The sequence below is a fragment of the Gastrolobium bilobum genome, unplaced genomic scaffold (genome assembly GCF_033153095.1).
Source record: "Gastrolobium bilobum isolate Gb01-03AN ecotype WA unplaced genomic scaffold, APGP_CSIRO_Gbil_v1 utg909, whole genome shotgun sequence".
Classification (NCBI taxonomy): domain Eukaryota; kingdom Viridiplantae; phylum Streptophyta; class Magnoliopsida; order Fabales; family Fabaceae; genus Gastrolobium; species Gastrolobium bilobum.
Window position 1 is genome coordinate 484591 of NW_026895707.1, and position 70675 is coordinate 555265.

Consider the following 70675-nt stretch of genomic DNA (forward strand, 5'->3'; position numbering starts at 1 on the left):
ATTCTATGAGTTCTACATGTAAAAGATTCTGTATGGCGGAGCTCAAACCATATAAAAGAATGTGTAGTCTTTAACTGAAATGACTAAAGTTCAATTATGTGAGCGCCCAAATTCTATAAGTTCTACATGTAAAAGGTTCTGTATGGCGGAGCTCAAACCATATAAAAGAATGTGTAGTCTTTATCTGAAATGACTAAAGTTCAATTATGTGAGTGCCCAAATTCTATGAGTTCTACATGTAAAAGGTTCTGTATGGCGGAGCTCAAACCATGATAAGACGTCCATTACCTTATAACCATTTTGATCCTTTCGTGGGTCATTCACATCAAAATCATTCAGTAAAAGATTACATAGTCCGTAATATTCATTTTGTACCAAAGGAATTTTTTATTTCTATATTATAGATTCAAGATCATTCTTATAACCAATATGAATAAATTTATCAAATCCACAAACTCAAAGATAATAGATGTATCCAAAAAAAAGAAGATATTCAAAATAAAATATTTGGACAGAGTAAGGACACATTCATAACTTTTAAAGAAATAACTTCAAAATATCAGTTTTGCATATAAAAGAGAGTAAAATTTTGCGTCCCTAACAAAAAAAAGGGTCCCAATTTTAGTCCTTTACAAACAAAAAAATAGTCCTGAGGTCCCTAAAAAATTCAAAGTGGATCAATTTACTTAAAATTATAGTCCCTCATAAACTCAAAAAAGACCCATATTAATCACTGAAAATGACTAAAATGGGTTCGCTTTGAATTTCACAGGGCAGACGACTAATTTTTTTTTTGTAAAGATCGTGTTTTTTGTTAGCGACCCAAAAGAAACTTTACTCTATAAAATAAAAAAATAAAATTAGGAGAATGTGATTTTCTCCAATATTACATTCCATCTTATTTGACCACTTCTTTTCCTATTTCTCCTTTTATTTTTCTTCTCCTCTACTCTCGGATTTTTTTTATTTTCTCCTTTCTTTTCTTTCTTCTGTCGCTCTCTCTCTAGTCGATCTCTCTCTATTCTCTGCTTTTCCCTTACTTTTGTTCTCTGTTTCATTTCGTTTCTTTGTTTCTTTTCTTTCGTTAGGTGACCCTATATTGGGCCCGTTTGGATGAGCTTTTTTTTCAGAAGACTTTTCATTTTTAATTCGTTTGGATGTCTGCTTTTAAAAAAAGCAGAAGTCACAAAAAAATCAAAAACTTACATTTTTCTGAATCTAAAAATTTTAACTCCTAAAAAAAGCAGAAGTCAAAAGTCAATTTTTTTTTCAAAATCTAAATATTTTTATAAAAATATAAATAGCTTTAACTTTTGTAAAAATGACTTCTAAAATAAGGAAGAGATAAAAGTTACTTTTTAAAAAAGTGCAAACAAACGGGCTCATTATATAGACAATCTAACAAAAAAAATCTTATAAAATGTAATCATTATATTTAGGGTGCGCATGACAACCTTTCCGGAAACAAATTTTTTTAAATTTCTGTTCCCGGGAACAAAAATGGATAGAAAACTCGTTTGGCAAAACCAGTTTCTTTTTTTGTTTCCGGGATGAATCGAATTAATTTTTGTACTGGGGAACAGAAAAAAGAATTAGAAAATTTTTGCTTTTTTATTCTCGGGCACAAAATGAGAAACACTTCCATCATCCCAACACGACCACCGCCACCATCGTCGTCGCCGCCGTCGTACCACTAGTGTTGTCGTGACCACCCCTCATCACCACGATGCCACCGCCACCTCCACCCATCACTACCATCATGCCACCATCACCACCACCACCACAACTACCACCGATGCAACCACCACCACCACCACTATCACCACCACCACCATAATCGCAACCACTGCCGCCATCGCCACCACAATGGCACCGCCACCATCACCACCACCACAACTACCACTGCTGCAACCACCACCACCACCACCGCTACTATCACCGTCACCACCACCACCACCATAATCGCAACCATTGTCGCCATCACCACCACAACGATACCGCCACCATCCACCACCACAACTACCACCGTTGCAACCACCACCACTATCACCGTCGCCACCACCACCACCACTATCATCACAACCACTGCCGCCACCATCACCACCATTACCACCACCACACCGCCACCGCCACCATCACCACCACCACAACTACCACCGTTGCAACCACCACCACCATCACCATCACCACCACCACCACCATCGCAACCACTACCGCCACCATCGCCATCACCACCACAATGGCACCGCTACCATCACCTCTACTATCACCAACCACCACTATCATTGCCGCAGCCATCACCGACACCGCCGCTGCTACCAACCACCACCACCACCACCATTGTCACCTACCACCACTGCCACTGCTGCAACCACCACCGCCACTGCTGCAACCACCACCACCACCTCCATAATGTCATCACAACCACCACCACCAAGTCACCGCTACCATTGTCTCCACCACCAACCACATATGCCACCAACCACCATCCCCACCACCATTGTCGTAGCCATTGCCGTCACCTCCACCACCACCATCCCCACCACTATCGTCGCCGCCACCACCATTACCACCGCCATTGCCGCAGCCACTACCGTCACAACCACCACCACTATCATCACCACGTCACTGCCGCCGCACCGCCACCACCACAACCACACCATATGGAAAGCAAAGTGATGATCTGAATTTTTTTTATATTTAATAGGAATTATTTTTTATTATATTATTTGTCATGTTATTAAACGCAATTCTCATTCTCGGAATAAAAATAGAACATGTTATCAAACACATTTTTTTTCTCTGAAACTGTTCCAAAGAACAGAAATAGAAAAAAATTGTTTCTTTTCAGGAACAGTGCAAGAGAATATAATTATTGTCATGCACACCCTTAGTTGAATAGTAACGAGTTCCCGTAGAATCTAACTAACTCATTAACGAAATAATTATTATCAAGAAAAATGTAAGTATCACCGCTATCTCTTTGTTCCACGTATACTGTCATATGATATATATATATATATATATATATATATATATATATATATATATATATATATATATATATATATATATATATATCATAGCTATTATAATATTTAGTATTAATTGTTATTTTTGGCTTATATTATATATATTTATTTGTTTATTATTATTTTTTAATATATTTTTTATATTATAGTTTTATTATAATTTTTTTTTAATTTTATTGTTGTTTTTCACTAACAACATCAAATTTTGTTCCGATCGGTAGTTTCTGGCGCATCTTGCACCATTTCAATAATCTTTTTGTGTTTTTTGCACAATACTGTTCATGTGAACAGTATCGATGAAGAGTATATTTTTTTTTGATTTTTTTTTTTTTTTTACATTTGGAAATAACAATTACAGGTTCAAGGAAATCACTTTGTGGTATACAACAACAAAGACACTAAGCCACCACTACTCCTTCAATAAAAAAGGAGACACTCGCTCAATTAGTGCCAAGGTAAATGTTGAGAGAAAGTCTGAAGCAGTTGAAAAGAGGGAGAAGCGTGACTTGAGTTCAGTCAAAGTGGAAAGTGGTAACCGTGTCTGAGAAAAATAATTGAGAGAAGAAGGATTGGCCACAAACTTTTTATACAGTTCGTTTGGATTCTTTTATTTTTAAGTTAGAAGTTACTTATAAGTTAGAAGTTACTTATAAGCTAAAGTTAAAAAAAAAATATTTAAAAAAAAAAGCTAAAAACTGTTTGAAAATTACATAAAAATTTTAATTTGAAAATGACTTAAAAGCACATATTTCAAGAAAATTATCTCTCTCTATCTTTATCACTCTTCATTTAAAAAAAAAAAACATACAATTCAAGAAAAACAGATAAGAACTTAAAAAAAAAAGCTCCTCCTAGGAGCTTTTAGTTTTCAGCTTTTTTCTTTATTATAAAAAAAGAGCTTTTAGTTATAAGAACTTTTCCCAAAATCTGTTTGGCCTAGCTTATGCTTATAAGAAGTTTGTACCTTAAAATAAAAATCCAAAGAGGCATTTAATTTGATATGATAGAAGCTATCGTGATGATATTATGTTATAAAATTGATAGAAAAGATAAGAGAAAGGAAGATAATTACAGAGAGAGAAAAGTTCCTATATTCAGTTTTTTATTTTTTGAAAATTATGGAGGAAGCCTATTTATAAAAAAAGAAAGAAAAAAGATCACTATTTGCACAGAAACCCTAAACAATAATACTGTGCGTGAACTGAACAGTAATCCGTGAATGAATAATACAAATACCAATAATTTTTTAGACGTTGAATCACTTTTTAAATGTGAAAATTATATAAATATTTTTAAATTTAATTTTATATGTAAAATATAATAATTATATTAATTTTTTAATAAATGATAAAATTAAAAAAAAAATCTCATTAATTCTTTATTATTATTTTTTATCATCTTTTTAACTCTTAAATAAGAAGAAGAAAATATCTTTTATTTTTCTTCCTTTTTTTTCATCTTCTTCTTCCTTGGATTCCTTTCTTTATCTTCTACTCTAAGGTAGTATTTGGTTGGGGATAAATTTTTTTTCACTAGGAAAATGTAATTGATAGGGAAATGGTTGGAAAGTGAGTTTGGTAAGAAAATGTAAAAAAAGTTGTTTGGTTGACCCAAATATTATAAGGGAAATTTATTTAAATATGCAAAATCTATGTTTGGGAAAAACTTTGCACCTGTTTTTTCACTTTCCCAGTTATCTCAAAATACCACATCTCAAGTGGTATTCTGTAACCGTGAATTTCATTCAAAAATCAACACAAAAGTCATTTTTCCATCTATCCTATTTGCCTGGTATTTCTTGAAAAAACCTGAACCAAACGTGATATTTTTCAATATCCACTTACATTTTCTCGTCAATCCCAAAATAAACTTTCATCCAAACCATACCTAAATTCCCAAACACATTCTTAGGTTTTGTTTATCGGAAGAGTAATTTTTACACAAAGTATAAAACCTCGGGGTTATTTATAATTTCTCATATATTAAAGTCAAATTATAATTAGCACACATAATTAAATACGAGAATATACCAGTCGGCAGTCGTTTGATATAGAAATATGTCGTTTCATCTTTTGAACTTGGTTGACCCTATGTCTTAATTCTTTGTCTTCGACCTTGTCAGCAAGTGCAGGGTGCAGCTTCAGAGTTACCACGAAGAAGAATCATGGTGTGGGGAATCTTCCCCATCGATCCTCTTTCAGGTACCAATATTGAATACAGCTTTTTTATTTCAATTCATTTTTGGGCTTTTGTAGTGCTATAGTTCTGTGACTCTGTCTATTATCATACTCTTGTTGTGCCAATAATTTTTGTATTAATTTTTATTTTAAAATTTGTATGACAGGTGAAGATAATTACTACATTTTCAAAAGTGGAATTTACAGAGTTGGTCGAAAAGGTAGTGTAATTTATGGTTCCTACTATTTTTTTCGCCAACTTGGAAGGCTTATGTTGTGCACAAATTTGTGCATGCTGTTTCGTGATTGAATAGTTATCTACACACTGCAGCTAAAGTGCTTGATTGATTTTCATTACTAACACTTTACGCTTATTTTCTTATATCAAAATAAATAAGATTATGTATCTGCTACTATGGGTTTGGATATTGCCTTACCTTTGATAGAGTGAAACTGAAAATGTAAAAATTGGGTAAGAATGCTTTGTGTCAAAGCTTGATTCAGCACAAGAGCTTAAGCTCTAAGCAGTTAAGCACAAAATTACTGGTTATTGGTTTTCTGGATTTCATTATGATAATTTATAAGAACATTTTACTATCTGCTTACAGGTTGTGATGTGATCATCACTAAAGATAAAGGGGTTTCTCGGGTTCATGCTGAAATTGTTGTTAATGCAATGAACATGTTAAACCCTCTACCAAATGAACATTCTCATTTGGCACCCAGTATACAGATTAGAGATTGCTCCAAGTATGGAACATTTATTAGCAAGAATGTTGGACCCAAGAACAAAGTGCATGAGCTACCAAACAAAGAAACAGCATTAGAGGATGGTGACCTTGTTTCTTTTGGTACTGGTAATGCTAACTACAAGTATGTTAACAATCTTTTCAATATGGTTTTCTATTCCCTCTTTTATGCTTCTTACTTTTAATTTTTAGAGAATGTTGTTGCAGAGCTTTTCTAGGTCTAGGTTTATATAGGTTGATGCAGTTTCATGACATTTGTCTCTCTTCCACTTTTGTGCTTTTTAAATTTATTCTGACAGGTTTTGCCATGTCCCCCTCATTTTTTTCATCTGTTCCTCGGATAAAGTGGATCAATCTCTTGAAGAGAAAATTTCATCAATTGGTCAGTGGGGAAAATACTTGTAAAGGTTCTTCAATTCCTATAATTCATGACTACATATGCTGTCAGATTGCTTTAACATATGCAGTTACTTGCACATGATATTGCATTTCCTTAAAATTAGTAAAGAAAAAAGCACTTAACTACCAAAGATTTGTTCCAGAAGCAGTGTCTGCAGTGTGATCAGAGATCATAGGTTTTGAAAGGCCATTACTAACTTGCTTTATCCCATGGTAGTGGTGAAGTTTTGATATTATCGAATGCTTGAATTTTGTTAGTTTCAACAAATATGAATAATAATGGTGAGAAACTAATAAATTTGTTAGTAAGGAAGTAGAGTTTGCATAGCTTCGACAATGACACTGTAATTAGTTTTTGTTATGTAAATTGAAATTACGGCATGTTCAAAAAAGTCCTAGGCCACTCAGCTTATCTTGCTACATGGGCTATATTAGACGCAATCTATTCAAAAAATCCTAGGGCACTCAAATTATGGCATATTAATATACCGTTATTGTGCTTTTCACATTGAACAGGAAATGTCGTTTTGCTTGATGAAGCATTAGACTCTTGTCTTGACGTGAATAATGACCAACATATACTTTCAATTTAGGTGCCGGTGTTACTCATACCTTAGGTGAAGAGTGCACACACGTATTGGTGGATCAATTCATGCCATTGAAGAAGGACCTTGTTGATGCTGTTGTGGCAAAAAAATCTTGTGTTCTCAAAACTTGGCTTGAGGTATAGAAGCATTCAGTGTTATGTATTGATTATTTTGGGTTTTCAACTATTCATTATACTAATTATTTGTTACAGTCAAGTGATTAATCATACTTTGATTCATAGTTTGATGACATGAAAGTTAGTTGCTTTCACACTCATATTTTGTGGTTGATTTTTTTTATTATTTGATGCATCTTAAATAAAATGTTTTAAGACGGACATAGCATTTTTCTGCAGTAGAATGGGTTATGTAAAAGGAGAGTTGATGTATATAGATATACAGCTAAAAGCATCTAATACAATTTATACACAGCAATAATATATTTAGATCTGTGTTACCTTCCCAAATTGTGGGAATAATTTGCTAAGCATCAATTCAGATTTTACAAGCATAATTATAATTTTTCATGTAGCTTGTGGACCCTGTACTATAAATAAAAGTTTCATGATCTCATTTTTTTTTTTTAGATAATAAGAGTCATGCACTGAGTCTAGGACATGTTATATATTCACTAATTATTCTTTATTTACTAGCTTCGTAGATCTTGAATTGTATGCCAGAATTTGTATTCTCAGTTCTGACTAAAGACAATGCTAATTGTTGCTTATATTAAAAGGGATAAATTTCTTTTACGATAACAGCTCATCAAGATAAACATATTGTCTAATTTAGAGTCTATAAGTATGAGAGTTAATTGAAGGATTCAGTAGAGAACTATTCTGCCTGTGTTGAAAATTATGTTGTGACTGCTTGTTCCCTGTATAGATTTTTGCAGAGAAGAACATTGGCACTGAAATTCCTAGCTGTCATTCGTAAGTATTGCTCTAACTTTGGAATTTTGGTTGAGCCTGCTTTATATTCCATGACCATGACTCTGGTTAGGCTAACTAAAGAGAAGCTTTCCTTGTCTTCTTTTTCTTTTCTATCCTTTCCTCCTGTACAAGCAGATATATTCCAACAGTGTCTGTGGAAGGAGCATCTATGAAAGTTGCTGACCCTAAAACTCGTGAAAACTGCTTGAAAGGATACACTTTTTTGTTGGAATCTCTGCATTTGGTATTTGTTTTTGAAAGTCTTCTATACTCTGAAACTGAACTTTAGTATTATAATTAATAGCATGTTTCGATGTTATTCAGTTTTCCATTGTTAAAGAATATGCTGTTAGGTTTCCTTTATTTTATTCTTGGAAATTTTGTTTGAATGCTCACATGTAAATATGCAGGAACAAACATGCATGAGTTTCCGAATGTATAAGATGAAAACATTTTGATACTTTTGGAGCATAGCTCATCTTGATAATATATTTAACGTATTCTTTTCCCTGCTTACAGCATAAATTCACGGATCAGCTAAAGTCTTTATTGGAAGTGGCTGGTGCAAAAACTGTTTCCTTTGAAGAATTTTGTTTAAATAGCCAAGTATGTATTTCGTTTCTTTCTTTCTATTTATTAATTCTGTTGATTACAAGGTACATACTGAACTTTGAAATTGACATAAGGTGATTGACTATTTTATATGCTTATAACATTTATGTTTATATCCATGCTATTTTATGTGCTATAAACATGCATTTGAAATCAAATATTCAGTAATAGCCTATGTCTTATCCTTTGTAATTTTTAAGATTTCTCATCAAATGCAATCTTTTGTTCTTCAGCCTTCTTTCCCTTTCTAGCATTAACCTGAGTCAGAAATATAGTCATCAATTCATCATCGAATAACTAAAGACTTCAGTTTTTGGTTGACTAATCTGATTTCTGATATTCTTTAGACATTAGGCATATTAGCAGGCCGATTATTATCTCTTGCTTGAAAGTTAGGTACTTCAGTATGGTAACCTCATTTATTTCTTGTAGGGTTCAGATTATGAAGATGATAATCGTCTGGTTTTAGTCATCCCAGGAGAACAAGCTTGCAATTCTGATCGCTTCAATAAATTAAGTTCCTTGCTTAGAGTGAATGAATTGGATGTAATATTTGCTGCTTTGAGTGGACAGCTAGATCTGTCTGTATTGAAATCACCATGTGGTAAGTATTCTTAATATCTCAAGAAATTGATTTGCACTGTCCAAACCTTTTTGTTTTTCTCCCCATAAATGAAAAACCTAAATCGTTACCTGCATTTTGTATATCTGGTTGAACCTGTTCATGTGTGTACAAAATTCTTTGCTTTCCACCCCCGTTAAAAAATAAAATAAAATAAAACTTGCCATTTGACAGATTTCCCTTTGTATTAGCTATCTATTAAAGTAGGTAACAGGAGATCAACTGTCAATAAATATTTCAAAATTAGGGTTGTTTTTCTTCCAATGTTCACACCTTTGTTTGCTGCTGAGTGTAAAATGTTGTTTGAGGCTTTGTAATTGCACCTAATGGGGATGAAATTGAGGAAAAGGGGAGAATGGTTGGTCAATTAAAGGTAATTTTTATTCTTTTAACAAGCTGTATGTATCGTTGCAGTACTAGTTTCATCTTCATGCTCTACGGACGAGACAGTTGTAGCAGATTCAGATACCGAAGTTGAAACAGCCACATCAGCTCATGCAAGTGAGGCATTCTCCAATGGCAATAATGTAAAATACACCAAAACAGAAGAATTAGATGATGATTCTGGCACTTTGAATAAGAGTAAACATGAGAAAATGACGTTTCTACCAGATTGCATGACATAAAACGTGCAAAAACAGAAACATGCTTGGATGGTGCTTCTGCCAGATTGGATACACATGCTACTACCAACTTCGAGGATGGTAGTGGTGGTATCAAAGTAAGGAAAGACAAGGTTGATGATTATGAAAGTGGAAATTCAGATATTGTTTACAGCCAAAATTTAGTTGTTCGAGATATTAACGTACTTACGAACACAACTACTGCACCAAATATCAGTATTCCAGATTTCAAACGCTTTAGAAAGGTGTAGTTTTGATACCATATCTCTTGCTCTTAAGGAGCTTATCATTTGTTGTGGTTGAAAATTTAAAACAAAAATATTTTGGTTATCTAGTTCAAATTATATTGGGGCTTGTCTGACTTTTATATTCCACCAAACCTTATAGCCTCATGCAAAGTCAATTATTGAATGTTAACGTAAATGACTAGTTCAGTTTTCTTTGAAATGGAATTGCAGGCACAAACTCAATCTGGTAATAGTTTCGACAATCTTGTTCCATTTGCAAAATATCCGTACAAGTAAGAATAATATTGAATCTGATTGGTGATGTTATTTCAAACAAAATCTGGCTAGCTTTTCTAGTTTACTTCATTCCTTTTCTCCTAGTAATAGGTTATGTTATATCTCATTTGTTTTCTACCCCAGAGACTCTGACTATGGGAATGATGAGATGGCTGAGTCTGTGAAGGAGGAGAAAAGGCGAAAGCAAACGGAAGCTGTAGCAGAAGACCTATTTAATAATGAGAAGGTGAGTCTAATACCCACCCACCCCCAAAAAGAGAGAGAGAGAGTCCAGGTCCATATTTAAGCCTGACTTATTTAGTATCTACCTTATTACATGTTCCGCTGCAGGCAAGAAAGCGAGTTGGAGCTGGTTCTCTTCGTGGTATTCTTATTTCATGAAGGTAAACCTCTTTTTTCAATATTTTTTTTATTTCTTACAACTTTAAAATATTGATGGAACTTCAAATTAGTGCAAATCTTCTTGTACTTCAAAATTGTCAAAATAATGTTTTCATGAGTAACATGACAAATGACTGATGTGATAAATACCAGAAAGTACAACCTATTGTCATTATGCTTATGCAGAGCAAAGAAGAGAGATATTTTACATTACCGAGTTTAATCCTAAAAGATAGCTTGGTGGCACTATTTTAAGTTAGGCCATTTATCTATTTTGGTTTAACATACTAACTGTGTTGCTTCTATGCCTTATCCAAGAAATAGAATGTGAAATACTTATATGTACGCATACATAGTGTATAAAATAGAGAATGATAATGTTATGTTATATTTTGCAAAAAAAATTTCATGTGAAAGTGGACATGGTAATATGCTATATCAGAGTGCTTTCTCCAAAGATACGAACTTTGAACCTACTCCGTAATTTGGTATGTGTCCCAATTGCAGGTTAAGTTTTTCACCTGTTTGTGTTTTGATTGAGAATGAAAGGAAGTTATTGGCCTTATATGGTGACACTCTTCCTGTTATCTGTGAGAAGGCGCTTGAAGGATCTATCTGGTTTCCCTTGTTAGCGTATGAAGTAAACAAAGAGCTCTCATATTTCAGGTTGACTGAGATAAACATGTCTTTCTCTTGGATGGTAGATACTAGATATTGCTGAGTTTTCGACATGTTGGTTTCTGGTGCTTAAGTGTTGATATAAATCACATTTCTACCATAAATAATATTTATTCTCTTTCTATGTCGCGGACAGAGCCTGTTGTTGCATCTTTTCTGCTCTTTTTGTGCGAGTTCAATAGGAGAGGAGAGATGAGAAGAATTGCATCCTAGTTAAACGAAAATATAAATAAATAAATAAAGAGAAATGCTTTTCTCCTTTCACATGAGACAACATTTCATTCCTACACATACATCGACTTCCGTGTCAAGCTTTTATTTTTGTTTTTATTTTTTTTTAAATTGCTGGTCCCACTTTTTTGTTTCAGTAGGAGACAACTCTTCTCTCCTTTTAAAGGAGAAAAGTATTCCCCATAAATAAATAATGTGAGATTACTATTTCTATTATTTGTCAAAAAACTATTAAGACACATGTCAAGGGGACCGTTTCACCTAATTCAGAGTAGTTTGTTTCGAGTTTAAAAGTGAATATTAAACTTAGTCAACTGGAAGTAGTAGTCTGACCTTGAGCATTATATTTTAGTAATGTGATGATCCATTAATCCAACTAATGAAAAAGATTTGAGGCCGAGTAATTAACTTAGTAAAGAAACCTTAATCATTATATTAAAACTAAGCTTAATAAAGTTTAATATTATTATAATCTTATATTAATAAAATGAAATAGATAAAGAATTGTATTTTAAGTGTGATTTGCCCCTTTCCGTTTCTACTGCAGGCAGGCTTAATACAATTTAAGCCTTTATAAAGATGTCGGAGACTCATCAAAGCACAAACAATCATATCAAGAGTTACCGCTTCCATTTCACTTTCAAAGTCTATCTTTCCATTCAAATTCAAGAATTAATAGCATTTTAATGAGTAAAATCTACCGATGCTTAAAGTCAAGAATCAAGCATCCGTGATTTACTGCAAATATGAATTGAGAACCTTCTTTAGAAATCAGCCCTGACAACTATTGTAATTTTGTTTTTATCAATTTAACTTTGAACGTTCGTAATTTACTAAAATCACGTTTTCTTCAACTTAGTCAGTATTTTTATTTTTAATATGTGCTATTGTCGTATCACTCCGCACCATGCATCGAGAAAGAATTATTCCTCCAGCAACATGTAAGAATTTTTTAATGAGAAAATGTTAAGAATTTAGAGATTGTACTACAACCAATAGCATTAGGACACATTCTTATGTCAGCAGAGAGCAACAAATTATTTATCTTAACCCCAGATTCAGTTTTGCCGACCTCTATGCATCTCTATCTCAAGATTTATTATTTTTTCCCTTTAAGTTTAGCCATAAATAATTCATATTATACAGTGAATTCATAGGAAGAGTGACCATTTTATCACACTTGGCAAAACCAGATTGTCACGCCAACAATAAATTTTGTCAAAATGCCACGCTGCACCTTTAGCCGTTGTTGAAGAAGTCTGAAAATATAGACTTCTTCAACGACGGCTAAAGGTGCAACGTGGTATTTTGACAAAATTTACTGTTGGCGTGGCAGTCTGGTAAATTTTTTTGCCAAGTGTGACAAAATAGCCACTCTTCCGAATTCATATGGTCGTAAGGCTCTTAGACTAGATACAGTTTGATCTGAAGGAGTGTACCAAACGGGGTTATTACTTTTTTAACATCTTAATTTATCGAGTTGGTTACATTAAACTCCTAACATCAAGATCAGTTGTTATAATTAATTATCACTGATTTGAGAAATCAATTTAAATGTGCTATATACCTAAACTTGGCTTGATTGGCTGGGAAATAATTATAAAGGGAACAAGATCCTCTCATATTAAAAATTTTGTATCTATCTTTTTTTTATTAATGAAAATTGGATCAGCTTATTTAATGCATGTGAAGAGAAAGATAAACACAAAAATTTTATCATCAGATAATTCATTCCCATTATAAAGAATGAAAACGAGAAAGTGACTTCTCAAATTCTTGGACATTTGAGTTAGGGAAGCTAAAACAAGGAGTAAAAGATAAGATTATAAAATTTATTGGCGTGCTTTTAGATAGTTTTATTTAGTAATATTACAAACCTTTGTTTAAAAGTTTCTCTGCGTTATTAGTTAGTGATTCTATTGCAATCAAAATAACACTATATATTATTTTACTTCTATTAAACCCAACTCAGATACAACAGTAACTAGGTAACTAACTATAAAAATTTCCGTTCCTTATTATATCAATTTTCACTTTTTCCACCCTTCCCAAACAAGATTTGAATTACGTAACCTGCAAGTAACTACGACAGGAATCAGAAGATGGAAAGGACTCAGGGAAGCAGGCGAAAGCCAGTTAAGTCGTTAAATCAACTATATATGTTCAACCAAATACTCTATTTATACTTTGTCCTAAAGTTGATTACACCAATAAATCATCCTTACAAATTTTTATAAAGAAAAGTTTAATAATACTTGGTATTAAGCATATACAATAACAATATATGCTATATATATATATAATATGTGAGCAGAGAAGTAGCTGAAAAAACAGCATCAAAGTACAAGAACTGTATCTGAAAGAGCTGGTGGAAAGGATATTCCATCTCAATAGAAATCTCGATCAGAAACCATAAAATAAAATAAAAAAAATGAATAGCAATTGGTATGTATATATTATGCTATATATAAGGATGAATATCATGAACTAATGAATTCATAGCCTAAACCTGAACTTACATTTACTGCTCCGAATTCTAATAGAACTATTAGCATTAAGGTTATCCACTACGATCCTGCACCTAACCCTGAACGTGATTTTAAACAGTTTCAACTTGCCAAGCTTAATCCTCACAGGCTGTTTGACCTTGAGACTGAGTGGAACATAACCCGCTTGTTGAAGCTGTTGCAGCAGATTATTCTGCAAGCCAGTTGCATTCTGTGTTTGCCCTGAAAGAGGGATACTGAGGACAGTAGTGTTGCGGTGACCCTGGTAGAATTTTGGCAAAGCACCTTCACATAGTTTTGTGTCATTGTACCAACCACTTAAGTGGCTTCCACCTCTATAGTCTATTCCAATCTTCTTGTTTGGGTTTCTAGCAATAATTGTCAAGTTGAAAGTAACAGATAGGCTGTTGTTTTGAGAAATATCAAACTGGCTAACACTCAGTTCATCCACAGAGTATTTTGGAATCTTTGGTCTGAGCACAAGGAATAGTATCCCAATGGTGATGCCAATGGCCACAATCAGAATCAGCAATATGCTTACCATCCAACACAGGAACCTGCAGCAGCAGCTTCTTCTTTTCTTTGGTGGCTTCACATTCACAGGTAAAGTGCTTTGTGGGGGAGGAGGAGGAGGATGCACCCCATTTTCAGGATCACCATTATCAGATTTAGACACCAAAGGTGCTGAAGGTTGGTTTGGTGCCTCAACATCATCATGGATAGGATGGACTTTTGGATGATCTGCCATCTTTGGTTTAAGAAAGAAATATTGCAGTTGTTGATTCCTTTTTCCCCTTTTGGTTTCTCTGCTATGTTAATATACATATATGTGTATATATAGGTGGTTAAGAGGAACATGTTTGATTGGAGCAAGGAATGGCCTATAAGAAGGGTTGAAGGTTCACAATGTTGACTTGAATGGCTCAAAATGTTGGTATATTTAAGGTCAATCACATGTCATACGCAGGCACAATATTCAATATTCGTGTCTTCCTTCCTAGTCCCTAGATATGCTGCCTTATAAAGCCGCCGAAGCTTCATTCTTCTTGCTTTTTCATTATTCAAGGGTCTTGTTTAATGCTTGTGTCTGTGAGCATGACGTACTCCGTTATGTTATGCTTTCTAGACCACCTTCACTTTTCTTTTGTACGTTCAACTATTTAGCCACATAAAATATTATTTTCGTTCGATATTGCTTTCTTACACTCATGTATTTCGTATGTAATAGCATATACTTTTTTTTAAAAAAAAAAAAAATAGTTAATCTATTATAACGTGAGATTAATAGCTATGTTGTTAAAAGGTGTGACAAGAGGTATATAAAAATGTGAACGAATATCGTTATTTAATAATTTATCATAATTGAAGTAGCAATAAAACAATTACTCTTTTATGTTATTATGTTATAAAGAATAAACCTTTTAAATAAATAGTACGTTAAATCTGGCATTAAATAAAAAACTGAACTCAAATAAGGTGATTGGTTTATGTCTTCGCTTTTTCTGCTTACTTACTGAAGATAAGTTATCTGCAGTAAGCCAATACGACGTCGTTTTAGGACGAAAATCATAGTGTTTTTGTAATTTTAATTTATTTCAGGGTTATAATAGTCTTTATATTTATAATTTTTTAAAATTTTAATACTAAAACGACGTCGTTTTGAGAATAAATGCAGATAACTTATCTGCATTAACTGCAGAAACTTTTTTTCCCTTGGTTTATTGCATTATTACTTTTTTTTTAGAGTTACACTCTACAATTCAAAACAAAAAGGATTTTGTCTGAATAAATTAGATTAAAAAATAATTGTTTGACAAAATAATGATCGAACTGCTCACCCATTTGAAAATCAACAAATATATATTACGAATAATTTTATTGAAAAAATTGATAAAAAGGAAGTTTTTTTTTTATTGTAATGGTATCTATATATTTCATACGGTACAATATTATTTTATAGAGCTTTGTTATATCTTCGGAAGATATGTCCTTCTCGTAGTATTAAATGAAAAAATATATATGTTTATTATTAAAAAATTAAAAATTATTTATTTAATAATTTAGATAATTAGTTAATTAGTAGAATTTATAATTTTTTTATTTTTTATTTCACATAAAGGAAGGAGTTTAAATTAAAGGGAATAATAATAGTCAATGCCTCGTTTGAAAAAAAAAAACATTTATTAATTTATTATGCGAAGGAATTCCTGGTTTAGGAGCCATTACTGAATGAAAATGACTGAAGGAGCAGCGTGGGTTCAATGTTCTACAGTTTGAAACGGAACATCACAAAATTTTGATAAATTAATCCCCAAGTCCGTTACCAATATTTTGCATTTTTTTTTTTGAGTGGGTTTGTTATAAATTATAATTTGCATTCTCCTTGCTTCTCTCTGTTAAACTATGGCTTTTTCATCCTTTTACCCCTTATTAATTAATTAATAACTATTTTGCCCCTGATTCGAAACTATTTATCAATCTGCCCCTCTTTAGTTGACTACCTTGCATTTTTAATCGACTAAATGGCCAAAACAGACAAAAAATGGCTGCTGGGAGATTTAGTCGACTAAATCTCCCTATTTAGTCGACTAAATCTTCATATTTTACAAAAAAAAAATAAGTCAGTATGATTTTAATCGATTAAGTAGAGAGATTTAGTCGATTAAATCTCCCAACAACCGTTTAGTCGATTAAAAATGCAAGGTAGTCGATTAAAGAGGGGCAGATTGGTAGATAGTTTCGAATCAGGGGTAAAATAGTTATTAATTAATTAATAAGGGACAAAAGGGTGAAAAAGCCGTTAAACTATAGTTCTAAAGTTTAGCTATCATAGTGTATAATGCATATAAAACTCATCCACAATTTGGTGACTACGTAGGTTAGCAAAAGCATATAAAATATAAACATTAAAAATAAAATAAAAAAAAATACCAAATAGTTAAAAATGAGCCATGCATGCAGCTTCAAACTTATAAAATTTGTCACGCCCTAATCTTAAGCTAATTGGTGAAAATGCATATTATATGTCAGTAATTCTTAAGCTAATGAAGCTTTATAACACAATAACTAAATGTCACACCATAATAACAAATAGTTTTTACAATATCTTTATTGACTTTTAGATATAATATTATACAATTAGTTGATAATCTAAAACATTTTATACTAACAGTTAACTCATTTTTTTTTCCTTAACTATAACAAAAAGGTAGTGTCCCTTTGAAGTCTGGAGTCTCAACAATATGCACGTCTCCTTTTGCTTACAAGTAAGAGGTTTCCATTCATACAAGCAGGTTATAGTTTAGATTTAGAAGGTTATTTGCGTGTTTTATGCTTTTTTCCACCCTCAAGACGTGTCTGTATAAAAGACAAAGTCGTACCCGTTACTTTTAATTATTATTATTATTACAATTTCTAATGAAATGCATGCACAATCAAAGGATGCGCTTTAATTTAATTTGATTTGTTTTTGACTCACCAAATCCAAAGCTATATGCCCTGTGATATCATGGATGCCATCAGCTATATTTTATTTTTGTCATTGTTACTTTGGTGAGGGAGGAGGCCAGGAGGGTACGTTTCAAAGTGCTAATAGAATATTAGATAAAGATAATAAAATAAAATAAGACGATTTTATCCCCCTTTACTTATCAACGTGATACTGTAATGTCACTAGAAAAATAGACACTATAGCAAAATGAATCTACGCATAAATAATTAGGAAAAAAATCCGTTTACAAATATTTTTTATAAATTTTTATAGAATTACATTATATATTTTTGGAAATGTATAATATAATTTTTACAAATTACACTATATATTCATGAAAGTACATAGTGTAACCTAATGCACTTCAGAAAAAAAAATTATAAATATAACGCTTCTCAAATAATTATTATTATAATTATTTTTTTATGTTTCTTTTTTATAACATTAAAGATCCGAATTCAAATAAAAATATCCATAGTGTATTACATCCGTTCACAAATTTTTTTTATAAATTTTTACAAAATTACATTATGTATCTTCAGAAATACATAGTATACTTTTTGTAAATTATGCTATGTATTCATAAAAGTACATAGTGTAATCTAGTGCACTTCAGAAAAAAAATTGTAAATATAACTAGGGATGTGCATGGGTCGAACCAAACCGGATTTTTTGAAAAACTGAACCGAATTGGTTTAAATGGTTCAGTTTGAAAGTAGTTCGGTTCGGTTCGGAAGTAGTTCGGAACCGGTTCAGGTCTACCCTCTTTTGAAAAGAAAAAAAATTAAAAATTTTAAAAATAAACTTTAAAAATTAATTTGGTTCGGTTTGAAAATGGTTTGGTTCGGTTCGGAAACGGTTCGGTTATTAAACCAGTTCTAAAAATTGGTTCGGTTCATGAACTGGATTTTAAAAACCGGTTATTTTATGGGGCGGTTCGGTTCATGGTTCGATCCAATTTGTTGGTTATTTTGCACATCCCTAAATATAACACTCCCCAAATAATTACTATTATAATTATTTTTGTATGTTTCTTTTTTATAACATTAAAGATCCGAATTCAAATAAAAATATCCATGGCTAAATTGCCAACTAGTGCACTCAAGTAAAATAAATCCATTGGACCTTTCAAAGAAGAGCTATAGCCTATATGAACCGTAGAAGTTTCCTAACTCAAGCTCAAAGAAATAAAATAATCTTCCTGTCTCTTTTTTCTTTTTAATGTAATACAACATGGCCACATGGGTATACAAGAATTTTTCATTAGGTTGAAACATGAAAGCCCTCTGGACCAAGCCCAAAGGATCAGGTCGAAATTTGGACCCAAAACTTTGTTTTGCCCAAAGAGTTTAACGAAAAATGAGTTTTTTGGAGGCTCTAGTAAGTTTAAAGATGGTGTAATAATAAATTGTGCACAAGATTACTAACCATTTGAATCCTGTAATTAACATGGTTTTTGGCACAGTGCAAAAGTATTGTTTAGTTCTTAAGATAGTAGGTTTGTGAATCCTATATTTAAAAAGTTGGAAAAAAAAATTCTTCTTAAAACCTGTTCGGAACCGGTTCTAGTTCGAAACCGGTTTGAAACCCGTTCATAAGCGGTTCGCGTCGAACCGATTCCAAACCAATTCCGAAACGGTTTTAACCGAACCGAACCAGTTTCATTTTAAAAAAAAAAACGGTTTCAAGAATCGAATCGGTTTAAACCGGTTCAGTTCGGTTCTTCAAAAAATCCGGTTCGGGTCGACTCATGCCCATCCCTAAATAGCATGGCCCTCTTTTAGTTTATCAACCGAAACTAAAACTTCACCACTTTCTGCCTCTAGAAATTTTGCAGTGTGGATGACCTGACTGAATTGTCTCTACATCATAGGCGGAGTAGGGCTTAAATTTGAGCTATATGTGTATTTATTTTTTTAAATTTTAAATTTTAGTTAATTCATATCATAATATATTTAAATTATATTAAATATAGAACATCTGAGCAGACAGCATTAAGAAAAGTTATAATTTTATTAAATATTTTTAATTTTACTAAAAATAATTTTTTTATTTTATATAAGTGAAAATTAGATACATGACTTAATTATCACGAAAGGAAAATAGCAAACAAGCATCATCAGCACTCTTCTGTGAACAAGTATTCTAGTCACCAAACCCAGGAACCCCATCCATACATTTCATCTCCAGAACCACGAACTGAATACGTTTCCCAATCGTGTGGAAATCCAAACAAGTGAGAACATACCTGTTAAAAGGTATTGAATTTTAAAAAATAAAAATAAACATTGGAAGAAGTAACCTGAGGACATTGGATATTAAGTTAATTAAGAGATTTTTATTTTATTTTAATATAATTTATTCTAGTTAATTTTCTTTCCCTTCAAACAAACAAAAGAGAATTAAAAGCAACTATTCTGTTGGAGAGGGTCCTACTAGCAACGTGGGATTTATTTGTGGAGATAATAAATTCACTTAGCTAAAATACATCTTTGGTTCCTATACCTAAGTTTCATCTGTCTTGACCTTTTTGCTTTTCGAATTCAATACATAAATTGTCCTTAATTAGAAGGCTCCTTACATCAGGGTTATGATTTATTTATTTATTTATCATAAAGCATGTATTATACAAAAATTGCAAAGTTGATTCATTCCAAAAAAGATACATCCGGAGTATTAATTATTAATGTAGTACTTTATAATTTTGGTAACTTTGCTTATGTCACATGTACATTAAGCAATATTCAATTTATAATAACTTTGACATTTATATAAAAATCAATAAAATGTATATGCAATATAATTTATTTTGGTATGATCAATTGCTCATGGGTCGGGGCTTGTGATTATTTAAAGCTCATCCACTTCTATTGCGTTGCGACCAACTACACCGGATTTCTAAATATGATTTATTAGACCCTTTTGCTTCTTTTTTTCAAAAAAAAAAAAAAGACCCTTTGCTTCCTTTCAAATCCATTTTACCCTTTTCCTCTCTCTTTCTCTACCCACCTTTTCCCTCTAGGTAAGTTGGTAACAATGTGAATTTTTTCTCCACGCTCTTCTTCTTCGTCGTTCCCATCCACTTGTGAAATACGGGAGAATTTGATCCGAGCCCTGTTGTTACTCAACCAGATTCGCCCATTTCAATCTATGAAAATGCAAGCGATGAGTTCCATTCTTCAACATCAGTTTATGAAACCACAATCGAAGGGGAAGAGGAGGAGGAAACCTCAACCGACATCTCCCGATTCTCTTTTAGCGATTAATCAACGACAAATGCTGACAAAAATTTTGATCTTTTTTCTCCGTACATCGCACGAGTATTGCAAAAATTTATTTTGGTATGATCAATTGCTCATGGGACGGGGCTTGTGATTATTTTAAGCCCATCCACTTCTATTGCGTTGCGACCAACTACACCGGATTTCTAAATATAATTTTTTAGACCCTTTGCTTCCTTTTTCCAAAAAAACAAAAAAAAGACCTTTTGCTTCCTTTCAAATCCATTTTACCCTTTTCCTCTCTCTCTAACCACATTTTCCCTCTAGGTAAGTTGGTAATAATGGTGAATTTTTTCTCCACCAACTTCTTCTTAGTTGTTCCCATCCACATGTTGAATACGGGAGAATTTGATCCGCGCCCTGATACGAGCCCTGTTGTTACTGAACCAGATTCGCCCATTTCAATATATGAAAATGCAAGCGACGAGTTCCATTCTTCAACATCAGTTTATGAAACAACAACCGAAGGGGAAGGAGAGGAGGAAACCTCAACAGACATCTCTCGATTCTCTTTTAGCGATTAATCAACGACAAATGCTCACAAAAATTTTGATCTTTTTTCTCTGTGCATCGCACGGGTATTGCACTAGTCTAATTTAGTTTGGTATGATCAATTGCACATGGGCCGGAGCTTGTGATTATTTAAAGCCCATCCACTTCTATTGCGTTGCGACCAACTACACCGGATTTTTTAAATATAATTTATTAGACCCATTGCTTCCTTTTTTCAAAAAAAAAAAAAGGACCCTTTGCTTCCTTTTAAATCCATTTTACCCTTTTCCTCTCTCTTTCTCTACCCACCTTTTCCCTCTAGGTAAGTTGGTAACTATGGTGAATTTTTTCTCCACCCTCTTCTTCTTCGTCGTTCCCATCCACTTGTGGAATACGGGAGAATTTGATCTGAGCCCTGTTGTTACAGAACCAGATTCGCCCAATTAAATAGATGAAAATGCAAGCGATGAGTTCCATTCTTCAACATCAGTTTATGAAACCATAACCGAAGGGGAAGGGGAGGAGGAAACCTCAACCAACATCTCCCGATTCTCTTTTAGCGATTAATCAACGACAAATGCTGACAAAAATTTTGATCTTTTTTCACCGTGCATTGCACGGGTATTGCACTAGTATAATTTATTTTGGTATGATCAATTGCTCATGGGCCGGGGCTTGTGATTATTTAAAGCCCATCCACTTCTATTGCGTTGCGACCAACTACACCGGATTTCTAAATATAATTTATTAGACCATTTGCTTCCTTTTTTCAAAAAAAAAAAAATAGATGACCCTTTGCTTTCTTTCAAATCCATTTTACCCTTTTCCTCTCTCTCTCTCTACCCACCTTTTCCTTTCTAGGTAAGTTGGTAACAATGGTGAATTTTTTCTCCACCCTCTTCTTCTTCTTCGTCGTTCCCATCCACTTGTGGAATACGGGAGAATTTGATCTGAGCCCTGTTGTTACTCTACCATATTCGCCCATTTCAATCTATGAAAATGCAAGCGATGAGTTCCATTCTTCAACATCAGTTTATGAAACCACAACCGAAGGGGAAGGGGAGGAGGAAACCTCAACCGACATCTCCCGATTCTCTTTTAGCGATTAATCAACGACAAATGCTGACAAAAATTTTGATCTTTTTTCTCCGTCCATCGCACGGGTATTGCACAAGTATAATTTATTTTGGTATGATCAATTGCTCATGGGCCGGGGCTTGTGATTATTTAAAGCCCATCCACTTCTATTGCGTTGCGACCAACTACACCGGATTTCTAAATATAATTTATTAGACCCTTTGCTTCCTTTTTTCAAAAAAAAAAAAAAGAAGACCCTTTGCTTCCTTTCAAATCCATTCTACCCTTTTCCTCTCTCTCTCTCTACCCACCTTTTCCCTCTAGGTAAGTTGGTAACAATGGTGAATTTTTTCTCCACCCTCTTCTTCTTCGTCGTTCCTATCAACTTTGGAATAAGGGAGAATTTGATCTGAGCCCTGACCCGAGCCCTGTTGTTACTGAACCAGATTCGCCCATTTCAATCTATGAAAATGCAAGCGATGAGTTTCATTCTTCAACATCAGTTTATGAAACTACAACCGAAGGGGCAGGGGAGTAGGAAACCTCAATCGACATCTCCTGATTCTGTTTTAGCGATTAATCAACGACAAATGCTGACAAAATTTTTGATCTTTTTTCTCCGTGCATCGCACGAGTATTGCACTAGTTTTATATTTATATACAACGATGTGTCAATTAATTGGTTAGTTTTAAAATTTTCATCTGCCTTGATGGGTCTAGAACCGTGCCCGCAAATTAAAAAAAAATTATTAAATTTTCTTAAAACATCAACTAAACAATTTTTAAAAGGGAAGTTATATTTATTAACTTGTTTTCTTACCATCTATTATTATTATTAATTTTGTTATGGTTAAATCAAAATAAAATATCTAGCTCTCTTACTTATTTTTTTTAAGTGATGATTTATTTTTTATTTAACAATAATAAAATTGGTTGCAAGAGCAGACAAAAGAAAAACCTACCAATGAGAAAACCAGCCATGGCCGCAACGAGAATTGTAATGTTCTTCAGCATTATTACGTGTGTAAAGGGTATGAATGTTACGTGGCTAGCAAAGTTTAGAGAGAGAAAAGGAACGATAATAGGAAAAGTTGAAAGACTGTACATGAATTATTAATACCACAACTAATCCTAAGCACAACGTAACTAACTAAGAAAAAGGAATGGATCCTCTCATGTCATGTGGGGCAATCACAACCATATATGGGTGAGTTAATGGTGATAAGGGAGGAGAGAGAAAAAATATAAGGATAAGAAGTTACACAATCATCATCGTTGATTTAATTATTAATGGTTAAGATCCTTCCACATGACATGATCATGTTAAATTACACATGAGATGATCCATTTCCCTAAGAAAGAGAAAGAAGTATGACGAAGAAAAGGTTGGTTTCCAAAACATTCCTTGACCTTCCTCTCACGTGAATAATAACGGTCAGCCAACCGGTCTGATATTGACTCATTGAGTCTACCACGTGTTGCTCTCCTATTTGCTAAAGTGTTCTTTGTGTGTTTTTTTCTTCTATTTTTTTACAGATTTACTTCGTTTCCGTTTGATATTTTTTCTCCGTGCATCGCACGGGTATTGCACTTGTTTCATATTTATATACAACAATGTGTCAATTAATTGGTTAGTTTTAAAAAATTTATCAGCCTTGATGGGTCTAGAATCGTGCCCGCAAATTATAAAAAATTATTAAATTTTCTTAAAACATCAACTAAATAATTTTTAAAAGGGAAGTTATATTTATTACCTTCTTTTCTTACCATCTATTATTACTATTAATTTTGTTATGGTTAAATCAAAATAAAATATCTAACTCTCTTACTTAATTTTTTTAAGTGATGATTTATTTTTGGGATTGTGTTTTCTAAAGTTACTTTAGATAACTTTATCTAATGTTCACTGAAACGACGTCGTTTTGAGGCAGAAATCATGGTATTTTTGTAATTTTAATTTATTTCAAGGTTATAATAGTCTTTATCATTCTAGTTTTTTTATTTTTTAACCCCAAAACGACGTCGTTTTGATGAACATTAGATAAAGTTATCTAAAGTATCATTAGATACTTTTTTCCCTTTATTTTTTATTTAACAATAATAAAATTGGTTGCAAGAGCAGACAAAGGAAAAGCCTACCAATTAGAAAACCAGCCATGGTCGCAACAAGAATTGTAATGTTCTTCGACATTATTACGTGTGTAAAGGGTATGAATTTTACGTGGTTAGCAGAGTTCAGATAGAGAAAAGGAACGATAATAGGAAAAGTTGAAAGATTGTGCATGAATTATTAATACCACAACTAATCTTAAGCACAACGTAACTAACTAAGAAAGAGAAAGAAGTATGACGAAGAAACAAGGTTGGTTTCCAAAACATTCCTTGACCTTCCTCTCACGTGAATAATAACGGTCGGCCAACCGGTCTGACATTGACCCATTGAGTCTAACATGTGTTGCTCTCCTATTTGCTAAAGTGTTCTTTGTTTTTTTTTTCTTCTATTTCTTACAGATTTACTTCGCTTCCGCATTCTCACTAACCCAATAGAAATCGATAATTCGAATAAAAGTATGTGATAGATGACTTATCTATTCTTAAAGGAAAAAAAAAACCAAAAATAAAGCTAAAAAGCTCTACCGATAAACATATCGTATTTAGATTTTTTTGTCACAACTCCTGTAAGGGAAAATAATTGCCACCTAACTCGAGTCACTTCAGCAATTCTTTTATCATTAATACCAAATGAATCCTACTTACTTTTTATCAATATAAATGGAAATAAACTTGTCATTTCCAACAATGAAACGTTTGCCAAAAGTAAGAATATGAAATGACATTTGAAATTAGGATTCTTCCCTTTTTACATTTTCAACAATAAAAATGAGCATTATTTTAATTAAATAAAATTTAAAAGGAGAACTCATAAATATAATCGGATAAGAAATTAATTTATCATCTTGACATTTACCGATTGTGTCATTCTAAATTGACAGAAATAATTAAGCAAATCGGAAGTAACATCAACAAATCTGGCAAAAAAATTAATTTATTGCTTTTTTAATAAAAAAAATTATAAATAAGTAGTCGTTTTGAAATTAATTACAAAAATATAGCACTCAAACATGTCCACATGAGGCGACACCCCCACATGGGGCATGACCTACAGGGCAAACACACCCAAGATGGGAAAAAGAAGAGAGGGGGGATGAAGAGGAAAATGAACTAAAAAAGAACCATCTGGAACATAGGAATAACAACAAGTCTAACCTCCACCATGCATATAGATTTTCTACATTTCGTTCTAAGGCACACCGTCCGTCAATCTATATCCTAATCCATTAAGTCTTGCTTTACTACGTAAGTTTCGGTCTACCTCTACCTCTTTCTTTGTGTTGAGCTCTTGGTAACAAACTTTTGTTCTTGCGGGAGCATCCAGGGACCTTCTCATTATGTGCCCAAACCACCTCAGTCTATGTTCTCTCATCTTTTCAGCCACTGGTAGTACTCTTATATTTCGTCGAATATCTTCATTTCTCATCTTATCCATCGTCGTATAACCACACATTCATCCACCTTAACATCCTCATCTCTGCTACTCTCATTTTATGTTCATGTTGCATATGTGTTGGTCAACATTCAGCTCCATATAGCATTGCAGGTCTTACTGTCATCCACTCTGCTCTGATTATATGATTTACATCCTCATCAATCTCTCTTGACCAAGTAGGTGCACGGGATCTTGATCTTCATCTTTTGCTAGAGAAAACTCACACTTCAAATACTCAATCTTACAGAGTTATAACTCATTTCCAACAACATAAGAAAAATTTTTCCCATAAAATAAGACGATTTTACCCCCCTCCTTTACTTATCAACGTGATCCTGTAATGTTACTAGAAAAATAGACACGATAGCAAAATGAATAGGCTCCACATAAATAATTACTATTATAATAATTTTTGTATGTTTCTTTTTAATAACATTCGAGATCCGAATTCAAATAAAAATATCCATAGCTATATAGCCAACTAGATGAACTGTAGATGAAACAAATACATTGGACCTTTCAAAGAAGAGCTAGATGAACTGTAGAAGTTTCCTAACTCAAGCTCAAAGAAATAAAATAATTTTCCTGTCTCTTTTTTCTTTTTAACGTAATACAACATGGCCAAATGGGTATCTTAGTCTTTTTCATTGGGTTGAAACATGAAAGCCCTCTCGACCAAGCCCAAAGGATCAGGTCGAAATTTGGACCCAAAACTTAGTTTTGCCCAAAAAGTTTAACGAAAAATGATTCTTTTGGAGGTTCTAGTCTTTTTTTTCTTGTTTTAGTCTCGTGTGTATTGCATTACATTATTTATATCAAAGTTCCCTTTCATCCTCTCGTTAGAAAGAAAATCTTGGCAGCTTTTCGTTTAGAAAAAAGGTTAAAAGATGAGGGAAAGCAATACAAATGTTAAGATGAAGAGGCATGCTTGTTATGGGATTTGAGCAATTACTTGTTTTTCCCCGTGGAGAGACTCTCTTTGTATGTTTGTATTGAACGAGAGTTGATACAAATAGAGTTTGAAAATGATTGATCTTCCTGTTCATTCGAAGAAATGAAAGCATAATATCATAATGGCCACACAATTGCAGAATGGGGAAAAGAACAAAGATTATGAGATCATCATAAATTGGCCTTAAACGAGAAACGGTTGCAAGTATGCAACAACTCCAAACAGAAGGAGGAATGTCAAACTCATTGACTTTGATGTATCTATCAGCATCACATCTATGTTGATGCAGCAGCTGTGACCACAGGCAACGTGTGAATACCTTTACTGGAACCAAGCCTGCCACGCCCTATCCCACCGCTATGCTGATGATCACACTCTCTCCCTTTGCTGTTCAATGTCTTCTTCCTGGTAGCTTCAGCCATGTCAGATGACAAACTAGCTTCCAAGCCTAAAGAACTTTTCTGACCCTCCTCTCTGGAATTCGATCTTGAAGTCCAGCAATCTGTTGAGTCAGCAGAACTGGGTTCCCCTGAAGAAGAAGAAGAAATAGCCCAGTGCTGTTGTCCACTACTGACAATGAAGCTGTTGCTTCCTGAAGACTCTTGGTCCTCCATGTCTACCCCACAAAGTGAACCGCCCCTTTTAACTGTCACATACTTGTGTAAGCTTGGCTCCATCACATCATCACAAACAACTACCTCAGATTCTACAAATGGATCCTTGGTATCTTGCACCCTCTTTCCATAATGATTGTACTCATTTCTACTAGAATTAGATTGGTAAGTGGGTGGACTTCTCCTGTCCTCAGAGAAATTTGAGCTGGTGGTGGAGTTGAGATCAGCAACAGCTTCGAGGATAGAGCAAGCTTTGGTGAGACAAGCTGGGAGAGAAATAGAAGGTGGTTGTGTGCACTTTTGATGGAAGTTGTGGATGTCTTCAAGCAGTAGTGAGGTATACGATTGTGTAGGATTCAACAGAGCTTCAGGATTGATGTCTAAGTCTCTGGATCGCCTAGAAGATCTGCTTCTTGTTAATGTTTGGGGTTTAAGGTTGTTATCAACCCCTGATGGAACCACTGTCTTCACAACAGCATTATCAGGCACCGAAGACAGTAGTACCTTGATCTCTTCCTCTTGTTGCTCCTTTCTCTTGCAATTTACACTCACACCCTTCTTCCCCATCGCAGCTCTGCTGCTGCTGCTGCTCCTGTTTTTGTTGTTGTCGTTCACAGTATCAACATTTGGTTTCTGCAGTGGGGATGACAAAACATCATCTCATCTCATCTCATCACATCACATCACATCACATTAATGATCAAAAAGACAAAACATAAAAGAAAAATAGATTCTTTCCAGGTGGGGGAGAAATTAAAGTGATTTTACCTGAATAGATTCTTCTGGTTGAATCTCCTTGTGGGGTTTGTTTTGCACATTGTTGGTGTTTGATTGTGGATAAGCAAGGGAGTTAGGATCAAGGTCACTGAGCGGGTTTCTTCTGTAAGGAGATTGTTCAGCTTTCCTTAAAGAGTTATTGCGGCTAAGGGATTGTTCAGCTCTTGCAGGGGATTGAGAACGTGGTGACGCTGCACTCCTTGAACCACCATCACCAACATTTCTCTTAACCGTGATCCTCTTTATGCCTGTGGCTGCTGCAGATTCTCCATTGTTACTCTTATCCATAACCAGTGATGAAACAGTGGCAGGAACAGATACCATTTTTCCAGGCCTAGAACTTGTGTTGTTGCTTGCATTGGCATTGGCATTGGCATTAGTCTCGGATGATCTTCTTCCGGGAGATCTACTCACTCTCCTCTCTCTGCTGCTGGATCGTTGTTGCTGTTCTCTTTCGCTTTCCCTGCTTGGGGTTCTTCTCCTTCCCTGAGAAGGAGATTGACGGTGCCGCTGGCGGTGTTGGTGGTGGTGGCTTTTATCTGCATCACATTCTTCACTATTGTCAGTGGCATTGGCTCTCTTGTGGTCATCATCAGCAGAAATAGCATCCTTGTCACAGTGATCAAAATCGTAACTTGTCTTGGAACCCGAGTACTTTCTCCCACGCTCACCAGAAGCAGAAGAAGAAGAAGCAGCTTTTCCAGAAGAGCTTCTGCTGAGCCTCCCGCACTGAATGAGAATTGCATCGACCTCTTCTTTGGTGCAGCTTGAAGTCCTCACACCCACGGTACCCATCCCCATCTTTGGTGTGGATGGTGCAATCTTGTTACCCATTGATTCATCGGCGAAAGGTGGGGTTTTGGAATTTCTTTCTCTATCATCATGGCTCTTCCTATGTTTGATGATGAATATCTCTTTCTTCACTTGACATTCATCTCCTCCTTTTCCTTTTACTACTACTTGTGCGTCTTGTTTCTCTTGCACTGTCTTCTTCTTCGGGTTCACTTCTGGCTGTGTGGGGGGTTTGGACGCGTTAACAGTGACACCATTCCCCTGGGAATGGGAGGAGGTAGAGGACCCTTTCTTCTTGCTCAAGCAGGCACCCATGGGATTGGATTGTGGTGTGGCCTAAACACACACAAAAAAATGGATGGAAGGTAAAATAATATGAAGAAAGGAGTAGAGAGTGGAGGAACAGAGAAAAAGGGAGATTTGAATTTCAATCAGATAAGATAAGAAAGGCTGTGGAAGTGGGAACGTTCCCCAATAGATACTTTTTTTATTATTATTGAAGAAAAACTTTTTAACTTTTGAGATTTAATGATGGAGAGAGAGAGAGAGAGAGGAAAATATTCAAATTTGGAGAATAAGGCGGGCTAGGCTACACTGCAAGTAGCTCAGCTACATAAAGAAATAAGATCCGTTGGAGCCTCGGAGGAGGAGATTATTGTGTTCAGGGACCACCATTCTTTAGGTGAATCTTTAGTGTAAATAGAGGAGTAAAATAGGAAAATGGAAAAAATGACAAGAGTAAAAAAAGGGAAAAAAAAAATTAATGATATGAAAGGGAACATCATATCATTAAATGGTCTTAAATCATTAAAAAATATTTTCCGTTGGAGATTCATGTTGTGTTGTCCTCTCTGACTTTCTGACTCCAATAAAGTCACCAGTTTCAATTTCATAACCCTTATTATAAATTAACTAATTTATGTGCCACAAAAATTGGATCTTTCTGTTTGTCTTCCTCCGTATTCTCTCAGCGTTCAAACTTGCACAACGGCTAAATTCGTTTGGATCAACAAAAAAGTAAAGTTTTAAAAATTGCGATGGTTAAAAAAATCAGCAACGGCTATATGCGTTTGAATTTTATCCATGTTGGTATTCTAATAGAATGTTCACACTTACCAACAACCCACATGGAAAGAATTTACGAGCATATGTCCTTGAGGTCAGTCTTGGACTCTAACCATAGTCCATAACCAACCAACCAACCACAGCAGAGTACAATACAACTACTACAAGAGCGAGAGAGGACAGTCAAACTCCTCTCATACAAGTTTCAAATCTAAAAACTAAGAGATAGGATACTTTGATATTAATGTCAAATTTTAAGTTTGACACAAAAAGATCAATGGTGTCACATGCTTACAAATCAGAGTCGTTGATCTTTTTGGATGTAACGGCTCTCAGATAAGGTGTCAAATTTCAAATTTGACACTTATGTCAAAGGATCGAGCTAATACAAGTTTCAAATCTAATACAAGTGTACAAATATAAACCCTGTATCATCTCTGCTACCAATAAATAACAATAACTTGTTGAAAGTTTTCCATCTTGTTTTTTGTCCCAAAAATTTCAAAAAGACCTTTCTATTGATGAATTTTTGTTAATTAATAAAAATAAATGAAGCTACAGATGTAACGTTTTTATATTGAAAATAATTTCGAACAGTTAAGCTATTGCTTACTGTTTCTACTTTCGCCTTTTTTTTTCATTCTTAATTTCCTACTTTCTATTTGCCACCATGGCAAGAACAGTGAAGCATTCTATGGCAAGCTAAACCAGTTCAAGCCTGTTTAATCAGTGCACAGTCTCCAGTTTGTCATAACTTGACATAAGAAATCATTACATACAAAAACAAGAATAAGGAAGCTCAAAGATCCCTCTATCCTTGGCAATACTAACGAAGGCATTCTATGGAAAGATGAACCACTTGACCCCATTCTTTGAGAGACTCCATGAATCCAAACATCAAATACCAAGAACTTTGGTCTAAAGTTTAGCATTGCAATAGCAGGCAACCTTGAGTCTTGTCCAGCACGTAGTTGGTATTTTGTCAATCAAAATTGTGATCCACCTTAAAACCAGAGATTTAAGTCTTATCCAATCAGAAATTGGAGTGCTAAGCTGTGTCACCAATTTTTCTTGGTTGGTACTTTATTACTTCAAATTTGAGGTGGCCGGGACCGATTCTACTTTGGATGCAGGCATATCTGCTGTTACAGCAGATTGAGACATGGCTGATGCTGAAAGAGCTCAATATTGAGGAGTAACCACATAACTAGCAGGTGCAGCAGGCCCTGATGCTGAGGGCATAAAAATTGGGTAAGAAGATTCAGGAGAAAAGACAGCTTGGTTACTATGTGAATTTGGTTACGTGAATTCATGGTCTAGAAAGTTTTTTTTGCATTGCATATTTCTAAGAAAATATCAAAAGACAATTGTTACAAGCAGAAGTTATGGAAGAAGTTCAAGGTTAGTTTTTGTTTGATGGCATAAGTTCAAGACCAAAACCAAAATGTTGCATTCTGAGCATAACAACAAGCACTATTTCATGAAAGGGATTTCTTCAGAGTCAAACCCACAAGGCCACACCCATCTTGACTGAATTCCCTACAACTATCTGGCCCATACATTTGATCGGGGGTGCTAGATTCGCATTTCTTGAACACCACACTCCACTCAACCTTGATTAATCCCAATTACCAATCCAACACTTATCCTAACAAATAAGTATTCCTGTAAAAATAAATAATACTAACGAAGAAGGCTAAGAGAATATTTGATTATAAATTAGTAGCATCTTCCATTAGAAGCAAAAAGTACAATTTTCCCCCATCGCTATTTTCAAAGCACGGAATAGTTACACGAAGGACAACATACCCTGTGTAATAAATAGAAATTTTTGAAAAGATTTTATATTTTTGCTAAAACTAGACTTTGTCGAAGAGAAATGAAATGCCGAACAGGGAAGGCAGGAATCCAACAAACAAAATCCAGCAAAGAGAACCAAAACTAATAGAAAGAAACTAGAGGTTTAAATATCTTTATTTCTGACATGCCTCACACTTTAGATTAATCTCAGAACCGGCTCAAAAAGTTGAAACTTGTGGGAATAGTGAGGGAGCCGAGTCAACCGATTCAGCTCAAAGGTAATTAAGGTAAGATAACTTCAAAAAAAAAAAAAAAGACACCAGTTTACAGAGCTAGAAAGTAATTTACAGGAATTTATGAAATTGATCAAACAGCTTCTGGTTTGCTGGTTTGGAAAGATTCAAATTCAGGAACACGAGGCAGAAAGGGAGTGTGTGAAAATAATGCAAAAATATTTTATTCAAGCTCTGAGACGTAACATTAAGGAAATTCGGATTCGGGTTTGACAAACCATAGTTCTTGCCAAACAAATTAATTGCACTCTTGCAATTTTAAAATTTCAGATCATTTTTAATAAATGCAGCCTTCTTCAACAAGTACATATCACACCTGCCAGTTTATTCCTTTGTGGATTATGGATGATTGCTTAATTGGCATGAGGAACATTATTCAAACACAAAAAAATCCTTCAGAGTTAGTTTCACCATCATAGCTTTTTTTGAAAGTTTGGGAGCATGTACCAAAAGAAAGCTGTCATCTGAGACACGAACTATTTTTGCAGAAAGTAAACTATCCAGTGCGGATAAGGTCAATGAATTCCTGATATATGTACAGCAAGGTTGTGACTACGGTTATCCATTAAAACGCAGCAGATAATCCCACTCCATCGCCAATCCAAAAGATAATATTTATATTCCAATGTACAGCACGAAAATCCATAGTTATCAGCTCAATCATGCATCATAAGTCTCTCACATAGCAACAAGCAACACTTTTTGATACATAAACATACACTAAAGAGATTACAGTACACATAAAGGCCCTGGCCATGCAGCTCTATTAACCCAATTTTCATCAGTGAAGGCTAAAATAGAACTCAGATAGATATAGAAGCAGCGGTTGTACTGTTATCATATATGAACCAGACACTTTCCCCCCATTTTATACCACAGGCAAAACTAGCTATAAAAATGTAAATGTGAGAATACAAGCGCTGTAAAGCAATTTCTAATTGGTTCCTGTTGGAGCTGACCCTCATAAAATGTGGAGGGCCTAATACAGTTTCCAACTCCGACATGTTTATTTCGAGCTTCCAAAGGTGAAGCAACAAACAAAATCAATTCAAAACACATTCACTTGCGTTGGATGCCAAACGTTGCCCATTATTCCCGTCAGTATTAAATGGAGAGAATTCTAATTTTAGATCTTTCAATCTCCGTTTCAGAATTTCAATTTTCCCAGTTTACAGCACCAATAAACATAAAAACACCAAAGAAATGGAAATTGCATAATTCTAATGCACGCCAAAAAAATATATAAATATTAATGTATAATCCGATTATTAGATCTCTTTCCACCACTTCCTAATCCATGCATATTACTACCAACAAAATTTGACACCAGAAAGCCGACCAAATTTTCCTGTATAATTTCTTTTTCACAGCAAATTCCTTTCAACCAAATATTACCACACAAGTTTGGAATAGGAAAAGCACTAAACATGAAATGGGGCAAGAGAAGTTTGATTGATAAAAGCAATGATGATTTCATTCGTTTATCAGCCCTAACAATAGGTGGGAAAAAGTAGAAACACGCCCACCATCGGTTTTTTCTTCACATCCCTTAAACCCTAACTAAGCATACTACATAACATCAGAACACCGAAACCCCAATCAAACACCGGTAGATCCAAAGCCACCTTCACCTCTGAGAGTGGAATCCAAATCATCAACCTCAGCAACATCCGGTGTGAGGATCTGCTCGATGATGAGCTGCGCTATCCTATCTCCAAGCTTCACCTCAAAATCAACATCGGAATGATTGAACAGGATCACCCCAACCGGACCCCTGTAATCAGCGTCGATCACCCCCGCACCCACGTCGATCGAATGCTTCCACGCCAACCCCGACCGCGGAGCTACAAAACCCCCAAAAATCCCCAAATCAACACTATACATTAAAAAAATTTAAAAAAAGAATAAACAATTAACAACGAAACAATAAAAAAAGAAACAAACAATTAATTACCAACGCGAGCATAGGTCCCTTGTGGAATAGAAATGCTGATATCAGTAGCCACCAGAGCCTTCCCTCTCGCTGGCACCTTCGTCTCCACCGCACTGCCAATATTAATCGAAATAAATAAATTGATTTAACTCCATGCTATATACATGTACACAGAGAGAGAGAGAGGGTTATACCTAGAGAGATCGTAACCAGCAGAGAGAGGGGAAGCCCTAGAGGGCAAAATGGCTTTGTCCGAGAGTTTCTTCACTCGGAGAAGAGGAGTGTCGGCAGAAACGTCACCGTTCTTGTGGATCTTAGGGATTTTGGGCGAAGGCTCTTGAATCTCGGGGCCGTTGTTGGCGTGTGACTCTGGTTGGGCCATTCTGAGAACGTGCTTATGCTTGTGTGCGCCAAGGGAAAACGAGAATGGTGATAAGGGAAATAAGAAAGGAGGGTAGGTTTTATATAGAGGGACAATATCCAATGCAATCCTGGCGCCAAAATTTCCCGCCATTTTTCCGGTAGGATTTGGAATTGGATCACTAAGAATGTACCAATGTACAATGCTGCACTGCAGCGTCAGTTGAGTTGAGGAGACAGATCTGGGTCTGTTTGATTTCAATTCTCAGAAACAGTTTTTAAAATAAAAAAGCAAAAAAATCTGTTTGGAAATGATTCTTTTGCAAAAGAGTAAATATTCTTTTTGGTCCTGGCAATATCTACGAAATCTTTTTTAGTCCTAGCAATAAAAAAGGACTAAATTGGTCCCAACAGTACGTAAAAAGAGCCACGTTAGTGACGGAGGAGTTGACATAAGAACTAATGTGGCCCTTTTTCATAATTTTAGGGACCAATTTGGTCCATTTTTATTGTCAGAGACTAAAAAAGATTTCGTAGATATTATCAGGGACCAAAAAGGGTATTTACTCTTTGCAAATTGCTTCTCAAAACAATGATTCTTTTTCAGTTTTAAAAACCAAAAAACAAAAACAACCTGGCGATGTTCTCCCATGGAGTTTTTGCTTTTTTTTTTTGTTTAGGCGGTGACAACTTTGTAAATTTCAAGATTCATTAATGGCAATTTCGTAAATTCAGAAGCAAAAACAATTACTTTATGGTGGCATTTTTGTAATTCTAAAACTTCATTAATGAAATTTTTATAAATAACTACAACTTCTTTATAACTTTAATTTAACTACACTCAAACAAGTTTTTTTGTTTTTTTTACTCTCAAAATCAGTTTTTAAAATTCATATTCAAAACAGTTTTTGAAAACAAAAAAATTAAAACACTTTCAAACACACCCAGAGTCTTCAATTCAATAATATTCCATAACTCTCAATTTTTTTCTTTTTTTAAAAAAGTAAAGGAAAAATATTTTTTGAAAAAGTTATAAAACCCATGAGATGGTCCACTCAAGGAGACACCGCAACCGCAACGTAAGAAGGGTATGTTTTAGGGGTGTTCATCAACGATTCAAACCGCAGTGACCAAATCGAAAAACCGATAACTGAATAAATCGAAAATCAAAAATAAAAAAAAAATCGTAAATTTTAAATGGATTGGATCAGTTTTGGGAGGGGTTGATGAAAACCGATCCAATCCAAACCGATCCAATATATTAATTTCTCACTACCTACTTGGGTCTTTCCCCAATCATAGCCCAAAAATTTATAAACCCAAGGCCCCTTAATCCATCAACTAAACTCAAGAAAAAATCTAGTAACATCTCATTAACAAAATTATACCTTTGTAGAACTTCATATCTCATTGCCAAAAAAAAAAATTATATTATAGTTTACTAATGCTTTTGTATTTCAAAAAAAAAAAAAAAGAATTACAAAGTCAATATATACAAAAGATGTTATTTGCACAAAAATCATGAAATAAATTTTAGGATTTTCTAAAAATCAAAAACCGATTCAATACAAACTGGAAAAAATTGGATTGGATCGGATCGGATTTGAAAAAAAATCCAAACCGAATGTATGATATGATCAAAACGAAGGGATTGGATCGCATAATTTTTGCTTTCAAAACCGATCCAATCCAGACCGCGAACACCCCTAGTATGCTTGGCTTTCATGGAATTTCGATTGTATGTATTTAGACAATTTTAATCTTATATTTTGTTCAGCATATCACTTCTATTTTTAAAATGTAATTAAATACCCCAAACTCTAATAATAATATCAAGAATAAATTTTTAGTATTACTGTTGTACTCAAGTGGGTACAACATTTTTTCACTTTTTGGAAAAAAAATTACCACCTTTCAATTTTTTTTTTCTCGTCACATTGCATTTTTTTTCAAAAGTAAAAAATGTTGCACCCACCTAGATATAACAGTAGTATTAAAAATTTACCTCAATATCAGATGAAGTGGAGGGTGTTTGTTGGAAAACGAAGCGAGCAAGTCATTTTGGCCCTTATATTTTCACATTTGCTATTTTGCTAATGACATTTTATTTTTTCCGGAGGCATCATATGCTCTGTTAGATAATATCAATCATGTGGTGCCCCAGCTCTTTTTCTGTGAAGCCACTTGCCAAATAACCAACAAACAAAACACAATATTTTATTCTTAAAATATATAAATCGTGGGAGAAGAGATTTTATCGAGAATAAATTCACAAAATTCTCAATTAATGTAATCATGTCTAAACGACACGATTTATAGATAATTTAAAGAAAATGATCATCTTGTATTAAAAAAAAACATGAGATGGTTATATAAAAAAATCACAAACATATAAAGATAAATCAATAATGATGATTTTGTAATTATTTATTTTAATATTGCTTTCTCTATGTTTCTTTATAACATTGATATATTTTTGTGTTATAATTCCTTACATGATCATGTAATGTTTTTTTTTAATATGAGAGGATCTACTCTTATAATTTAATAGCAATAGAGTTTCACAAGCTTCTTGATGAAATTAATGTAATTTGAAAAAATTCAAATAATACTATTTGTAAACATAATACTATATAATGCAGTAACTTCATCACACTTTATCTTTGTGATTTCACCGCGTGTATTCACATATATGTTTAAAAAAATAGTCCCAGATAAAATGGCAATTAATTTTGTATTAGTTCCCAATTCTGAAATTAGTCATGATTTAAATCATGCTTATTTTTTATTCTAATTAAATTCACATTTTATCCATTTTGGACACGTGATAGTTCTGTATAGATAAAGTACGAACAGCAAATAGCAAGGTCCTGCAAAAGTGACGACAGTAAACAAAGTTTTGTTGAATAGCAGTCATTACTCCGTATTCAGCTTTAGCTACAAATTTTAAGATGTTTGTTGCTTCTTAGATTTTCAAGATAAGAGTCCCCAAGAAAAACACATTCCAATAACAAATTTTGTTGTATCCAAACATAATACCCAATCTGCACCAGTGAAGGTTGTCAACTATAAGGGGGTGTTTGGTAGAGGAGAAATTTTTTGATGTCTGGAAATCATGATTACTAATAATATGATAGGAAAGTGAATTACCAAGGAATGTTATAAAAAAGCTGTTTGGTATGCGAAAATATTACTGGGAATTGTTGGTTAAATTTACTGAGTCTTTGTTTGGTTGATGATGAAATATTAATGGAAATGTAGGGTTATTTTACAAAAATAACCCCAACTTGGCGTCACCGCTCTTGCCTTCGGATCTGCTCTCAGGATCTGAGCTTATATGCTTGTGCGGATTTTCTGTTTTACCTGTGGATTTTTACACTTCATCTATAGATCTCCCAAAAGTAGAGTGAAGGGAGAGCACCAACATACAGATACCATAGATGAAGAAGTCCTTAACAACAGCTCTGATCAAAGAGAAATAAATTAGTTCAGATCTGCCAAAACTCTGTAATAACAGGGTACAAGTTCTAATTTAAAGCAAGTAAAAATTAATCTGTATTCAACAAGCAAGGAAATAAATCAAAGAGAATGCAATTTTACTGAAGAAATAAGCCAGAAGGATATGGATTAAGAAATGAAGATGACGTTGTGAAGAGAAAGGGGCACATTTGTCCAAAAATATTTGTGACGAAATCCATGTTACCGGTAAACGAAAAATACCACATCTTTTGTGGTATTTTGAGAAGGGAAAATAACTCATAATTTGCACATAACATGAAATCCAAGGCAAACTAGATGACCACGCAAATATTGTCAAAACCTCTACCAAACATGGATATATATGAATCCTATTTTCACTTTCCTATCATTTTAAAAAAAGTTCTCCTACCAAACAGCCCCTAAAGAAAAAGATGAAAGTAACAATAGTCCTTGGCCAAGTCTACTTTTAAGATATATAAGAAAGTGCAGTGAGCTGCTTGCAAGTATGGGATTCTGGGTTGAGAGATGATTTGACCCAATTTGTGGACATCAAAGGTTATATCTGGTTAGAGAGTGTGAGGTATAATAATAACCTTCCAACTAATATTCGAAATTGTGAATAATTAGATAAAGGCTTGCCATCAATACCATTGAGTTGATATTTATGCTCCATGGGAACAATAACTGGTTTGCAAGCAAGAAATCCCACGTCTTATGGTAATTGGAGGGAGTAGTAACTTTTGGAACACAATGCCCTTGTAGCTCTTAACAATTTCAATAGGTAATAAATACTTCAAGTTACCTAAATTATTAAACTTGAATCGATGGTGAATGAATTATTTTAAAAGGATTCAATTATTATAAATGATGGACCTATGAGAATTAAGTAATGCACATACACTAGAGGGCAGCAAAGAATGATCCATAACCTTTTGTGAAAAGGGAATAGTCTAACTTGGACCGACAAAAGTCATGCCTTAAAAGTGTAGTAATTTTTTTAAACGTCATTGTGTTGATGTTTGACCAAGGCCATAAAAAGCATAGACGACACACAGGTCTGCCATCGTGACCAAGAGCCTCCCCCTGAACCTTATTGACGAGAGGTAAGTCCATGTAAAACTTTTCAAATAAATTGCCTTTTAGAAAGGCATTATTTACATCCAATTGATAGAGGATTCAACCTTTAAAGGATGCAATGACTAGTAGAGTTTTAACTGTGACTAACTTAGCAACTTTGGAAAAAGTATCAATGAAGTTCACCCATCTTGTTGAGTATACCCATTGGCTACCAAACGAGCTTCATATCACTTAATGGAACCATGAGACTTGAATTCAATTTTGTAAATCTAGTGACATCCAACTATGTGTTTGCTTGAAAGCAAAGGAAAAACAAATCATTCAGAAAAATTGATGGCTTTGATGGTCAAAATAAGGTTCAAAATGTGAAAAGACATTAAAAGTGAATTATCTATGTTTAGGAGATAGCTCATACGAAATCACTAAGGACAAAGGATATGGAACAAATGTGATAATGGATACGTGATTGGAAAGTTGCAATGATAATCTTAAAGATATCTAGGACTACTCAAGTGGATCTCTGAGAAACTAGGATTGAGATGGAACCAAAGAATCATGAATACATTCAGGCTGTTAACATTGCACAAGAGCAGGGTGGGTAGGCTATTATGGGACAGATGACTCATGATAGGGAGCAACCTCTGGTTTTAGACATAGAGGAGAGCTATAAGATGTAAATATATCAGGCAATGCTAAATCTGAAAAAGAATCCATGAGATGCACGGTTGCAAATGAATATTGTCTCGTGATTTGTTGGTTGATTAGTCGATGAAAATAACTCAGAAAGACACAAGTGTGAGCCCGTGGATGAAACTTGCTATGAGGGCAAAGAAAATGGAAGCAAAAACTTGTAACTATGAGCAATCACACTCCTTGTGATATAGCAAATTGTAAGGAGATCGGTGCCTAAGTATATTAGGATCAGTCTTATTAACAAAAAACACAATAGTTATAATGCATTTTGTCTAAAAATGAATAGGGATCTATGACTACAAGTATAAAGTTTTGCGATATTCAAGATATGTTGATGTTTCTGTTCAGTATTAGAATTTTGCTAAGGAGTCTTCACAAGTGAAAATTGATGAAGAAATCCTTGTTGACTAAAAAATAGCAAATCATAGTTCTTTAGCATTATGAGATTAAAATACATTGATTTTTTCGTCAAACAAAATCAAAATATTGCTAAAAGAATTAGAAATTATGGTCAAGACTTTTTTTTTTTTTTTTGGAGATATGGTCAAGACTTCAAATTTATGTTTCAGCAAATAACTCCAAATAAAGCGAGTGCAATCACACACCACATTCATAAAGAATCAATGGCTAGTGTAAGAAATTATGTGATACGGACCTCAAACACCATAATTTATTAATTCAATGGATGAATCAATAAGTTTATTGCAAGTAATAAAAGGACTTCTACATTGCTTAACTAATGGACAAATATAACATGACGCTTTGTTAGTTGTATATAAATATGAACAACCAAGTTTGTCTTTCATATGATTTAAGCAATAATTGGATAAATATCGCAATCTATTATGTCTAATGTTATAATCTGACCATGATGAATGCGACCTTGATGGGAATCATCAGAAGAGTATTAAGATGAACGATCCAATAATAAAGATGGAGATGAAAATACAACGTCCTTAATTTAGCATTGACATTACAATAATAACAATATAAATAAATCAGCAAATTGTTTTTGATGAAAATTAATTAGTCTAACTATAAAAAATAATTTAATTATTTACATAATTGCTATAATACAATGTAGTAAATTATTTTTCAAATCATACTAAGTAATACCAAACTGGTATTTATTTTACTGATTATTAAAAATTGCACTAAACCTTGCCCAGTAAACCTCAAATAAATAATATAATTATTAACAAATTATTATTCACTATATACTAATTATTATATATTATCCATAATTATTACATATTCACGATATAATTAACATTATTCAACTTACAAAAATAATTACCACCATACCTAAACATATTTATCATATCCTATTCTATAAATTTATTAGTACCGTACCAATGCAAACTAGTTAGCTGATTGGAAATTGGAGCAAGAGCCTAGATTACGTCCCTAGGCCTTCAAGAGACCTAGCTAAATTAATATTTAACGGAATTAATATTTTTTTTATCGTATATACATATAAAAATATATAAGACTCATGTGACGATAAAAAAGAAAAAGAGAAAATACGAGTCACTCATATTTATATATATATATATATAAAAGATAAATTTATCTTTTATTATGTAAATTTTTTTTATCTTCTATAATATAAGACAAAATAAATCTTATTTGATGATTTATTTGTGTCTTTTTATATCTCATTTTTCTTGGTGGTCTTGAAATTTCAAGGTCTCTTCCGAGAATAGAAAGAAAAAGGGGATTGAGAGGTAAATTATTGAAAAAGGAAGAATTTAAAAATCAAATAATTTTTAAAAAAAGACAAAGGACCATCAACCGTGTTTATACTGCTGCAGCACATTAAAAAATTCCAGCAAGTAGCTAATTTGCTATGGGATTCAGTTTTGAGCAGTATTACTCACCTTTTACGCAAAAAGACATGTTATCCTATACATTTATTTTTTATTACTTAACTAGTATTGATCTTATTAAAATTTTATACACTTACAGTTTGATTTTACTACGTCATACACAAACGCAAAAGATAAGTGATATGAAATAATAATTTTCTCGTAAGCAAAGGAAATATATTAACTTTAACTATTATATAAATATTTTAAGTAAATTATTTTAGTAGATAAAATAATAAAACAATTTAATAATTATTTATAGTTATATTCATTTAATGATAAAATGGAATAAAAAGAAAAAGTTCATTTATTTTCTGCTAGATAAAGTCGAACTTCTATTTAATATTGAATATGTTGGCAGATGTCGTTTTTTTTTTTTTTTTTGTAAAAAAAGAAAAGAAAAAGTCGATGAAGATTCCTTGTATTTTGATTTATCTAGAATTTTATGAAAGTTGTTGGAGCATATAGTACAGATAAGATGTCAGTATCAAATCACGTAGCAGCCTGCGAGAGTGCGAGAAGAAAAAGAAAAAAGAAAAAGAAAATAGTAAAACGGATAGCGTCAATGTCATGATCCAAAACTAAAGAGAGGGCCCCACACCACACCACACCTCACCTCACCAGCACTCACGATCACGATCACGATCACGGTTATTGTATTGTGAGATTCGTGTCAGAGTGACAGTGTCATTAGGGTTCAGCTCAGCCATTCTATATTTCATTTCTATCCTGACGCCGTTCTTTTCTCTACTCTTCTCTTCTGTTGTGTTCTTGTAAGGTACATACGTCTTTCTATCCACTTACTAGTTTTTAATTTATCCTCATTTCTTATTCTTTGTTCGAGCACCCTTCTGTGCTGCCACTCACTTGGATCTCGAAAGATCCCACCCCACCCAAACTGCAGATTCAGGTTGATATGATATGCTATCTCCGATTATCATTAATTCTATGGGTCCCCACCCCCACCCCCTTTCTTCTCTAAATTTATTTCTCTCAGATTTATTTTCAGCTTCTTGATGCTGATGTCTGTGGGGGTTATGTTGTGTTGCGTTGTGATGAAGTAAATTGATTGCTTTGGTTTGCTTACCCTCAACTTCCATATATATCCATGAACCTTAGTCATCAAAGATACAACAACGCTGAATAAAATTAAAGAGGAGACCTGAATCTCTCATTCAATTTTTTCTATTAATTTTTAGATCGGATTCCGTACCTTCTGCGTCTCTTTCCTTTTCTCTCTCTTTTTAGACTTGGAAGTGATGTTTTCTTGTATACTTCATTTTTCAATTTTGAGATTCATTTTTTTATTTTTAAATGGTAAGTTATGTAAATTATTCTAAGATTTGATCCGAGTGCTTGTTAATTGGACGAGAAAGTTATTTTGATCTCCTTTGGCACTTGGAAATGTTGTTATATGGGAATTTTTTACGATGTTAGGGTATTTATGAACCATTTCCCAGACTTCATGAATCGGGTAATTAGCAGCACAATCTTGTGAAATGCTTTTACATACCTTATTGGTTTCGTTTCCCCTCTCTCTCTTTTGTTGATAGTCACCATGTTGCTCTGAGCTTCATCTGAAAAAGATATAAGTTTGATACAGCTATGCAATTTAGCATGAATCTTTTACAAAAGAAGCAACTGGTATGCGACGGTAACTATTACACAACTGGTTGTGGTGGTGAGGACCACTTGGTAAAATTGATTCACCCATTGGTTTTGGTAACATCTGTATGAGTTTTGTTTTTAAAACTTAGGAGTATCTAGCTTTTTCCAATCTGATATTGCAATGCTCGTCAAAATTTATTTCATTGTTAATTAGTACCATTTTTTTATTTTTTGGTTGGGGGTGGGGGGATAACACTTGGATTGGCCGATATGCATATACTTGGTTCTTTTGTACTGTGTGATTCTTTGTAGAGCTAAGAGCTCATCACTTCTTCTCCCATGAGTATGTGCATTTATTGGCTTAAGCTAATTAAATTACAAAATTACAAATTCTAAGAGGTACTCTCTGCCTATCTGGTTAGTAGAAAGTTAAAATGCAAGGAGGATTGCGAGTGTTTTTATCACATGGGAATGTCGTAAAAAATGCTGTGTTGCAACGAATGCGCATCGTGAACCCCCTATTGCAGCCTGTATCCTTTTCACGGTATGAGTCTGCTACACCTGCTCGTATTGAGGAGCATGGTTTTGAGAGCACCACCATTGAAGACATCTTGAAAGCAAAAGGCAAAGGTGCAGATGGCTCCTGGCTTTGGTGCAACACAGAGGATACTGTTTATGATGCTGTTAAATCGGTAATTCATATTTACTTTCATTGCAATTGTTTTTGCAATAGTTTTTAAGGTGTTTAATTACACAGGATTGACGAAATCCACTAAATTGATATCCGTTGCAGATGACCCAGAACAATGTTGGAGCTTTGGTTGTTGTGAAACCTGGTGAGGAGAAGTCAATTGCAGGAATTATAACGGAAAGAGGTACCAGATAGGAATGCATATATTTATATAAATATATATATATATATATTTTTGTTGGGGGGGGGGGGGGTTATGGTGACATGTTGTCTGATGGATATTTTAGTTATATTCACAAGATATTGACTCATGTCAGGGTTTTCTTTTCGAAAAAATAGAAAATTGAGCTTCTCTATTATCTGTACTGACAGAATCATATTGAAATTGATTTTGGGTGTGTAGTTGGATCAGGAGCAATAGAGATGAAGGAATGGCAAAATTGATAGTCAGGGTTTTCTTTTTGAAAAAAGAGAAAAAATGAGTTTCTCTATTAGCTGTACTGACAAAATTATATTGAAATTGATTTTGGGTCTGTAGTTGGATCAGGGAACAATGCAGATGAAGGAATGGCATAATTGATTGTCAATGATGCTTGGGATTGATTTTACTAGTCCTTTAATCTGAAGCAAGTTTAAAGAGACTTTTCCTCTTAAAACTAAGTGGAGTTTATGAAATGAATTTCTTTGAGAAATTAAAACATGAATGTGCATTATCTTTATGCTAATATGTCTATAAAAATCGTTGGACAATGCAAAGTAGTGAACCTGAATGTTGTTCTATGTTATAGAAAAGAACAGGGAAAGGGGGGGGGGGGGGGGGAACTACTTTCTTGTGCTCTTTCATCTTTTGCTCCCATCCTTGCCATCTAAGTCCTTGAAATCTTAGAGAAAATCTTTTGGTAAAGATCGCGTATACTATATGCTTTTGCACGTTAAGCCATCTGGCAACATATCCATAATTGATCACAAGCAAAATGGGATTGTCATGATTGGACACAGTTCAGACCCTGTAAATACAAGAAAGATAGCAAAAGGATGGGTGATGTCCACTCATTGGTGCTTTTGGAATTTCTAGATGTGTATCGTGTGCCGTAAAGACTTGTATGTGCTTTAATAAGAACAATGTAATTTATGCTTGAGCAAATAGGCTAACTAGCTAAGGGTCCCGTAAATAACATGGCATAATATAGTGGACTAAAATTGTATCAGTTTTATCAATATATTCTTGGATGCAGTTAAATGGTCTAAATATTAACAGCATTTTATGCTAATTATATTTGTCATCGGGTCATTTATGTACATCTTTTTTGTCATCTTGTTATTCAGATTACCTGAGGAAGATCATCGTGCAGGGAAGATCATCCAAGTCCACAAAGGTTGGAGATATCATGACTGAAGAGGTATGAACCATTGTAATAGGGAAACGTCTGTTTGCTTGTGGTACCTGCATTTTGTGCCATATAAGTTTAGAGAATTCAACTGTTCCCCTAATTAGTAGTGCCCCTTCCCAATTGTTTGTATTATTTGTGCGTTGGATTAAATTGGATGCAAAATTCAGCAGTCTTTGATACCGTCATTTGAGCAGAATAACAGTAATCAGGGGTAACATAGAAATCTCGTGTACGTTTGCATAATGTCAATTTCACCATTCATGATATCTAATATTCGGATGTGGTGGCTGCAGAACGAACTTATCACAGTCACCCCTGATACCAGAGTTCTTCGAGCAATGCAACTGATGACTGGTATATATGTGCTTTTCTGTCCTTTTGGTGGAAAGATTGAAGGATATCTTATAACTTGCCAATTTTTATTTTTTAATTAATAAGAGAGATTACATAAGCTTGTAACTGGTATATATGTTCTTCTCTTATTCTGGTCTCCTTTTCAGATAAGAGAATCAGACACATCCCTGTCATTAATGAAAGTGGGATGATGGGCATGGTGTCCATTGGGGACGTGGTTCGAGCTGTGGTTGGCGAGCACCGACAAGAGCTTGACCGCTTGAATGCTTATATACAGGGAGGTTATTAGTCTTTTAGATGATGATGACAATCCCTGAAGGGCACTTAAGCTGACTTGGATCATGTAATAAGCTTGGGTGCTTGTAAATATGTTTTGGCTTTTGTGTAATTTCAGATTTCAGTTCTATGGACATTAAAGCTTGGAGTAGCTTGTTAATAATAACTACCGGATGCAGTTTGAATTTCATTTATGTTCTTTTCTGAAGCTTGTTTCAATGCTACATGCATCTTTAACTTTGCACAATTTGCAAATGTTGGGTTTTGTGCTGCTAGATATGTTACCAGGGAATTATGAAGCAGTTGAAAATGCAGCTTTTCAAAATATTACGATATTGATTTGAAGTTTTTTTATTTTTTTATTTTATTAGTATTGGGAAGATGCTTGTCCGAACTTCTTTCTGAAATTAACTATGTAAAGACATATTTGGTGTGATGTATAAAGACTGATAGTATATAAAAGGGCTGCTGGTATAAGTTTATATTTTTTGATATTTTTAATTGTTTGATGTGATTATCGTATAGTATAATTTTATATAACATAATCTTTTAATATATTAAATGATGTATAACTTAATTAAGTTTAAGAGGGTGAGATTAAGTCTGATAAGAGGTTATGTATTAATATTGTTGACTAGTGTAATTCTCAATAATAATACATTATTTTAATATTAATGTATTAAAATAAAAATAAATTTTCAATATATTAATTTTTAAAATATTGGAGGTTTTTACTTTTATAAAATAATTTTTTGGACACACTAATCAATAGATTTTTACAAAAATTAATATTATATGACATATTTGAAACAATTATATAAATTCTCTATTAAAGGGTGTTATGGATCTGTCAAAGGTCCATATTATAGAAGACCCAAATAGGGCTGACAGTTAAGAGAGAATTAATGAAATATTCTTTAATTATATTAATTCTATTACGGCAACAATGGATCAACAATTGGACCTCTAACACTTTTGAGAGGTCTAGAAGTCCACTCTTGTCAGGTAATCTATCTATAAATAAAGGGTTAAACCAACAAGGTACATACATTCTAAACTCTCTATTTTAACTTGTCACTGTGCACACACATCATGTCTTGACTATGTCGTTTGTATTATTGTGCACAACGATCCACTGATCTCTAGGGTACCTCCCCTATAGGTACCTGAGAGAGGGCAAACAGATCCTATATTAACATATCAATCTTTGATTGGACATCTCGATCTATCAGATCGTAATAAAGAATATTTTTGTCATATCTAATATTATACAGTGAATTACTAAATATTGGATAATATTATTTATGAGGGAGGATATTTTGACTACCAAAAATATCCAATACCACCTTACTACCTATCAAATCACCATTGGATCAAACAGAGAGAATGTTAAAAAGTTTTTGAAGAGAGAGAAAATGTTAATCCAATGGTGATTAGATAGGTAGTAAGGTGGTAGTGGAAATTTTTGGTAGTCAAAATATCCTCCCTCTTATCTTATATAAAATCATGCAAATACCGGATAATATTAAAATTTAATTAGGTCTTATATTATTAGGCTTTACCCTATACTATGCACCAAATATGTCTTAAGAGTATCATAATTGTAAAGGATGTTTCTTTCGTGTGTGTGTGTGTCTGTGTATATATATATATATGTATATATAAGGGAAGAATTCATTTACAAACTTTTTATACAAATATTTGCAAATTATATTATGTACTCCCGAAAGTACATAGTGTAATCTAGTGTACTTTCGGGAGTACATAATGTAATTTGTAAGAGTGTAAGAGTTTGTAAATATAACCATCTATATATATATATATATAGGGCTTTATTAATCTCCATCAATAGGAGAGAAATATCTCCTACCACTCTCACAATCACGTGGTGGGACCCGCATAATTATAAAATAAAAAAAATAAAAAATAAAAAAGCTCAAGGATCGATGTCTCTGTAGGAAAATAAACCTATCTCCTATGGCATAAGACTAGTTTTTTCCATATATATATATATATATATACACACACACACGAGGGAGAATTATTATTAACAAAATGAAAGCATATATTGGGAAGTACCTTTTGACGGGTTGATTGTCTTCATTGAAACAAATAAAAAGTAGTGTCGATTAATTTTATGGTGGGTAGGGGTGTAAATGGACTGAATGGCTTGTCAGGGGCTCAAGCCTTGGCTTACTTTAAGCTTGGCTTGACTTGGTTAATAAAAGCTTTAAAAATAGCTTGTTTAGCAAATAAGCCCAAGTGTAATATGATAAGGCTTGACTTGAAAGTCCGTGAACTGGCCTGATATATTATTTTAATAGATAATATAATTTTTATGTCACAGAATCATTAATCCTATTTTTTAACCCATTTTTTTAGGGTTGTCTATTGGCATTCTCACAGTCATAGTTTCACAAACAAACTCTCTGACTATTAGTCTCTCCTTTCCTCCCTCTGTCATGAAATCTCGACTTTAATGTATCTTGAATTGGTTCCAAACTAGCCCATGAATCGAATTTCTAATGGGATAATTGAATGTATTTAAAATGTTATTTCTTTTGTTCCGGCTAGATAGCATGAAAGATGCAATTACATGTAGAATGAGTGGGTTCTATAATTGTTTTTTCTCTGACAAAGGAATACAGAATTTGATGCATTTATAGTGTCAACATTTGGACGTATATAAGTTTGAAAAAATACATTTTATAATTATAAATGATCTAAGCCAAGCTCAAGCCAAATCTAGAATTTAGCTTGTACTAGGCTAATGGACTAAACCAAGCTCAAAATATTTTTCATAAATTTGGCTTGTTTAAGCTAAAACTTAACTTTGTCCAACTGATTTACACTCCTATTGACATGCAAGTTAGAAGAAATAAGTCTCTTAAGACGAAGCGCCAAATTAGGAGTCATCAAATTAGTGAGAAATTCTAATGTGCTAAGAATATTATACCACTCTAAAAAATATAATACATAGCATAGTATATACATACTCATCATGAGATTAAATTTAATTCAAGTCTTTAATAAACGATTAGATGATAATATATTAAAAGCAGATAATAAAATATCAAATAACTTAAAGCAAACTTGGCATTTACTTCAGTCTTTTAAGACTCAAGTGCTGCAACTATGATATCTAATGCTTAATGTTTCATACCCCTTATTATATTTTCTTCTCCTTTGGGGAATCGTTAGTTGGGACCAAAGTTTGCTGGAATACAAGCAAGGTCAATCGAAACAACACTAGAGGATATTTGTAAGTAAGGATGAAAGCAAGTCAAATCAGGCTGACTAGAAGCTCAAATTTGACTTATGAAACAGGGGATTACTTGAACTTATTAAGGTGGTATTTTGATTTTTGTTGTGGCTTTTATTTTATTTTTTGCAAAGTTTGAAACACATGTTAAATTGTGAAATACTTTTTTTCAAAAAAATTAAAATAAAAAACAATCTAAATGCCCCTGAACATTCGGGACAGTGACTATTTTGCCACGTTTTGGCAAAAAAATTATCAAAATGCCACGCGAACAGTAAAATTTTGCAAACTGCCACGCGACATAATTCGCTACACAGTGTAGCAAATTATGCATGCAAATAATTCGCTACACAATGTAGCGAAATATGCCACGTCAGAACCAAAAAGTGCCATGTGTCAAAATTGTTGAAATTCGCTACCCTATGTAGCGAATTTCAACATTCTGACACATGGCACTTTTTGGTTCTGTGCATTCTGACGTAGCATATTTCGCTACACTGTGTAGCGAATTACTTACATACATAATTCGCTACTCTGTGTAGCGAATTATGCCGCGTGGCAGTTTGAGAAATTTAACTATTCGCATGGCATTTTGATAATTTTTTTGCCAAAACGTGACATTTTGGTCATTGTCTCTAAACATCCTTGAATAATCAAGATCAGTGAATAAAAGCAAGGAAAAAGGGTGAACAGGTGAAGATTCTACATCAGGAACCCGCCTATTACGTGCAGCGTGCCCATCTTCAATAACTTCTTCGTTCATAAATCATAATGATAAACAATGGTCACTTGTATATTGAGAGTAAGTTTAGATGAACTTTATAACAAAATATTTTAATAATATATTTTATTTTTAAAAAATAGAAATTAATTAATTTATTTTAAAAAAATCATTTATTTATAACAAAAAAAAATGAGACAGGATATTCTTACACCGGTGTAAGAGTTATAAGTCTTACACTCAATCATGAGCATTGATCCACTTGTATCCAATGACTCGCATTACTAAAAAATTTGAGCCATTAGATATAAATGGAATCAACGGATAAGATTGAGAGTGTAACTTACACCAGTGTAAAACGATCCTTACCCAAAAAAAAAATTTTTTTTTTTTTTAAAAAATAAGGGGCTTAAAAAAATATCTTTTGTTTTTGTTTTATTGTCCCATTTTGTACTTCTTCTGGTAGGGTCTGTTTGTTTTCCAAGAAATTTAGTCAATCAGGGTATGTGAAATGGGGGGCCATAATGTGTCAAAAGTCATACGAAATGGGTTTTCAATAAATGTCAGAATAGATAATTAGGTCCTTCCTTTCCATGTTTTGTTTGTTTAAGTTCTTCATTAAGAGAAGAGTGCACCTACTATCTTTGTATTTGAGCTCAGGCACTTATGCATATCATGTCACGTCTTTGATGCAGTTTGGTTTGATATAGCAAATTTGGACAAGGGGACATGATGGAATTGACTTCTTCTATTGGTTCAAGCAAACAACTCCTATGGCTGGCATCTATCTTCTCGGGCATCATCTCATGTCTTCTTGTAAGTAAACTCAACTGTTCATTATTTGTATCTGATTTTAATGTTGCTTCTTAAGATTTGGTAACATGTCTCTTGTCTCCAAACCACAAATAGGAACTTGAAGCCTTATATTTTTCTTGTGAAGCTAAGTTAATTGCTCTATTGGCTTCTTCAGTTTGAGTTGGTATGGTTCAGTTCAGTCTTATTATTTAGTTATTTTACTCCAAAAATAATTTAAGATTGGATTAACTTCTAGTTTTTTTTTTTTTTTTTATGTTTTGTATGAACACAATCTATTTTTGTTGTCTTTCAATTTGTTCTTTTGGTCCAATATATGTTCAGTTTTATCTGAATGGGGATAATTCTTGAAAAAAAAAAACACCAATCGTATTAGAGAACTTTTTGTTAGTAACTGTGAAGCTTGACCTTTTTGTTCCTTCTTGAAGGTTCATACATCAACTGCTATTTTGAGTTCTCTGCTGTTCAAGGTATATGGCAAATTGAGCAGTGCGGAGAAAATTGAATGGAATAACCGGTGAAATGCCTTGCATTATATTCCTGTTTGCATTGACTATATCAATTTTTATTTTTTTTAAAAGTATTAACCCATTTTGTGATGCAGGGGATTCTCTACATTTCACGCCCTTTTTGTATCATCTGCATCTTTCTACCTCCTGATCTTATCAGATATCTTCGATGAGGATTCAAATGACGATCTAGTTATTAATAGATCATCAACTTTATCAAATACAGTATTGGGGGTGGGTTGACGAAGATATAAGCAAAATTTGGCTGTTTGTATCATAACAATCTTATTAGCAACACTACTGTTAAGCATTATTAAGATTCTGTTTGTTCCAAAACTCTTAGTAATTTATTTATGGCAGTTGGCTTACTTATTCTCTTTTGTTTCATTATGTTTCTTTTTACAGGTTTCTGTTGGTTATTTTCTAACTGATCTGGCGATGATTCTTTGGCATTTTCCAGCTTTAGGGGGTTTGGAATATGTAAGTAGAAAAGATATAAGCTTTCTTGCTATTGTTAATACATTTATGATATTGCAATGCATTATTTGATACCAGATTTTTATTTATTTATTTTTGCACATTGTTTTACTTTCATGATATGTTGAACTCAATATCCAAGTTATATGATTTGCAAGTGGTAAACCTACTTCATTAATTTACATTTAGGTTCTACACCACGGGCTATCCATGTTTTCTATAGTACTGTCTCTGCTAAGTGGTCAAGTTCAGATTTACGTACTAATGGTTCTTTTCTCCGAGAGCACTACTCCTTTTGTAAATCTAAGATGGTAAATCTGTTGTTCAGAAATTCATTTACCTTCATGTACTTTTGTCAACATTACTTATTACATTAATTAACAGGTACTTGGATATTGCTGGTCTTAAGAACACCAAACTTTACATTGGGAATGGTATTGCATTGTTCTTCGGATGGTTGGTACTGTCTATTATACTCTTGATTCAACTCTAATTCCTCTGTATGAATACTGCGTGTATGATAAGTTGTGTAATGATCTGAAGAAATTGCTTATGACGATGTATGATTTTTATTTTGGTTCTTTCATTTTTTAATTTTCTCTCTGGTTCTGGATGAGCCGTACTCAGAACAAAGATAATTAAAACGTTTCTGACAAAATAAAAACTGAATATTGCATGTATGAGTATGAAGCATTATGAAAATACTTAAACCAAAGCTTTATTTATTAATAAAAAATATAAAAATATTCACAAGTGGGTAGCTTACTAGAGCTTTTGTACAAGAGAGCAAACACCACTAAATTAGGTAGGTTAATTATACTGTCTAGAATATGATAAAGATATAGGTAAGTCTATGTCATCCACCTAAAAAATGACATGCTTTAAATGCTGAAGCTATTTGCTTTTTTAACAACAGATGGAGAAACTTTTAGTCTTTTGATGTACAATAGATGTAAGCAAGGATTTCAAACTTTGCCGTGAATGAACTTTGATGTTTCTCAGTTCCAGTGGTTGTAATAAAACTAAGGAAGTGTGGAACTACTTTTCTTGGTAGTTCCAGGTACAGATCTTAATATGCTTTATATGCAGAGTGATTTCATCCCTTTATACATTTTATGGTTAATTAATTATTTACTACCGTGTTGCAGGTTGCAAGGATTTTCCTGTTCATGTTCCTTTTTTTCCACGCGTGGACCCATTTTGATGAGGTTAACATATGCTCGAGTTCTTGAAATTTACCCTTTACAGTACACCTGCTGTCATGTTGCCACTAAATCAAAACTCTATTTTGTAAATTTCAGGTGAAGGGGATCTTTCCTTTGGGTTTTTACAGCTTGCTTGTGGTGCCTCCTGTGTTGGCAATAATGAACATATTTTGGTTCTGGAAGATCGCCAAGGGTTTGGTCAAAACTCTTACAAAAGCAAAACACAGCAAGTGAACCTCGTGTATATGTGCTGCTCTATTCTATGCACGCATTACGCATAGAATAGTATCTTGACTTATAAGATTCAAACATGTGACATATTTGTCTATCCAGACGTTATGTGCTTGTTCACTTATACATTATATTTAGATAGCATACATCACGTTATGCGTATGATAAATAAATTATAAATTCGAACATGAAAGATGAGAACGAACATTGCAGCTTGGAATTCAACTTTGGTTTGCAATTGATTTGCTCTCCGATGCTTAGGTGGTGCTCTATCTAAAAATCAATAAAAATATGTATAAAAAAGAAAGTATTATTATATGATTGTTATTTTCAACGAGAAAAATGAAAAGCCGCGTCCATATGGTATTAGTTGCCAGGATAAGTACAACACCCCAAAATCGACATCCTTTCCGTTTCGACCACCTATGCAAAAAAATTAGTTCATTTGTTGCTCTTGATCCGACCTTGACCTGACTCATGAATATTTATATTTTTTGAACTGGTTTAAATACTGACTCACTTTTATTTGGGTCAGTTTTAGACCTGACTTGTTTTAATACTGATTTATTGACTCAAAACTTGACCCATACCAATTATGTGAAAAAAAAAAGAAAATCACAATTACATTAAAAGAAAAGTTTTAACGTAAAACAATTACATCAAATTTTTTTAAGAAAAATATTTCTACAAAAAATTTTCTCAAAATTTTTTGACGAAAAATATTTTCATCAAAATTTGTGACTAAAAATATTTCCATAAAAAAATTTGACGAAATATTTTTTTTGTCAATTTTTTTTACGGAATCTAAATTTCGTCAAAATATTTCGCAAAAAAATATATTCATCAAAAATTTCGACGAAACACATTTCCATCGAAATTTTTTGACAGAAAAAAAGTTTCATCAAAATTCTTTACAGATTTCGAATTTCGGCAAAAGTTTTCAATGGAAACATTTTCATTAAACTTTTTAACAAAAAAAAATTTCGTCGCAATTTTTAACAAAACACATTTCTATCGAAAATTTTCGATTAAATATTTTGTCAAGTTTTTTGATAAAAATTATTTCCATCAAAATTTTCAACGAAACACATTTCTGTAAAATAATTTCGTAAAAATTTTTGACAAAAAATATTTCGATAAAAATTTTGACGGAAAAAATATTCTGTCAAAATTATTTAGAGAATCTAAATTTCGTCGAAAGTTTCGAATGAAACATTTCCCTCAAAACAATTTCCATCGAAAATTTGGACGAAACACATTTCCATCAAAAAAATTTGACGGAAAAAAATTTCATCAAAATTCTTTACAGATTTCAAATTTTGGCGAAAGTTTTCGACGAAAAAATTTTCGTTAACCTTTTTGACAAAAAAAAATTTCGTCGAAATTTTTAGCGAAATACATTTCCATCGAAAATTTTCAACTAAATATTTTCGTTAAGTTTTTTGATAAAAAATATTTCCATCAAAAATTTCTACGGAACACATTTCTGTAAAAAAAAAAATTCGATAAAAAATTTTGACGAAAAAAATATTCTGTCAAAATTCTTTAGAGAATCTAAATTTCATCGAAAGTTTTGAATGAAACATTTTTTTCGAAACAATTTCCATTGAAATTTTCGTCAGAACACATTCCTATCGAAATTTTGAACGAAAAACATTCCGTCAAAATTTTTGAAATTTTTTTTTTTTCGTTTAAAACATTTGATGGAAGAAATCATTTTCGTCAAAACTTTTGACGGAAACTAAATTCGATAGAAAATTTATTTTTGTAACAATTTTCATTAGAGAAAAAATTTCGTTGCTTTTCGACAAAAAGTATTCCGACGAAAAAATAATTTTGTGACGAAATTCTCGTCATTTGCAAGGTAGAAATTTCGATGAAATTTTGTGAGGAAACCAAGTCAAAAATGGGTCAGGTCAGATTTGACTCACTTCAGAAACCAAGTCAGATCCACTTCAGAAACCAAGTCAGGTCAGATCCGATCCAGTTCTGAACTAGTTCAACAAAATTCAAACCAAGTCAGACCTGACTTAGATCAAATTAAAGCGGGTCGGGTCAAGATACCTGACCTATAAAAACCAAGTTGGGTCGAGTCGGACTAAAACCTGACCCGACCTGACCCACGCACCGCACTACCACCCTTAACCTTTGCATATTTCTAGCAGCATAAATGACAATATTTTATTAATACTAATTTTTAAAATTGGGGCTTGATTCTGTGTTAAACTAAAAAAAAAAATATTAAAATTTAACCGTTTATTTTTTTATGATTCTAATAATTATAATTTATTTATTAAATAATTATTAATTTTTAATAAATTATAATTATTAAATTAATAAAATCAATAATTAAGATTTAGTTTTAATTTTTTAATTTTACATCGGTCTCAAAAAATATATATTTTTATTTTAATTTTATATTTTGTAGTTTTTTTTTTTTTTGGTAGTTATATTTTGTAGTTAAATTGTAAATGTTAGGAGGAGTGTTATAATATTTTAAAACTTGTCCGTGTCCGTTTTGTGTGTAATGGTTCCGTAGGTATTCACTTGTGGTTGTGAGAATGGTAGCTTCGTCAACGTGTTTACCTTATTTTTTGCTGCGCATGGTTTGGGTTTGGTTTCCCAAATTTGGTTTTTGCTTTACTCTTTTTCCTTATCCGCTGTCTTTGCCTTTATTTCCTCGTTTCCTCTTTTATTTTTTAGCAATAATAAATGTACACGTTTTCCTTTTTTTTATTTTAAAGTTGTTAACTTTGTGCATCAGTCTCCATGATTCGTAGTTCTTGAAGATACAAGAGGAGAAAGGAAAAGATGGGTTGTGTTTATTTTGGCTGATTTTTGTGTTTTTGCGCATAAAGTTTTGGTAATTTTTTGGTGGGTTTTCAAAATGTGGAGTAGATGGTGGTGTGCTGGTGGCGGTGTTGGATCATTGGGGCAAAGGGTATCTGCTACTTTTAATGGAATCCATGGTAATGGGGGAAAGCTTCATCCTTTTGATCCCATTTTGTTGGGCTTGAGGGATTTTGCTGTGGAATGCGGTGGAAGGAGAGGAGGGGTGGCATGTTTATCAGTTACTGTGCTGAACCAGATCAAGAGGGGTGTGTCTTCCTCAACTTTTGTTTCAACGCCTGCTGGTGGCAACTCTAATTCATCTGGGAATGGCGGCGTCACCAATGGTAATGGAAAAGAAGAAGAATCCATCTCCTTCTCTGAAGCTAAGAAGCTTATGAGATTGGTGAATGTGGAATCCCTCAAGAAGAAGCTTGGTATGGATGGGAAGGAAGTCATTCCCTACTGTGAGCTTCTTGAAGCGTGTGAGAGCATGGGTGTTGCCAGGAATCCTGAGGAGGCTACAGCATTTGCCAAGGTTCTGGATGAGGCTGGTGTTATTCTCCTCTTCCGGGACAAGGTCTATCTGCATCCTGATAAGGCGAGTGTTAACTTTTTTTATTGGTCCCTCTTGTCCTTTTTACTTGTTTCCTTAAATGGTTGGCCTAACCTAAGAGTACAATTTGGACTTGTGGGGCTCACATAAAGCGTGACAGATATAAAAGTGTATTAACCTGCATTTCACTTCACTTCACTTCACTTCTGTTGGGCTATATTTGGGACCGTAGATGTTAGAATCTCTCCATTCGATATGACTCTTATTAGTACTAAGGAAGAACTACGGAATACAATTTTTTTTATTATTCCATTATCTGTTTTCATTCTTCTAAAACATGAACAGAACTACAGAAGACACTTTTTTTTTTTTGAATATTCCATTCTCTATATCATTTTTCAGGATCTTCACACAGTCAGTGTCTTAATCTATGCATCTTATTTGACTATTCCGTTGCTGTTTTCACTCGCTCACTATATATGCACCTTATTTTCTTTTCTTAGTTTTGATGCCGATACATCCTTTTTCTTTTCATATTTGAGAGGAAAACTAGGTTAAATTAGAATTCTCAAATTTCAAGACTTGACAGTATTACTTATGTATATACAGTTTGGTACCAGTTGTCCGCAGCCTGGCAAAGAATGCTGAACTACTAGGAAATGAATTTGAAATTCCCAAAATTTTCTTAATGTTTTCATGAATTTTAACTCTAGCTAGCCTTGCCCTTGGTGGTTAGACTTGTGTGGAAGCTATTGAAAACAAAGAGGCTCAGGGCCTTTGTGATGGTGAAGAGGGTGATCCCGTAGTCAGATTAGAATCAAGTGTAATTGTCAGTAACTGAATGCTGATTCCTTTATTGTGATTGATCAGGTGGTGGATCTGGTTAGAAGAGCTGTTCCATTGGCACTGACTGCTGAGAATGATCCAGTGAGAGAGGAGTTAAGGATGCTGATGGAGAAGAAGGAAGAAATTGATGTGTTGGCGCATAAGCAGGTGAGGCGCATCCTGTGGTCTGGACTGGGGTTTGGTGTAGTTACTGTTGGGTTATTCTTCAGGCTAACATTCTGGGAATTCTCATGGGATGTTATGGAACCAATTGCATTTTTTACAACATCTACTGGCTTAGTCATTGGCTATGCCTACTTTTTATTCACTTCCAGAGACCCTACTTACCAAGACTTCCTCAAGAGGCTCTTTCTTTCAAGGCAGAGGAAGCTTCACAAGAGGTATAACTTTGATGTTGATAGGTTCAAGGAGCTTCAGTGCAAGTGCAAATCTCCTTTAGATGCCAAAACCATTTTAAAAAATCGCATAGGGGTCGATCTTGATCTTGACGATTAACATTTTTTCAGCTGCTTTATTTATATATATATATATTTTTTTTACATTTAACCGTGATGTTGATGAAAACCAAACTCTTTTAACAGTTAACCTTGTTCCCCTCTGTTTTCAAGTTGGTGGGGAGAAGCTTATTCTAACTTCTGTTGTGGCCAGTGAGCCACCATTCTTCTCTTTACTATATTATATATAACATTTTTTTACATTACCAGTCACATGCGCAAGGTCTCTCATTTTGTTACCATTTTAATAGATTGTATCTGTTTTTTTGAAGATCCTGACTTAATTATGATTTTAGTATTCCCATTCATTTGCTGTGACGTTTCTGTTCAATTACTTATTATCCCTATTCTAATTTGACTCAATACTTACCTTAATTTACTTTTCTTTAACACCTGTTAGTACCGGCTGTTTTTAATCCTTAGTTAAGAATTCTTTATTATATGATATGATATGATAACGTCCTTATTATTGAGTTATATGGTGTATAGGTTAGCATTTAAATTCACGTTTAGAAAATTAAAATGAGATAAGCCAGTTTTTTAATGAGTGCGTCATTATTAGAATAACTTGTTTAAAGACTTTAATGTGTATGTTATGTTGAGTTATGCATGTCTAAACTTTTATAAGGAATATCTTATATTTTTCATGTTTTTTTAAATACTTTTCTTCGCATCCTTATGTCCCCATTCATAAAGGTGATTTTTGATTAATTAAATAAAATTAGTAGAATACATCAAAAGCACAATAATAAATATCTCCACTAATTAAAATTGAATCTAATTGATTAAGATTAATTATTTTTTCTTTTATCTTCCGTGATGTCTCCTTACTATTAGAAAGTAACACTAATAATTGACTGAAATTGATTACAAATAATATAATATAATAAAATTAAGGATTAAATGTTGGATTCGCTTCTTCTGCAGTTACTACAGATAAGTTCAATACGACGTTGTTTTGAGATGAAAATCATGGTGTTTTTGTAATTTTAATTTATTTCAGGGTTATAATAATCTTTATATTTATAATTTTTTTAAGATTTCAATATCAAAACGACGTCGTTTTGAGAATAAATATAGATAACTTATCTGTAGTAACTGCAGAAATATTTTTTTATTAAATGTTTCCATTAATGAAAGTTTATTTTTGTTTCTAAAAAATTAGTTTAAAATTTAATTTATGTCCAAAATTAAATAAGAAAGTTTTAAATGAACTGTGCCAAATAAGAAAATAATAGCACAAGAAAATATGATAGTGTATCAAAATTAATTTAGAGTAAATACCATTTTTGATCCTCAGCAAATCTTATGATGCCCGCTTTAGTCCCTAGCAAATAAAAAGGTTATTCGTGGTTCCCAAGAAATTTAAAATGGACACATTTAGTTGAAATCGTGATCCCTCACAAATTCAAAAAAATCCACATTAGTCCCTCAAAAAGACTAAATTGGATCTACTTTGAATTTCTTAAGAATCACGAATAACCTTTGTTTTGTCCTTGAGACAGAGATGTTCAGTCCAATAGGCTGGTATGTTTCTCTTGGATCTAGTGCCCTCTCCAAGGTATCTATGAGAGATACCCTTGAGTCAAGCAAATCACTGTGCACAAAATACTATAACAGCATTAGCCAATGGGGTGTGTGTGCGCGCACAGTGACAGCATAACAGTAAGAGAGAGAGCGTAACGTACCTTTAGGGCATGTTTGGTGCATAGTATAGGATAAGACCTGATTGTATAAGACCTGATTAAATATTAATACTATGCAGCATTTGGTATGATATTGTATAAGATAATATTCTTCAATATTTTAAAAATTAATATATTAAAAAATTTTATTTTAATATATAAATATTGAAATGATATATTAGTTCTTGGAAATTGTACTTATAAGCAATATTAATACATCAACCCCTTATCAGGCCTAATCCACCACTCCTAGGCCGGATTAAGTTATACATCATTTTGATGTATAAAGGGATCCTGCTGTATAAGCTTATACTATACGATGGTCACACCAAACAACTGAAAATGTCATAATGTATAGTATAAGCTTATACTATCATGCCTTATACATCACACCAAATAAGCCCTTAGGGTCTACCTTGTATTTATAGAGGTTACCTGTGGGTAGTGTGGATGGGCCTTTGGTGCCTCTGGTAAGGGCACGTGCCTGCTTGCTATGCTGTCGTATTAGGATTAGTATCCTTGATGGATATCTATCCATGATTAGTGTTGATTCATATCTTGGATTGCCCCTTGTTGGACTTATCACTTGATGGGCCCCTTATATGGGTCCATAACAGTTGCCCCTCAACCCGGCTACCTGGGCATCCGGGTAGTCGGGGTGAACTTATGTGTGCATCTCTTCAGGTTTTTTGCCCCTGAACGCGTTTGCATTTTTGCAAACCTTCAAACTTTGGCATGTTCCTCCTATTCTGGAATTTTTCCGTGTAGGGTATATCTTGCCCCTTATGTCGTCGGGCTGAGCATCAACCCGGGAAGATATTTCTTGTATCCCTTTTCTTCTAGATCAGGGGTAGGCCTGGTCCGTTGGGGTCCAACTGGCGAGTTGCCCGTCAAACGTCGGCCCTTATGCTTATTCCGAGTTTGTGGCTTGCTACCAAGACGGTTTCTCCTTGTCCTTTATTTCGGCAGGTTGAGCATCAACCATTTGTATTTGCACGCCGAGATAAGGGTGCGCTTAAGCTGTTGGAATCCAACTGACGGGTTGCCCTCAAGCATCACACCTTAACTGGAGTGTTTAATTTATGCGTTTGGTTATTTGGACGCCGAGTTTAGCATGAGCCCGACGTGATACTTTACACGGGCAATCGGGTAACGGATGTGCTTGAGTAGTTGTGATCCAACTGGCGAGTTGCCCCCAAGCATCAGGCGTATAACCCGGCTGCATATGTACGTGTCCTATGTTATCTGTTGTTTTATGAGTAGTACTTATTGCGTTCTGCCACGTGCAATAGCCCGCGTGCTTTAGCGTGTTGTAGCCGTTCTATGCCGTTTTCGCGTTTCGTGCGCATTTATTGCAACATCATTTCAGTTGTCTAATCATTGTTTTTTGAGTGAAATGACACTATGGACCCTGACCTTTGCCGTTTCAGCATACTGTGGTTACCGCCCATGACGATTGCGGTTACCTCCTATGATTGTTGCAGTTATTATGTAGAAGTGCAAAGACCTTTATAGCCCTGACCTTTGTCATTCGTAACCCTAATGATCAGTAGTCATGCCTATATAAGCCTCCATCGCATGTTACCTGCTTTTGTTTACCTTCTGAGCATTGTGCATCAACCTCATTTTTTTGAGTCTCAGCATCGCAAACTTATTTCTTCATCTTATTGGTACCTCAACGTTTTTGACAGGTATTTCACTCGTGTTCCATTTTTGTTTCTTTTGCATTGAAATGTCTGCATTTTGTTCCTCGTCCCCGTGCTTGATTTTTCAATTTTGAGTTGTTTGCTCTGTATACGTCGTTTTGCTGGTTTTCTTTTGTCTTCTCATTGCATATATAGTTTTCGCTTCCCAAAGCTTGTGTGTTTCTTCCTGTCATTCTAGTGTTTATCACCTTGTCGTCCTTGTCTCCCCCTGTGCTATTTGAAATCTCATCATTTTTTTAGTGTTTTAACCAAATGAGGGGTAAAAACCCTTCTTCTTCAGCTTTGTATTGTAAAGGGAAGAAGAAGAAGGATTCTGTTTTTTTCAAAAAGATTCCTCCTGGTGCTCGCTTCTGGCTTTGGGGGATTCCCAGGACCGAAGAAGAAGAACGGGAAGCTATGCTTCGAGGTTGCCGTGGTAGTAGATCTCGAAAAAGGTCCGGGATGTCCAAAAGAGATTCGGGGCATCCCCGGGGTAGAGGCTCGTCAAACCGGGCTATGGATCGTCATAACACAAACATGCATGCTTCACTCCCGTTTCCCCAACCCGGGGCAGGGCCTTCTAGCCAGCCTATGTTTCCTTCGAGATCCCTTCCCAACATCCAAGCTTTCTCACATTCTTCCCCTATCCCACAGAGTGTCCCGTGTTACTCTTGTGTTTACTTGAGTTCGAAGCTTGTCGAGCAAGGGTGCGACTCTTTGGCCGAGTCTACTTTGGCTATTTGCCGGCATTGAGACATTTTGAAATCCACATTTGCGTCGGGTGGAGCAGATGATCCTATTATGATTTTCGATTTGCCATCGTCATCATCATCTAGTGATTCTTTTGATAGCCTTTGTGATTCAGGAATTCTGATTCTTTTCTGATTCCTGTCTTTTCTTGTTTTAGGTTTTATGGCATCTCCTCCTCCAGAGGTAGTAGAAGAGTCGAGTTCTACCGAGTCGTATCCCCCACGTCCCTCCACCTCTTTAATATCCCAGTTTCCCTGGGTCACTTATGAAGTTTTGAATACTATTTTCGAGATGGGTCCGGGCGACGTGGCAGCCTTTCCAGTGGGGGAGTTAGAGAACTACAACATAGTCCCCCCACAAGAAGACGAACCCATTTGTTCTAGTGGGAGGTCAGGAGAGCCCATTTTCTTTTTCTTTTTCCGAGATGTCGTGACTCAACTCAGAGTCCGTTTTCCGTTAACCGACATTCAAATTGATCTTCTGAATCACCTCCAGATATCTCCCACCCAACTTCACCCCAATGGTTGGGGCTTTATTAAAGCTTTTGAGCGCTTCTGCTCATATCTTGCAATTTCGGCTTCTGTATGTGTGTTCTTTTTCTTTTTTTTCTTTTTTCAAGTGCTTACTCCTCGAACTGGTCGGGAACCGGCAGAACGAAAAGGTTGGGTTACCATTCGAGTTATCCCTAATCGTAAACTTTTTCGAGTTTACATTGATTCGTTTAAAAACTTTAAAGACAAGTTCTTTAAAGTTGCTACCCATCCTGGTAACAGCGTATGGTTTGTCGACGCCTCTAATGCCGGTAACGCGGAGGGAAAATTTCCTTTGCACTGGTCTTTTGACCATTATCAACTTCCTCCCTCGAGTTACCGTTTCAAAGAGACCCAATTGAGCCCTTCTGATATTGACAGTGCCATTGCCATTGGCACGTATCTTCTGTCACATAAGCATGCTAGTGTCGCATCCCTTCTTTTCAAGTCCCAAGAGGATCTTGACGCTGAACTGAGTATGGATCGCTTTCTTTAATCCTCCCCTTGCATATTTGTTATACTGGTTTTGACATTGTAACTTACTTTTTCTTTTTTGCAGTACCCAGCATGGAGAATCAACAAAATGATCCTCCTAGCTGGTTGTTGGTTTTAAACTAATCTAAGGCTGCCGCTGCCGGGTTACCGAGGAAGAGGAAAACCGCTGAGCTCTTCCAGGGCGACCCCAGGAAAGCCAAAGAAACGGTGGCTGTTAAAGGTTCTTCATCTTTGGGTAGTACCAAAGGCAAGGTAGGCGTTACTGATGCCCGTGCTTCTATTTCTGCTCAGCAAGCAATGAAATCTCCTTCTTCACCTCCCCAACCCGAGCTTGTGAAACACGTAGTGTGGCAAGGCGGGATGAACAAAGTTCTCCGGGATGCAGTCTGCGCTCCAGAGTATTTTTACAACTCGCCTGCTCTTAACGCCACTCAGATTAAGGAGGTGGAAGAGTTGGAGCTATGCTGTATGAAGATGGCCGGGATGGCTATGCCACTGTTGACTCTTAAGCAAAACTATCTTCGGTCTTTGAATGAGGCATCCATATCTCGGGAAGAGAAGGCCAAGACCTATGCTGAGCTTCCGAAGGCGAAGAATGATTTGTCCTCTAAGAAGGAGAAGTTTGACGAAACTGCTGCCAAGCTGACAAGGTCAAGGCAGAATATGGAAAGTTTCAAGACGACCAACCTGCCGAGGCTGTTAGGATGCATGACTTCCGGAGGATGTACGAAAAGCTGGAGAACAGGGTGAAGGAAGCCGAGCGTAATGCCCAGCTGTACCGTGGTGAACTTGAGAAATCGGTCACCGGGTCCTTCTATAATGCCCTTAATCAACTCCAAGTACTTAATCCCGATGTGTCTTTGAATCTAGTCGGTTTGAATGCTCGTGCATATGTTAGCAATGGTCAAATCATTCCACCTGTTGCCACCTCTCCTTCTCGCGTTTCGGCTACTCAATCCGAAAAAGGTGCTACTATTGAGGATGGTGAAGAGGCAACTAATCAACCCAGGAAGGAGGTCGAGTCAGCCAATCCATCCGGTAAAGAGGTCGCGGTGTCTGAAGATCCTCCTACCGTCAAGACTCAATGAAGGTTCGGAATGCCTGTTACCTTTGTAATTTAGTTGAAATCGTGGTCCCTCAAAAATTTAAAAAAGATCCACATCAGTCCCTCAAAAGGACTAAAATGAGTCCACTTTGAATTTCTTAAGAATCACGAATAACCTTTGTTCTGTTCTTGAGACAGAGATGTCCAGCCCAATAGGCTGGTATGTTTCTCTTGGATCTAGTGCCCTCTCCTACGTATCTATGAACGAGATACCATTGAGTCAAGTAGATCACTGTGCACAAAACACTATAACGGCGTTAGCCAATGGGGTGTGTGTGTGCGCACAGTGACAGCATAACAGTAAGAGAGAGAGAGCGTAACGTACCTTTAGGGTTTACCTTGTATTTATAGAGGTTACCTGTAGGTAGTGTGGATAGGCCTTTGGTGCCTCTGATAAGGGCCCAGACTTGCTTGCCATGTTGTCGTATTAAGATTAGTATCCTTGATGGATATCTATCCATGATTAGTGTTGATTCATATCTTGGATTGCCCCTTGTTGGGCTTATCACTTGATGAGCCCTTATATGGTCAATAACAACCTTTTTATTTGTTAGAGACTAAAGCGGGCATCGTAAATTTTGTTGACGACCGAAAATAATATTTACTCATAAATTTATGATGTACTTTGGCATTATTTTTCAGTTATATTTGTGTGAGAAATTAAATAAAAAAAACACTTGGACTTTAACAATCCATAAAAAATGACAGAAAATTACTAAAAATAAAAAATCTGATAAAAGAAATATCGGGATTAAATCTTCCATTGATTTTTTTTTTTTTTACATTAAATCCCTATTAATTTGATATTGAATCAGCTTAGAAAAGATTTGAACGGTTAATTTACAAATTTTAAATTAAGAATACGACATGCCTTGATACAAATAAATTATTAAAAACATATCAACTAAATAGAAAGTCAATAAAGTAATTAATATAAAAATAAAATATAACAATGTAATATAATCAATAAAAAATATAAGTAAAAATAATGAATAATACACGTAAAAAATAAATAAATCAACTGGTTAGAAAATCAATCAAGAAAACGAATATTATTTACCGTTTGTTGGCAATTTGCAATCTCATTGTATAAATGATTTCAAGACAAAAAAATTTGTTTGAATTATATAGAGAGAATTACTTTCATACATTAAATTACTAAAAAGATGTGAAATAATTGAAAAAGTTATCTGCTTGAAAATAAAAATACATTTATCTTCCATATTTGTGAAATAAGATATAACAAAAAATATTTAAAAAATTTGTTTACATCATTTTATTTTATATACTATGGTTACAACTTATAAAAAAAAGTCTTATTAAAAAACTTTTGAAGGAGAAATTATTAAAGTCAAATATACACTCATAATTTGTTGAAAAAAAATTATTAATTTAAAAAGTAATCAATAACTTCTAATTTAATAATTTTCACAAAGTAAAATTAACTTTTATAATAAAGGATTGTTTTCATAAATAATTAATCAAAATGCACTGGAAAAAAAAAATCATAAAACAATGTTAGTAAACTGAAAAAATAAAAACAAACTGAGCTAGCAATCTGAAATAAAATATTAATATCAGTGAGTGTATTCAACACAATTATACTCCTCTCCTCCCACCTTGAAGAGCAAATCTGAGGGAGAAGAAGAAGAAGAAGAAGGGTGACAACTAACAACTGACAATGCTGAGTGTGTCGACTCTAATTAACTATGGCCAGTAGTTCAGTTCAGACTGCCAAGCTCAATATCTATATGCAATACGCCACTCTTGCCTCTGTCAATAACAATTATTGGTCGGTGCTGATCCCATTTTGCTATTAATTGGTTGATTGGGATATTAATAATCATAAACGCTTAATCATTAGTTGTCTAAAACCATAAGCTTTTCAAGCAGGAGGAGATAAACAGGGGATCTTTAACCTCAATTCGAACACAAATTTTTATAGTTAACGCGTAATTATTAGGGAAAAATGTTTGTAATTTTAAATAATATAAAATTATGTCATTTTAAGAGAGATTAAACATAAAATACTATTTTAAAATTTAAATTAAAAAAATACCCATGATTTTCATTTCTTGTGTCTATCTCTCTTCAAAAAATAACATAATTTATACCATTCAAAATGATAAACATCATGCCCTTGTTATTATTGTATTAAAAAAAAAATGAAAAAAACAATATGGTGAATGGCCCAAGAAAAAGCCCAAGAAGGGCCCGTTAAGGGGAGACGTGAAGAGAAAGAGAGGACGAGAGGTGACCAATTTTCTTTTTGTTTTCATATTAATTTTTGACGGCGATTGACTTTGGAGTGCGGTAGCTGCAAATTGCAATAGAGAGAGAGAGAGAAGAAAGGAAGAAAGGATTATGGAAATGGAATGGTTGGTGGGTTGAAGATATGGAGGCGGTGGCGGAGGGGCTTTGGGGATTGGCAGAGTATCACGAGAAGAGAGGTGAAATCGGGAAGGCAGTCAAGTGTTTAGAAGCGATTTGTCAGAGTGAGGTCTCTTTCTTCCCAATCGTTGAGGTCAAGACTCGCCTCCGCATTGCCTCACTCCTCCTCCATTTTTCCCACAACCTCAACCACGCCAAGTCCCACCTCGAGCGTTCTGTTAGTATATTTATTCTCTTCTCTTCCTCTTTCTTTCTCTCTGAATCTCAATTTCTTTGTTTCTTTCGCTCTGAATCTCAATTGAACGAATCCTCCTCCTCAACATTCTGTTGTTTGTTTGTTTGTTTGTTCTCTCAGCAATTGCTTTTGAAGTCTATACCGTCTTGCTTTGATTTGAAGTGCCGGACCTATAGCTTGCTCAGCCAGTGCTACCATCTCGGTGGAGTCATACCACCTCAGAAGCAAGTCTTATACAAGGCCCTCCACCTTACCGCATCTGCTCCGCATGAGTAAACCCTTTCTCCTCTCCTCTCCTCTCCTCTCCTTTAATCAATCAATATTTCGGTCCCTTTTCTATTCTTGTTTGGTTCTGGTTCTACCATAATCAATCACTTATCCTTGATGAATTGGCTTTTACTAACTACATATTCATACTTTCTACTTCATTTTATTTTTTTTATTGAAGGATTTCAATGAAGTTGTGGTCTTGCAACTTCAATTCACAACTTGCAAATGCTTTGTTAAATGAAGGAGACCACCGGGGTTCAATCTCTGCCTTGGAGTGTGGATACGTCTGTGCTACTGAAGTAAGCTACCCGGAGTTGCAGGTATGTTGTCCAAGGTTACAACAAAACACATGTTCTTTCCTTCTCTTCTCTTCTCCTCTGCTCTTTCGTTACTCAATATATATACAGGTAGCATCTTTGACACCCGTGTCAAATTTCTCATTTTTTATTTGATAGTAGTTAGATAAAAAAAAAGCCATGGTGACATGTGCTTACAAATCAGAGGTGTGAAATTTCAAATTTGACATTGGTGTGAAAGGATCTTACCTCATATATATATATATATATATATATATATATATATATATGAGGTAAGATCCTTTAACACAGTGTAAAAATTGTTTCACACCTGTAAGGCACGTGACACCACCATTGCTGTAAGCATGTGACATCATTGCTGCTCTTTTTTGATCTAACACCTATCAGATGAGGTATCAAATTTCAAAGGATACTAGCTCTCTCTATATATATATTGTTTAATAAATTGACAAAGTAAATGAAGTTATAAATATAATTAGAACTAAATTTTTTAATTAAACAAACTCTCACTTTTGCTTTGTTATTTTTTCCATTATTCTCAAGTCCTCACTTTCATTTTTTTAACTACCACCATTGTCGTACTTTTTACTTCTCTTGACACATGTTGCAAGCGTGTCAACTGACTCTCTAGTATGATATTGCCATCATTTCTGTCTGTAATTTCTTGTTTTATCACGATGGACCAGATGTTTTTCGCCACTTCAATATTGCACTTTCACCTCATGCAATGGAACGATGATAATTTGGTTGAGCAAGCTGTTAATAAATGTAATGAGATTTGGGAGTCAATTGAGCCAGATAAAGTGAGTGCAAATGTTCTTTAGCCTTTTGCTTTTCTTGTGTGGACAATGTAAACTCCGACACTGCATGTTTTCAATTGAACTGTACCGTGATTCTTTTTTCCTTTGTTCTAATGCTTCCCCCCCTTGCTTCCACACACTCCTCAGAGACGACATTGCCCCGGATTACACTTTTATAATGAATTACTGCACATATTCTATCGAATGCGGCTATGTGATTACAAGAATGCTGTGCCCCATGTAGACAATCTGGATGCCGCCGTGAAGGCTGATATGCAGCAAACACAACATATGCAAGAGCTAGTGAAGGAGCTTAACGCTCTAGATCAAAGTCTCTCGCGGTCTGACCTTCACTACAGGGATAGGGTAGCACTATCGGAAAAGCAAGCAATGGTTCAAGAGCAATTGAGAAACATGAATGGATTGGGTTCAATTGGGCTGGAATCTCTGGAACCAGTACATTTTGGGAATGTCAGAAGGGCACTAGGCGATAAGCTTCTGTTAGCACCTCCTCCTATTGATGGTGAATGGCTTCCTAAAGGTGCTGTCTATGCATTGGTTGATCTAATATTTGTTATATTTGGGCGCCCGAGAGGACTTTTTAAGGAGTGTGGAAAGCGCATACAGTCTGGGATGCATATAATTCAAGGTTGTCCAGCAACTATTGTTGTGTAATTATTTCTTCTTCTTTTCGCTTTGGTCTCAATTTTTTTCTTGGCATTTAAAAAGTAAAATAATTAGACAGAAAGTACAACTACTGCTTATTTTGAATCCAAAATAGTAATTGGTTGCTATGGTAATGAAAAGTGTATGCATAAGCTTTCCAAATAGTCCTTTGATGATTTTTGGTTTTGTCAGAATTGTTCTTTTGCCTGCACTTCGACTGTCTAATATTGTCACTAGACATTCTATATGTCGAATCACAGCCCTAAAATGTCTTTTCTCTTGGTGTCTAGGCTTTAGTGTCAAATTTATTTTGGAAGCATCACTGATTAGAAGTATCACTCCTTTGAATTATTTGTTCTGAAAGCATGGTTAATGAGTTGAGTTGTTGCTGTTATTCATAAAAATGGATTTCCATATTAGTTATTGCTGTTGTGCACTGCTTTAGAGACTGAATAAACCTGGGTGCTTTGGACTTATTTTCCTTATTAAAATAATATTTCTTCATTGCAGATGAGTTATTGAAAATAGGAATTACTGATGGTGTAAGAGGTGAGATTCATTATTCTTATCATGCCTACAAGGCGCTTATGCCGCCATGCAAACACGGGTTCCTTATGCAACCTTGCTGAAATTTCATTTTTAGCAGAAGTGGACTTGCAACATTCTTCTATCTGGATGGCTGATGTGTACTTAAAGCTACTAATTCAGTTTCTTGAAAACAAAGTGGCCATAGAGCTCACACGAGCAGAATTCGTTGAAGCACAAGAGGTTGGTTATGTTCCAATTGTATATTTTTATTTTGTCAACTCCATGGATGACAAGATGTGATGGCTTGCATTTTATTCTATAAAATTTCAAATCTCAATTAATTAATAATCCACCGTATTAGCTGGCTTACTTATGGTGATATTTGTTAGAGTATAATATAAACCATTAAAGAGGTCCTCACCTAGCAGCTTAAGCTTTTGGGTTAAATTGGTTCTTTACATGATATCAGAGCCACGGTGTCCCGGGTTCGATCCTCGCCGCCTCCCATTTTCTTTGTGGAATTTCTTAACACAGGTAGGCTGGGCTTGATGCATCATCCACCTTTCAAGTCCAATGAGCTCTTTTGTAAGAGGACGTGTTAGAGTATAATATAAACCATTAAAGAAGCCTTCACCTAATAGCTTAAGCTTTTGAGTTGAATTGGTTCTTTACAATATTTTTCTTGTACTAATGGATTTAAAAAATTGCCAGTGAATTTGCATCCCGTTATGCTCCACAATTGAAATCATTAATGCTATTCTTTGCAATTTTTCAGGCTTTAGTACAGATGAAAAACTGGTTCATACGGTTTCCAACTATATTAAAGGAATGTGAATGCATTATTGAGATGCTTAGAGGTCAATATGCTCATTCTGTTGGCTGTTATAGTGAAGCTATTTTTCATTATATTGAAGCAGTAAAGGTATGTATTCGATATGTCTACAACTTAAATTCGGTATGTATTCATTATAAATTTATATGCTGGTTTGGCATGCTAGAGACCATGTTTATGGTTTTCTGTTTAGATATTGTTATATATTGTTGATGGTAATCCAGAAATAACATATTTTTGTGTAGCTTACAGAGAGCAAATCAATGCAAGCTATGTGCCAAGTTTATGCTGCTGTCTCTTATATCTGCATTGGCGATGCTGAATCTTCTTCACAGGTGGAACAGTAACTCTAGTCGCAAATTGAATTGATGTGACAATATTTTTTAACTAAATGATAGTTTGCCTGCAGGCACTTGATTTGATTGGGCCAGTTTATGGGGCGATAGATTGTTTTGGAGTTAGAGAGAAAACAGGTGTT

General features: G+C 34.3%; 8 protein-coding genes across 11 annotated transcripts in view; 5 read left to right on the plus strand and 3 right to left on the minus strand.

Annotated features, from left to right (window-relative positions):
* Positions 1 to 5124: 5124 nt before the first annotated feature.
* On the plus strand, positions 5125 to 11501 carry LOC133293101 (nibrin homolog). The gene is given in 15 exon segments (XM_061491637.1): positions 5125 to 5233; positions 5377 to 5430; positions 5818 to 6082; positions 6258 to 6340; positions 6951 to 7081; positions 7830 to 7876; positions 8012 to 8120; positions 8396 to 8482; positions 8921 to 9092; positions 9525 to 9704; positions 9707 to 9978; positions 10192 to 10253; positions 10381 to 10483; positions 10588 to 10640; positions 11146 to 11501. Coding segments are annotated over 14 exon segments (1653 nt in total). The 5' UTR covers positions 5125 to 5196; the 3' UTR covers positions 10639 to 10640; positions 11146 to 11501.
* Positions 11502 to 14043: 2542 nt separating this feature from the next.
* Positions 14044 to 14802, minus strand: LOC133293585 (NDR1/HIN1-like protein 6). The gene has a single exon (XM_061492179.1). It carries the CDS (start codon positions 14800 to 14802, stop codon positions 14044 to 14046), a length of 759 nt encoding a protein of 252 aa, XP_061348163.1.
* Positions 14803 to 26860: 12058 nt separating this feature from the next.
* LOC133292752 (uncharacterized protein At1g65710-like) lies at positions 26861 to 29391 on the minus strand. Its single transcript, XM_061491206.1, has 2 exons — positions 28276 to 29391; positions 26861 to 28140 (listed from the first exon to the last, which is right to left on the minus strand). Exons 1-2 carry the CDS (start codon positions 29389 to 29391, stop codon positions 27169 to 27171), a joined length of 2088 nt encoding a protein of 695 aa, XP_061347190.1. The 3' UTR covers positions 26861 to 27168.
* A 4173-nt stretch (positions 29392 to 33564) lies between these two features.
* Positions 33565 to 34764, minus strand: LOC133293472 (deoxyuridine 5'-triphosphate nucleotidohydrolase-like). Its single transcript, XM_061492057.1, has 3 exons — positions 34362 to 34764; positions 34189 to 34280; positions 33565 to 34078 (listed from the first exon to the last, which is right to left on the minus strand). The coding sequence occupies exons 1-3, from the start codon at positions 34679 to 34681 to the stop codon at positions 33834 to 33836; spliced, it is 657 nt and encodes a 218-aa protein (XP_061348041.1). The 5' UTR covers positions 34682 to 34764; the 3' UTR covers positions 33565 to 33833.
* Positions 34765 to 42282: 7518 nt separating this feature from the next.
* LOC133292585 (CBS domain-containing protein CBSX3, mitochondrial) lies at positions 42283 to 46159 on the plus strand. Of its 2 annotated transcripts, none has more exons than XM_061491016.1 (6): positions 42283 to 42423; positions 43679 to 43945; positions 44047 to 44128; positions 45271 to 45344; positions 45629 to 45689; positions 45836 to 46159. In XM_061491016.1, the coding sequence occupies exons 2-6, from the start codon at positions 43688 to 43690 to the stop codon at positions 45976 to 45978; spliced, it is 618 nt and encodes a 205-aa protein (XP_061347000.1). In that variant the 5' UTR covers positions 42283 to 42423; positions 43679 to 43687; the 3' UTR covers positions 45979 to 46159. The 2 variants fall into 2 exon arrangements, with proteins under 2 accessions (XP_061347000.1, XP_061347006.1); XM_061491022.1 differs by having other exon boundaries at positions 42419 to 42555.
* A 4371-nt stretch (positions 46160 to 50530) lies between these two features.
* LOC133293261 (uncharacterized) lies at positions 50531 to 53383 on the plus strand. 2 transcript variants are annotated; one of them, XM_061491800.1, is made up of 8 exons: positions 50531 to 50764; positions 51190 to 51278; positions 51366 to 51504; positions 51676 to 51750; positions 51937 to 52058; positions 52132 to 52207; positions 52896 to 52955; positions 53049 to 53383. In XM_061491800.1, the coding sequence occupies exons 1-8, from the start codon at positions 50678 to 50680 to the stop codon at positions 53184 to 53186; spliced, it is 786 nt and encodes a 261-aa protein (XP_061347784.1). In that variant the 5' UTR covers positions 50531 to 50677; the 3' UTR covers positions 53187 to 53383. The 2 variants fall into 2 exon arrangements, with proteins under 2 accessions (XP_061347784.1, XP_061347790.1); XM_061491806.1 differs by having other exon boundaries at positions 52132 to 52203; positions 53049 to 53176.
* A 2392-nt stretch (positions 53384 to 55775) lies between these two features.
* On the plus strand, positions 55776 to 57956 carry LOC133293427 (calcium uniporter protein 5, mitochondrial-like). The gene is made up of 2 exons (XM_061491997.1): positions 55776 to 56613; positions 57439 to 57956. Exons 1-2 carry the CDS (start codon positions 56071 to 56073, stop codon positions 57907 to 57909), a joined length of 1014 nt encoding a protein of 337 aa, XP_061347981.1. The 5' UTR covers positions 55776 to 56070; the 3' UTR covers positions 57910 to 57956.
* An 8504-nt stretch (positions 57957 to 66460) lies between these two features.
* The window catches only part of LOC133293006 (sister chromatid cohesion protein SCC4), a 13000-nt gene continuing 8785 nt past the window's right edge, over positions 66461 to 70675 (plus strand). The window contains exons 1-10 of one of the 2 annotated variants that reach the window (XM_061491521.1): positions 66461 to 66766; positions 66905 to 67056; positions 67233 to 67374; positions 68058 to 68174; positions 68319 to 68820; positions 69348 to 69386; positions 69484 to 69605; positions 70141 to 70287; positions 70443 to 70532; positions 70607 to 70675. The exon at positions 70607 to 70675 is cut by the window's right edge and continues 53 nt beyond it. In XM_061491521.1, the coding sequence (XP_061347505.1) occupies positions 66554 to 66766; positions 66905 to 67056; positions 67233 to 67374; positions 68058 to 68174; positions 68319 to 68820; positions 69348 to 69386; positions 69484 to 69605; positions 70141 to 70287; positions 70443 to 70532; positions 70607 to 70675 (1593 nt within the window). In that variant the 5' untranslated portion in view covers positions 66461 to 66553. Of the gene's footprint in view, positions 66767 to 66904; positions 67057 to 67232; positions 67375 to 68057; positions 68175 to 68318; positions 68821 to 69347; positions 69387 to 69483; positions 69606 to 70140; positions 70288 to 70442; positions 70533 to 70606 lie in introns of those variants that run through there. The other variant, XM_061491529.1, reaches the window with a different exon arrangement.

Bases quoted from the DNA above. Each gene is read 5' to 3' on its own strand.
- LOC133293585 (XM_061492179.1), bottom strand. From the start codon at position 14,802: ATGGCAGATCATCCAAAAGTCCATCCTATCCATGATGATGTTGAGGCA.
- LOC133292752 (XM_061491206.1), bottom strand. From the start codon at position 29,391: ATGGGTGCCTGCTTGAGCAAGAAGAAAGGGTCCTCTACCTCCTCCCAT. The intron at 28,141-28,275 runs GTAAAATCACTT...TCCCCACTGCAG, and splicing joins AACCAGAAGAATCTATTCAG to AAACCAAATGTTGATACTGT.
- LOC133293472 (XM_061492057.1), bottom strand. From the start codon at position 34,681: ATGGCGGGAAATTTTGGCGCCAGGATTGCATTGGATATTGTCCCTCTA. The intron at 34,281-34,361 runs GTATAACCCTCT...TAATATTGGCAG, and splicing joins GCTGGTTACGATCTCTCTAG to TGCGGTGGAGACGAAGGTGC. The intron at 34,079-34,188 runs GTAATTAATTGT...GGGGTTTTGTAG, and splicing joins AGGGACCTATGCTCGCGTTG to CTCCGCGGTCGGGGTTGGCG.
- LOC133292585 (XM_061491016.1), top strand. From the start codon at position 43,688: ATGCAAGGAGGATTGCGAGTGTTTTTATCACATGGGAATGTCGTAAAA. The intron at 43,946-44,046 runs GTAATTCATATT...TATCCGTTGCAG, and splicing joins TTTATGATGCTGTTAAATCG to ATGACCCAGAACAATGTTGG. The intron at 44,129-45,270 runs GTACCAGATAGG...CTTGTTATTCAG, and splicing joins AGGAATTATAACGGAAAGAG to ATTACCTGAGGAAGATCATC.
- LOC133293261 (XM_061491800.1), top strand. From the start codon at position 50,678: ATGATGGAATTGACTTCTTCTATTGGTTCAAGCAAACAACTCCTATGG. The intron at 50,765-51,189 runs GTAAGTAAACTC...TCCTTCTTGAAG, and splicing joins GCATCATCTCATGTCTTCTT to GTTCATACATCAACTGCTAT. The intron at 52,956-53,048 runs GTTAACATATGC...TGTAAATTTCAG, and splicing joins CGTGGACCCATTTTGATGAG to GTGAAGGGGATCTTTCCTTT.
- LOC133293427 (XM_061491997.1), top strand. From the start codon at position 56,071: ATGTGGAGTAGATGGTGGTGTGCTGGTGGCGGTGTTGGATCATTGGGG. The intron at 56,614-57,438 runs GCGAGTGTTAAC...GTGATTGATCAG, and splicing joins TCTATCTGCATCCTGATAAG to GTGGTGGATCTGGTTAGAAG.